This window comes from Taurulus bubalis, assembly GCF_910589615.1.
Source record: "Taurulus bubalis genome assembly, chromosome: 5".
In the NCBI taxonomy this organism is placed as follows: Eukaryota; Metazoa; Chordata; class Actinopteri; order Perciformes; family Cottidae; genus Taurulus; species Taurulus bubalis.
In genome coordinates this window covers 20428932-20489879 of record NC_136593.1, presented here as the reverse complement: position 1 = coordinate 20489879, position 60948 = coordinate 20428932, and the positions used below count along the sequence as shown (strand labels likewise).

Genomic DNA, 60948 nt, shown 5'->3' with positions numbered 1-60948 from the left:
ACAGAGTCCATCTCCAAACAAAAAAAGTAGATTTGGCTGCTTTTGAGGAGTTTAAATAAATAATTGGATGTCGCATAAAGAGTATGTCGCCCAGTCACTTTCTTATTTATTTACTGTCAGACATATTGACCCACAGGTTTGACCAACCCCTGTTTGTCAGTGTTTGCTTGGACAGATAGCGGCTCAGACCGAGCCTCTCCGGTGTGGCCTAACGAGCCATTATCATCATCATAAAGCATCCAAACACACTCTCCCACTTTCTCGCACATACACACACACACACACACACACACACACACACACACACACACACACACACACACACACACACACACACACACACACACAACTGCTGTAATTGCACCTTTATTAGTCTCCCATTCACACTTTACAACCTGGCGCAAAGAGCAGTTTGCATCTGTGAAAATGGCCTCTAAAAGCATGGGGCTGTTATGAACAAGACCCTTCAGTGCCATTAGACAGAGTGGCGGGAGGGGGGGGGGGGGGGGGGGGGGGCGGTGTCGGTGTGTGTGTGTGTGTGTGTGTGTGTGTGAGGGGGGCAGACAGGCCCTATGCTGCCAACATGTCGAGTAAAATCAATTAGTGTACTTCATTAGGGTGTAATAAAAGAAAGACCAGAACCGGAGGAATACTGGTCATGTTCCTTATTTTAGAGGGATATTTAAGCATGAACATGGACAACATTTACATTTTTTCTTTCTACTTGTGCATCAGAAACATAGAAAACATTGAGAAATTTAGCATTTTTTAATTCTGTGGGACACATGTATGCTTACAAAGAGCTGAAGGTGGGTTGGTTGAGATGTGGCAGTATGAAACACTGTGGCAAAAAAATGCTAAACGTACCATCATTTAGCCAGCTGAATGCATTAGAGACATAAAGAGCTGACTGCATTAAAGACTTTCCTGCATCTCAACATGATGGGTGGACATCACAGTCTAGTGTGTTAGCGCGCAACAGTTTGCTACTTTGCACGAAACACAAAATGGAGCTGAGGACGATGACTGTCATCAGGTTTGCAGGTGTTTCGTCATGAACCAAAGTTCATTTTCAAAGTTAAAATTGTAATTTTAACTTGATAATGGCGCAAAAAAAAGAAAAGAAAAAGAAAAGGTGCACAGAAGTTATTACAGTTACAACCTGGGGGAACAGGAGTGTCCGAAACAAATTCCATGACAACTGATCCAATAGTTGCTGAGACATCATCCAGGAACTACGAATATCTGTACAAAGTGTTGTGGCAATCCATCAATGTGATGCAAAGATGTTTCTCTGGATAGTTAGTGAGGTTAGTGGCCCTTCTTACTGTTCTGTGGGCCAGTAAGAAGGGCTGTGGGCCGTCGACAGCTACATTCAGAACACCTGAACGCAGCGTTAGAGTCCTAACAAGTTCAATGTGACCTGATTTCACCTCTTGAGATATCTACATGGGCTTCCATGTAGTTTCAGAACTGATGCCTGTTAAGCCCACGTGACCCGGCGCCACAGTACCTCTCTGGTGTGGCTCATTCAAAATGAGACATCTCAGGTCACCTTGTGGGTAAACCAAACGCTGCTGAAGATCCTGGTTGCCAGAATGCCTTGAAAGATTGTACTGGATGTGTTTTTCATGAACTGCATGGTATTTTCATGTGTCCGCAATACCAAGATGTGTGTCTTTGAAACAGGTAAAAGAGCTTCTGTAGTCAAACTCCCACTCGCTCTTTTGCTTACAGTTCTTTTAACACTGCTGTCATTTCCCCCAGCCACGCTCACAGGCAGGTTTTTTTTTCTTCTCTTCTTTCTTACTGCGCACCAACCGTACACCTTGTGTATCCTGTGATGTCTTCGAGTTTTCCATCTTGGCATTTCTGACGGGACTTGAAGTCTATCTGAGAGAGGACGCCGATAGGCAACGACACAGAAGAAAAAATAGGCCGGCTGAATCAAAGCAGTCGCAGTTCCTCTCTCTGTGTGATGATGCCATTCTGACAGAGGAGTGGAAATTCAAACAGCAGCCACCTGAGGTTTAGTGCCCGCTGAGCGTGCCGCCCCCACACTGAGCCACATTAAGAATCCACTCCTCCAACCCGCTGGAGCCTCGACGTCAGAACGACTGAATCTCTACCTTTTTCCTTTTTTTTTACTGACCATTTCAGAACATTAAGTAGTATTTCTCACCGCCCCCACTTTGCCTAAGCGGTGCTTGTGAAGTCTGTCTTGAGGCCTCCTGCGGTGGAGCCTCCTCTGCTGTCTCCAGTTTTTGGGTTGACTTGGTATTCTTGAAGTGGGGGAAAATAAGTGTTTATCCTCCACACCCCCAGACTTTTCTAGTCGGCCAACAAACTAAACAGCGTCCCACCCACTGCTGATGTCTGCCATTTTGTCAGACTAGTTCAGAATGTTTGACCCATCTGAGTGCCAAAGCGCCCCCCTCCACACCTGACCCTGGATCAGCTCGTGGCCGAACCGATGCAGAGAAAACGTCAGCTTGTTTATTTTTCTATGAAGTATACGACGAGACCAAGCAATTCCCCACGAGGAAAGAAACCAGCGTTTCCGAGCGGAATACTCGTCCTCTGATGAAAGCGCCAGAAATTACACACGTCTGTTGGATTTATTTTTTGAGGAGGCGGGATAAATGTGTCACAGGTTCAAACAAGCGGCAGCAGAAACTAACTGCCATTTTGACGAATAAAGAAAAAAGATGGCCATGCCGCCTCGCATTCACTCACAGGCAGTTCGTGGAGCGGGCAGCACCGGATGGAGCTGAAAGGAGGGTCGCGGTGCCTGTGTGTGCTTTTCCCAGGCGACTCGAGGCAAGTGTGTAAGGAGGCATATTGAAAGTGTCACAGCCAGCATTCAGGAGCAGCAGGAAGACTCGGCCTGCATTCTGAATTGCAGAGGGCAGGCAAAGCATGTTGGGTCTGGCTCGGGAAACTAAACAGCACCCTCTATTGGCGGACACGGAGATTGCCCCAGTCTGAGATCCATCTGTGAACTTTTCAATCCTCTTCAATACGCACGTGTGAAAAAAAACTCTCGACTTGGACTAAAAGGGAAACTCCTGCGTGATAATGACTTTCTGAGGACTTGATGTATTTCTACTTTTAATCCCGTCAGTGTCACCAAGTGTGTCCGACACTGAAGGCCCCGAACCTGATGACTCGGGACAATTAGCTGGATTCGGTACGCACCAACGCTGACCACGGATCCATTTAAAAGTTCTTCTCTTGAGGCAGGTGGTGACGCATGAAACGAGAGTATAACTACATCCGGCAGCCCAGTGTTTTTTTTGGTGTAGTCCAGAGGCCCCCAGGGGTCCACGAGGGGCCTCCACAGGGGTCAGAAGTGAAATGAGGAAGAGTTTAATTTCATAGTTACTTTACTAACTAGTTTGATCAAAGGCTTCACTTTACTCACTGCAGCTATCGCTATTTAATGTATACATGCATATACACTAACTACTACTACTATGATAAACACCAACATCCATATTTTTTATTGAAAAAATAATTCTTAAAAACTATTTGGAATGCAAACTAAAGCAATGCCATCGCACTTTCTAGGAAATGCCCTGCAGGGTGTTTCATTTCACTTTCAATTTAATTGGATTTGTGTTGCTTTCTCGGGGAGGCCAGAGGCGGCTTGCTGCTCTCACAACGACCAGGCGGGTGTATTTACCTTTTATAAAATGTTGCACCCTGCTAATAAGAGTCGTGTTCCCCACGGCTGCAGACGCAGAAGGCGGTGAAGATATCATTTTGGGACCCGGAGGGGAAAGAAAATCAGTGCAGTGATGATGCTGTAAAGCCAGGAGTCACGAAGATGCCGAGCGGCAGGTCGACCGCACATTTTCTGGCAGGCGTCCGACGTCTCTTCAAAGGTCTGTGGAGACTTCCCCCGAGCCGCCGTCCTCCTCCGTCTAAATCATCTGCCGCTCATAAAGTTGTGGTCAGATTAAAAGCGGTTCCGTGTCAAGCCGTTTTTAATATCCCTCCTGACCTGGTATTTGTTTCCCCGGAGACAAGTCTTCAAAGCCCACCGGTTAAAGCGGCGCGGATTAATGCAGTCCCACTTTCTTTATTTCCTTCGGGAGCCTGGGCAAATTTCAGCAGTGAAAGCAGATATTGGGGACTTAATTTATTCAGCCCTCTGTTTTAGGACCAGAGCCCCATAACAGATGGAGGGCCTCTACGGGAGAAGTTTGCCAAACGCATCTTGTGTTGCCTCTCCATCTTCTTGAGCCGTTGCCATCGTGCCTTTGCCCTGTCTGGAGATGCTCACGAAAGAAAACTCTTTGAGAAGCACTTGGCTTTAATATTCGACAATTGGCAGTGGTGCTCTGAAGCTGCATTTTGGCATCACTCCCTATTAACACCACAATGAAGGAGTATACCGGTACATGCTGTCAACAATTAGTACGCAGCGTGGGCACAGCAGAGGTTTGTGGCGGTCGAGTCAACTTCCAAAATAGAAGTGGAGAAAAGCGGTAGTGTCTAAGCAAGACGCTTGCGTCAAAACGATGAACGTGATTGGTCGGCGGAAGAGCTCAGGTGCGTTGGTTACCAACGCCGCTAACGAGTCAGTTCCCATGTCGGCGATGCCGAGAGCTGCGTGGAAAGCAAGCAAGACCACCACGCATAAAAATGTTAACATTTATTGCCGTTTCTGAATAACGCACTGAAAGCAGAAGCATTCAGAGTATACACAGAAATTATACAATTATATATGGTTTCACAAAGGCAGTGAACACATACTGTATTACAATCTACAAAAATCTACTTTACAGAAATTTAAAATTCTAAATATCAAAAAGTACAGCTGCAGAAACAGGTGTAGAACTGGAACCAGAGACTGCTCCGGATATCGGTCGGTGAAACAACACGGTGACATCACGATACAAAGAAAGCAGAAGTCATCTTTGTACTTACAGCTGGTTTTGTAAACTACAACTGGCAGACAAAACCAAAAAAATATGAGAAAAACATACTCCAAAATAACTAATTGAATTGAAATGATCATATAAATTATGGTGGTTTTATGCATCCAAAATATATCATTTTACAGAAGACGCCTCAACAAGGTAGCATGTCATTGTATTGTTAGTGGGATTGGTAGTGTATCAATGCAAAACAAAATATGGTTAAAATAATTATAAGGACATAAGGGGGAGAAAGAAAAAAAAAAAGTCTCCCATCTCATAAGGATAGAGAAATCTCATTTAAAACAACGTAGGTTCTCAACAGCCTGGTGGAACTTTGTCAGGAACAGAAATGGTGGTGGTCGCTCATATCGTTAACCATCGCATGAATAACCAGGGGCTGGCGTGGCTCCGGTCTGACCCAGGCAGTGTGGTACGCTGGGCCTAACGTTGACTGCCGGGTCACAACGTCCACATGGTTGAGTGAGTGGTAGAAGAAAAAGAACCAGACCACCCCAGCATCCGAACAACCGCACTGAGCATAAAAAATAAAATAAAATCCAGCCACGAAACTCAAAACTGCTGAAACCAACCCCTTTTAAAGGGAAACTTTAAAATAGAGGATAATAAGATCAATAAAATATTCCAGTTAAAAAGAAAGAAAACTTCAAATGAAAATTTATTTGTATGCCCACATCAATGCCAGGTAGCCATTTTGGAGGAGTGTCCAAAAGTGGGACGAGGCGTCCGTCCTGTGTACGAGGTATAGTTGTCCTCATTCCCAGTGACAGTCAAGCTGGATTCAAGGACAAGCTGGTTCATGGTCACACATGGCTGCAGGGGGAGGAGGGGGGGGCATTCAGTCTAGTCCTGCTCCATGGGCTCCTCAGTGGTCCCAGTGTTCAAGGTGGCACTTTCCATGGCGCCCTCTGTAGGAGGTTCAGATGTACTGCTGGAGGGAGCGAGCGCTATGTCTTCTCTGGTGGCTTCTGCACTCTCCTCGATGCTACAGCTGCTACCGCTGCTGCTGCTGCTGCTACTGCTGCTGCTGCTGACTGGGTCACTGTTGCTTTCCTCGCTGTCCCTGCTGGTCTCGGGGCTCTCCAGGACGCCTGCAGGTGCCTGCTGCTCCGTCTGATCCATGTCAGTGCCCTCCTCCTGGGAGCCGCATGGCACCTCCCTCTCGGCCTGCTCAGCCTCCGGACCGGAGCCCGCACACACCTCGGCCTGCGTGCTGCTTGTTGGTTCTGTGGTGCAAAAGATGGGATGACAGAGTATGTTTTGAGTTTCAGATTGAAATAATTATTTGCTTGAAATGCCCATTCCTACAAAGCACAATGTGTGGGAGTGACGTAGTTCATCGGGTGTTGGGTCTTCTTCATTGTTGCGCACGTGCTAAACCAAAACACAAACAAGTGTGTACAAAACTAAAACGTATGTGTTCATCACTAAAAGTGACTGTCCGCCACTACTACATGGGAGGAATTACAAAGTTAGTTTGAAATAAGCTGCTCATGTAAAAGGAACAAAAAAAAAGGTTCAACAAAATTGTATTATTCAAAATCATGATAATAAAAAGACAGGGAGGCTCCATGTCCATTAGTCAGCCTGGCACACATTTGGTTCGATATATATTCAGCAGTTAATACGTTACTAAAACTAATGCAGGCTAATAAACAGTCCTGCAAAAGAAAGGTTACGATATTCAGTTTTTGGTCAACTGTTTCATAAATGTGTTGAAACAACCGTATGATAATTTTGGAGGCTGCAGTTTGTGGTGCCGTGCAACTGAAGAAAACATAGGTGTTTTTTTTTATCTAGACTTCCCACATTGATATAAATGGAGTGTACAAAATTATAGAAACAACTGTCAGTATAACGCACCTGTAGCTAACAAACTGGCATCACACCGGAGTGTAATGTGCAGCCAAATAAAGAAAGAGCAATTGTCGAGTCGCTCAACTTTTCCCATTACCTACTTGGGTGAACTCAGCTTTTTTTACAAGAAAGTGTTAGTGCACAAACAGCCCATATCATAATTTCCCCTCAGTAGCACAAAGTGCACCGCAAACAAACCAATTAACACACACGGCACGTAAGAAAACAACACTACCTTGATCCTCGGCAGCAGCCGCACTGCTGGAGGCTTCATTCTTCTTGCCGTACCCAGCCTTCTCCTCCTCGTCCTCCTGGACCATGGCTTCTGCCTCTTTTGAGAGGCAGGCGGCGCGTGAAGGCCTCAGTGTGTCTGCCTCCTGATCTTCCTCGTCATCCTCGTCGTCGTCCTCTTCCTCGTCGTCCTTGCTGAATTTAAGTCTCTTCACTTCCTGGTGGTCGGCTTCCATGTCCTCTTCCTCGTCCTCTTGGTGTTTGTTCTTCACCGAGCTCCCCAGGGAACCCCCCGATGCAGAAACCTCGCTAGCGAACAAAAGAGAAGCAGAGATACAAATGGGATTCCCGTGGGTTTATGTCGAACACGTCGAACAGATTTTCTGGCGACATACCTGGAGTCTTTGTCGTCATTGTCGTCGTCATCTTCTTGCTCTGTGTTGAGGTCTTTGTCGTCTGTGCTGTCCGGCAGGCCATTGGCTGCTAGTGAGTTAGCCAGAGACAGCTTCGGTCGGTTCAGCGGCCGGGGAGTTCCAGGACCGTTGACTTTCCTACATTTTTTTTTTTTTTAAACATCAGGAAAAATGAGGAAAAGGAAAGAAATCTTTTTTGTGTTTTTTTTTTTACAATAATGAAAATTATGATCTTTTTATGTGTATTTTAGAATCAAGGGCCAAATCTGTCCCCAACACAACCTCTCTGTAAAAGCAGATGTGTTCCCAGGAAGCATCACTCCATTCATTCTGTTGACAGCACTGCATCCATTTTTTCTGTAAGACCAAGTTAAGAAAAACAAAAACACCTTTAAAACAGGATTCCCAAAACATGATATTCAGTTGTTATTTCGTTTAGACAAAAACATTTGGACGTGACACTTACTCTGAGGTTGGGTGAACACAGCTTACCACCATTACATTCTGGACAGAAACAAGAATTCCCAAATGAGTGATAACAGGTGAGAGCAGGTTAAAAACGTTTTTTTTTTTTTAACAGCCACGATGATTGGGACATACCTTCTCCACCCCCCGAAGAAACTTATCAGTTCCTGTGTAGTTCCTCTTGGGTTCTGTGAGCAGCTCGCACAAGCGCTGGATTGTAAATGGAATTCTAGAATTAATGGGAGAAAGCGACAATGAATATGCAGTGAATGGAAAGTGTGTCATTTAGGTGATATACTTCTATACTAATTTGCAAATGTTTTTTATTTGGTAAGAACTGAGGGATAGCTGGGTGGTGTTGTGCATCAACATCACTAGAAATGGAAAAATATATACCGCAAAAATCGGGTTATAAGCCGCTACTTTTTTCTAAACGGTGCATTTGTGGATTTTTCCAATTCTAAATTTAGCAGCAGTTGCAGAGATATACGGTGTCAAAATGCACGTGAAATATTCCCAAATCCCCTTCACGAGTGATCTCACTGAAAAACAGGGTCTTCTCAGCAGCAACCAAACTCCCTGCTGTCCTCCCCGTCCCTCACCCAGCCACCCCACTTTGCTCTCCGCCGGCACCCACCGACAATGTGACCACGCTCACCCGAGGAGGCGCGATGGAAAACAAGTCTGACGGCAGGGGTCATAACCCAGCGAGCTAGTGAGCGCTAGCTAGCTGCTGCAGCTAGCACTGACAACACTGTTGTTTACTTGAGCTCAAACAGTGCAGCCACAATTCTTGTGGCAGCTGCAGCTAGTGCTCGCTAGCTTGCGCTCGAGCTAGCTGTAAAGTAAACAACAGTGTTGTCAGCAGCTAGCTCCCCGACAACCACAGAGAAAGCTCGTCCAGCCTCGACCAGTAGTAGCAGCTTCGAAATCGCCGCGTCTTGTATATGATTAAATACTAGGGGTGGGAATCACCAGAGGTCCCACGATTCGATTTTATCACGATTCTGCGATATATTGAGTATTGCGATTTTATTCCCTTTTTTTCACCGCAAATTGTTCCCAAAGGAAAACTGTCAACATATTGTATCTAAGAAGATACCATTTTCAGTCTGTTCATCTCACTTCAATATTTTTTTTATTGCAGCAAAATGTGACCGTCAAGCAGACAAACTTTCATAAATGTTGCACCTGACAAACTGAACTGCTTGTGTTACAGTCTGCATAGTCTCATCATTCGAGCTGGACGCACCAGAGAGGGGCCGGGCTTATCTCTGTGGTTTATCTCCGTGCAAAGAGTTTCCATTTCTCCCGCCACCATGAAAATAACTACTATTTCTGCTTCATACTTGTTGTGGAAATCCCAAAGATGTCCGAGCATTGAACGCCGTCGTGTCTGGGTTCATAATATTACTTCTCCAGGAACTGCGTCGGGATGACGGTGTTACGGATTAACAGGCGGCCGTGTTAACTCGCGACTTTCGGCCGGAAGTCACCAGTTAACACGGCCGTCTGTTAATCCGTAACACCGGCCGCTCCCAGCGCTACGAGAGTACCAGCATCCAGTTTGATTCATGCTTGAGTTAACGTCTTTGACCAGCGCCGTGTCGCGGACTTTGTCCTGTGCGCCGTGCAACAGCTGTGCAGCAGCGCCGCTACGAGTGACAGGAAGTCCAGACGTTTGATTTACACGCGGACGGCGCATTTCTCATTTCTTTCTCCGATGCCTCCCATAATTGATTACATAAAAAAAAAAGATCAATACTTGGCTTCCGTGTATCGATACTATATTGCCACGCAAACTATCGCGATACTATGCTGAATCGATTTTCCCCCCACCCATATTAAATACAGCTGTTTTTTTTATTTAGTAGTTGCGGCTTAACACGCATTTTTACGGTAATTGCATATTACTGTAGCATGATCAAATAATTGCATTTGTGATCATTTACACCCATTAAACATGTCAATCAATTACGTCTTAACTTTTACAAACCATCACTTAATTAGTGTGTAATTATATATATACACATACACACAATTATAATCAATTAGTCTGATGATTATTTCCTCGGTTTATCACTTGGCCGATAAACATGTCGAAAACATTAAAATATGCCGAATGTGTTTTCTTCAAATTAATTGTTTTGCTCAACCAACTCTCCCAAAACCAGAGATTCTCCATTTACTGTCATAAAATATAGAAAAGCTGAAAATCCTCACTTTGAATAGGTTGGAAGCAGGACATAACTATGATTTTTTAATTAATATATTCACCTTGCTGTTGAATATGTATCAAAAATCTCAAGAGTACTTTTTTTTTTAAACCACCAATGTCACTAGTTGTATCGTGGTAAAAAAAAAAAAAAAAAAAAACTTCATTCAACTTTCTTATATATATAAAAAAAAAAAAACTCTTTTTTGGAACCCCTCAGAGCGCACCACGTGTCAGGAACAGCCAATCACAGCCAGCAGATTTCTTTTCTCAGTAAATATCAGTCCATGGTAGAAGTTAATCATTTTAGTGAGCTTTAGAATCCGTCCCACGCACGGTTTTTCTTGCTTCACCCTTTCCTTCCAAAAACATCACAACATCTGGTTGAAAGGTCAGCCAAATCGAGCAGCAACGCCACTGTGAGGGATTTATGGTGCTGGAAATCTATTTTTTTTCCTTCATTTTGACTTTGTTTAGTTTAGTCAGTGAGGTTTACTGCGAAATTAAATAATGTTGTCATCATAGCAGCGGCCATATTTTGGTTGGTTAGTAACAGCAGGGGCGACAGGAGTGCAACCGCCCAAGCACCTTAGATAAAAACAATGAAAGCGGCACGGCTAGTGTTTTCCATGTGTTTTTAGACGAAACATGTGAACAGCGGCGTACACTTTTTTATTTCCGGTTAGCGTCTGATGTAGAAGCTGTCATGCGCTCGCTTACTTCCAAGTAAACCAAGACCTCCTCACACGTGTTGTGCCGGGTCGAAATTATAGTTCATCTTACTGGGTCTGGGTTAAGTTCCGTTCTATATCTGTGCGTCTCTGGTCTGCGTATCAACACATCTCATATCAAAATGGATCCGAACAACCTCACAATCATTGTGGAGGGAAAAAAATCTACAGCTACAGCTTGAATAAACTGAGATTTTTGTCACCCATGAATCATTATTTTGCACCATCACTGACACATTGCACGGTGACAAAAAACTAAACAGCCATACTGTGTAATTTTACAGTCGTACCAGAGGATGGAAGAACTTAATAACCATTATGTTTTAGAATACATATATCTGTGTAGCAAATTGGGTGAGCGGGACTAGAGGACACCTGTGCATTAGTCACATGGAACCATACATGTTATATCTGGCTACTCCATCCATGCAGTCAGCCCACCACTATTACCATGCAACAGATACGTGCCATTTCAGATAATCACCTACCCATTGTAACCCTTCACAATCTTCAGGATTCTCTCCTTCATATCTTCAAATGGAATTGATTCCACGTTGGGATTTGCAGGACCTCTTTGCTCAGGTGTCGAGGCGCTAAAGTCATCCATCACCATCTCCAATTTAAACAGGAAGTAGTTCTTAAATTGAGACCATTGAACCCTAGGGGAAAACGGTAAGCAGAATAAGGATCAATGCATTAGCATACAGGTAAAAAACGGGGGCGGGGGGGAACACAAAAGCATGCAATGGTTGCATGTCACGTAAGCTATGGAAACGTGTTAATCAGAAAGAGTCAACATCAAACAATGAAATCCTGCAAATTCTGTGTAAACATTTTTAGCTGGACCGCACATTTACAAAGGTTATGAAAACAGTTACATCATGAATCATAACAGCAGTATTATGTGTTGTAGTATTGCAGTGACGCCAGTAAAGCGAGCATTATTGATCCACTATGTTCACTTACATGGTCTCTCCAGTCTTGGCAACATGACATAGAAACTGCTCCAGAAGAGGAGTCGACTCCGACTTTGCTTTCTTATCAAAATCTGAGGAGAGGAAAACAAAACGTACATTACGTTGTGTACGAGCCTGTTCAGAGGAGGACAGGCGTTGATTTCACCTCCAGTTGTGATCATATAAAGCTATAAAGCGTCGGTATTCTGGCGAGCTGGACTAAACGAAGCTCGTTAGCGGGTTTTTGTGGCGACAGTTTGGTCGAAGGCGACAACATTGTTCATTTAACGTGAGCCATCTACACAACGTAACGTTAGCGGGCTAGCGGGTGCTCCCTAGCTGGAGCTAGCTCAAGTTTAGCGCACTGGCTAGCATGTGAAGTTAGCCGGCACAAACGGCAGTCTACCGATTAGCCGGTGACACCGGACAGCTATTTCAACCCGGACAATGACGTCCGACAGCAAATTAAAATCTAATTATTGAGGCACAAATACAAAGACGTTCACCCGCACGGGTGAAGAGGAGAGTCATGTTTTAGTGCGCTTTCCTCCCTGGCTCATGCATTGGACAGAGCGGACCCATTTCCGTGAAAGCCGCTCGTACAGTTAGCGTTAGCTTCTCGCGAGTAGCCGCTAGCGAGCGACGTTAGCTTGTTAGCTAGAATCCGTTTGCTTTCGCAACAATACAGCGCGTTCGGAGGCCACGGGCACAACGCGCGGTCTAAAAAAAACACCAAATATATCGAAGTGAGCAGAAGTGACCTCTGAGCGCCTCTTGAAGCGAGTCAATTTCCATCACGCCGTCGCTCTCTGTCCGTCTAGTGGATGTAAGAAGCAGACTCGCGTCTAGCTGCTGCTAACGAAGCTAAGACCTCACAGGCAAAGAGGAGGGAGCATTTTAATATGGCGCCGTGAGGTCACTGCCTGTTCAGCAACAGATAAGGCACCGCAACGACGAGAGCATCGTTATGGAATAATAACACAAACAATAAGATACAAAACAAAAAAAAACAATAATCGATTCCAACAAAACATTTTTTTTAAGAGAAATAACAATATTGCATTATATTTATTGTGAGGTATAATTAATTTATTTATTATGAGGTATAATTAAATATGACTAAAAATAAATAAACATCATAGACATGTATATATATATACACATACATATACATTATATACACACATATACTTATACTATACACAGTGTGTGTGTGTATACACATACATACATACACATATATATATATATATATATATATATATACATACACACACATTATGTACATTATGTATATTTGTATATATACATACATACACACACACATATATATACACACACACGCATATATATATATATATATATATAAACAAAAGTAAGCACTGAGGATCTGTCATTTGTTGAATGGAGTATGTGTGTGTATGTATATATATATATATATATATATATATATACACATACATACACACACACATACATATATTGCAACAAATTAAAACATACAGCATGATGCTGTTGCTGATACTGTAACATTCAACATTGTGTTTTCTTGATACAAACGGAGCATAGTTTGCAGGAAGGATGGCAATAGTGAATTGGTATAACAATAAGAATTTTGACAGAATTAAAAGAAATTTCCGGCTGCAGGGAAAAACAGTCTACCAACTGTGTGTTTCGGCTCAGAAGCTCTTCAGGCAGGGATGAAGGACTGGTCCAGATGTTTCCCTGAAGCACTGTCTGAGCTGAAAGATGATTTCAGGGTCTTTTTTCTTCTTCTTGTGATTGGTTTACTTTTAGCCCGAAATATTGTTCTGAGAAAACGACTCACTTTTGGCTGGTTCTGCTGAGTTGCCCGTCTGGCTGACACACGGGATCGCGGCGCAATTGGAAAGACAAGAAGAGGAGTGAGAAGAAGAGTCAGTCCCGGCCAGGTGAGGAGCCAGTCTGGGGGGTTGGTACTGGGATCCTACAGAGGACTAAATATTAAATAAAAGGATCACTGTTACACTTAATTAAAGTAAATGTCCTGCAATAAACAATACATCAAACAAAAGAGTAGAAGTACAAACGTGTACTCAGTGTACATATCTCTGCCAGGTGTTTTTACAGAATTTTGATTTATTTATATGACAATACTGTGAATGCTACTGTACTGAATAACTGTCTCTGGCCAATGCGTCCTTTTTCAATGAATTATTCTTCACAGTTCTTTCTGCCTATCAACAGTCGTGTTGAAGACGTGCACGTTCAAAACAGTTCCATGCGACTCCTGGAAGATTCGCAAATCCTTTGAATCTTCCCACTTTGCTAATGAGTCCCTCGGGACCACAAGTGCACCACTCAGGTGCACTAAGGGGATTTAAGTTATAGATTTGTTTGGAAGCTTTATCACAGTTCACCTACACTTAGATAGCCTTTAGGGTACAAAAAAAGACATTAAAACAATGGAATAAGAGTTCCCCCCCCTAAATAGACTCCTTAAAATAACATATTACTCCAATTTAACCCAAGCCTTTTTGTTTTTTTCGTGGTTATTTATAAATGTGACTTGTATAAAAGGTGTACAAATATGAACCCTTGTCTAGAAGACCATAAAAAAAACAAAGTACTAAACTAAATTATCTCAGTGAGCAGACCGTACCCTTCAAGCCAAGGTCACAGCGAGGTGAGGCGCCAGGACGAGCCGTGGGCTGCTGGGCCAGCTGGGGGTCTGGGATGAGGACTTGTCCACTTGACCTTCGGCTGGTCCCTCTAAGGGTTTAAAAACAAAGACAACGCTCAGACCACTGCTCCACATCAATGATTTTCTCCCCAGTACCACAATACAGTAACACTTCAATGAAAGTAAATGGTATGCAATACATAATATAAGTAGAATAAAAGTGTTTGCAGTTAAAAAAAAAAAAAACATTAAAGTGCCAAATTTCTTTCACAGTGTTACTGTTGCTGAAACATTCTCGTTATCATTTGACACATCGAGCCCATTGCCACACAGTGAGCTCCAATGAAGTTTAATTGCACACAATACAGTTTATACTGTAACATTTCTGACACCTGGACCCAGACTGATATTCACAATATCATTTTGGATTCATAATGTAAAAGGAGCATATAAAGGATTGGGCTGCCTAGAGATCAAAACATTGAACAGATTTGTCCGCTGCTCATTCTAAACATTAGTATGTGAATGAGCACATGTCCAGTTATGGATATGTAATATCAGAGCTAAATGTATGCCAGATTTTGTTCAACAATATGTCAATTTTGAGCTCTCTTGTGGATTGCCGAATGCTCTTTTTGTCGGTTGTTTCACACCTGTTTCACACCTGTTTCACACCTGCTCTTCTGCTGCTCATCGTGTGTGTGTGGGGTTCGGGGCATGAGGACATGAAACTTTGTGAACAACGCTTTGTGTGAAACAGACGACTCATTATTGCTACTTTGCTTTTACTTTCCCAATGAGCCCAACATTGAGTCAGGAATTGAACTAGAGTTTAAAAGATTGGTTTGAAAACACTTTAGGCACAGTATTGGAGGGTGGGGGAGGGGGAGAGACTCCCAACAGGTTCTCTTTGGCCTCCAGCATTACAAAATCTTACATCACCACTCTAAGCAATTGGTGAATCATACGCAGTGCAGTGGGAAGTTCAGATGAAGTCCAGTATCGAAACAAACAACTCAAGTCATGTTGCGATCGAGCAATGCACCTTACCTTACTGCATAACGCACCTGTGAGAAGAATGCATTTCACACGTTCTGCATACCGTTATACATTTACATTCCCATGAATTTGCATGCATACACATAAAACGAGACTTGGCACATTGCATTGATTTATTTAGAAAAAAAACATGGTGGCTGCATAGCCAAGTCCAGTTTCCGGTATGAATGACACATTTAGATCACCACATTGAAAGGAATGCTGCTAAAAATGTGACCCATGAGTCTCAGTCTCAGTCTCAGTCTCACTCACACACACACACACACACACACACACACACCTGTAGTATGTCACTACGCATTTAAAAGCTAGCATTTTGGTTTCCTCGGACAGTTTAGCATCTGATGTGGACATGTTGCGTGCAAACAACCATCCAGTCTCAATGTCATTCTGAAAGTGCATTTTAACATTCGGCTCTTGAACAGGAAATTCCACATTTCCTCGGTTGTGCTGTAATGTTGAATACTGACGATGGCATTTGGCAACTTGTGCCTCTCCGAGCTCACGGTTAAAGTTATTTGCCGGTAAAATGTTCACATGATTGTAGAAGCGCGGGTTTATTAATGTTCTAAAACTCTCAGTTGATGTAAATATGCCTCAATTATTTTGCTTTCAACCCACACTTGAGATGTAGAACTCATAGTTTCATAATTCTTTTTTTTTTAAACTGGGAGGTGAACATTTTGAGACGGTAATAAGGCAAAACCTATTCTACGGCATCACTGACCAGCACTGTATGCGTCTCTGTATACATTGGCTTATTACCCCACGCCAATGTTTCACGAGACCAAATCCAGGACGTGGTATGTGTCGAATATACACAGCAAACACAGAGCACCCACAGTTCGGGCTGGGAGACGGCGGTGCGACACACGGTCCACGGTCCTCGCCGTTGTCCGGTTGAAAACAGGGAGTCCATGTCTCCCATCACTTTATTTGTGCGGCCTGACGTGTCGCACCACTTTCTCCTCGAACACCTTCCGCATGGTCTTCTCGATCTGCTTGAGGAAGACCTGAGGAATCCGACCACAAAGGGTGTTGACCGTGTCCAGGAACTTGGTCTGGATGGGGTAGAACAGCGACTGGAACATGTTGTCCTCGAAGGGATACTGTAGGAACAGAGTCATTGTCCTGTGTCAGTTCTGATCCCAATGCTATTTCAGTTTGATGGGTTTTTAATGGAACATATCACGGGCTAAATGGTGTTTACAAATTCCATCAGCAGAGCTGGGGTGAGGGTGTTCTGTATTAATCATAAATTATGACCCGGCTCGTCTTTGAGAGGCTTATCTCCGCGGAGCAGGGAGGGGAACTGACTCTGCAGCCGGAGAAAACAAATTCTAAATTAAAAGAAGAAAAAAAAATGACCTAGATTGTTTCATGCAAGCAATAGAGACTTTGTACCACAGAGAAAATACTCAAAGCTGCTCTTTTTTTCCTTTTCTTGCTAAAGGCCTTAAAGGAACAGTGCAACATTTTGAGAAATACGCTTCTTTACGTATCCTTAGAGTCAGGTGAAAAGTGAAAAATATCAGTTGCTTCTCAGTTGAGGTATATTTCCCCCACAGGGTTAGCATAACACTCCCCCGCTTCCACCGTTTGTGCTCTGCTAGGCTAAGCATAGCGCAAAGACTATATTCTGGAGCACGGAGTTAACATTTGTATTGAGCCTCTACATGCCTTTATATACACAGTAACCAAGTGTATTCGCTCCTCTACACGTTAGGTATATTCACATTAAATCTGAACGCGTTTAAGAAGCTAGGTAGGAAAACAGCTGTCTAGGTCCTAACGCTACAGCCACATAATATAACTTGACCCCTAATAAACCATTAACAAATCAAAGCCTGTTATAAACTAAGTAGGGCTTATTACTCAAACAATAAGATATCACGATACTGTTCATGATATCACTCCTCCGGTCCACAACCTGCGGAGATGGAAAAGCTACAGGTGTAACCATCGGCGTTAACGATGGAGAACACCAGGACCCGACGCACCTGAAGGAAGGGCAGCCATCGTTAGCGTGATTAGGTACACCTGGGTTTTTCTGCTGTGAAATGCTCCATTATCTCACTTACATGTTTTTGCTCATGCAAATAAAAATACATTTGTCATAAATGCACATGAGTGTAAACGTTTTCTATCTAAGTTCATTTAGTTTTGAGGGCTCGTGGAAATGAGATGGGCACATACATACATTTGTTTTACGTCTACTGATCAAAATAGTTGGTTACCGTATTTGAGTGACCGGATCCGGTTTTAAAACACAGAACTGTGCATCGACCCCACATTGTCTCAGTACAACGGGAACATGTCCCACAGGGATACTCACGTCCCGTATTGCGTCGTAGACCACTTTGAACGCCGGCTGCTTGTCGTCGTGGTAAACTCCGCGGTTGCCGTGGAGGATGGACACGCCCTCCTCTTCCGCTCCTTTACAGTTACTCCCGTACATACAGTGATCTGGCCTGTAGTTCCACTGGCACGGAAATATGAAGAGACACTCTGGGGGGGAAAGAACAAAACAAAACAACACATTATTGCCATGTCGTACAACAAGCACTGTATCTTATATGAATACGACACTAGGGCACAGTGAGGACAGTAACTTTATATAAATAGCTAGTTTGGAACCACGGTATAGATCCTCAAACTTACAAGGGGATTATGCAAAAAAAACTCTCGTTAGAAGCTTTTCCTGGTTGCAGAACAAGCAGGAAAGAAATAAAGAAATCCGAACTATGCTTATGGACCAACTTGAATCGAAAACTCCCCCGGAGATCGCGGGTAGCTCAAAGCTGCACCATGTAAGACAAACACTGCATCGGCTGTGCCAGCTCAACGTCGCTCTGAGCGCTTCATGCCCGCATCTGGCCGCTGCAGCTGGAGCTCAGTCTGCCGTTGCCTGCAGCCACGCGGCCGCCCGTGTTGCTTGCCAACCCAGATTCATGACGTAGACCGGTTCATCAACAGCGAAATAAGACGGCATTGATGTTGAACATGTTGACGCGGCCGTGTTGAATTCAAGATGTGCACAGTTGGATGTTGTGGTGGTGCCTCTTGTGGGCCTTCAATGGAGCACTTTGAAGCCTCTTTAGATGGGTACATGATGTGTTCTATGATCACTTTTGAAGACGTGAATACACCGGAACAAAAAAATAAAACGTTACCTGGGTTGTAGTGGAAGATAATGTTGAGGAGGTCCTGGTCTCCCCAAGTGATGTGGTTCTTGTACTTCTGGTAAAGTGGATGTAGAATATCCTCCCATGAGAGGCCACTGGGGATCATGCTGTTCTGAAATACCAACAGCAAACATTGACTCGCAAACAGCTCCAGAGAAATCTTTGTTTTTCTCCTTCCCAAAAAAAATAAAACACATCATCAAAAGGAGGAGCACATTTACATTCCCGCTCCATTTGCAAGCTGCTGGCAGCATTAAAAGCCGGAGAGCTGCTAAATTAAGTTCTGAGGGCAGAAGTCTGTGCTTCAAGCGCGGTAATCAGACAGCTTCAATAGCGGCCCACTCGCAGCTCAAAGAAAACAACCTTCAGAATGCAAAAAAGGGGAAATCACAGCTCATTTGTGCTTTTATTATTATTATATAGAATTTTTTTTACACTATCAGAGTGTGAGGAAATAGGGCCAATGCTTGTACGCTTACTTTGAACATCGTGCTGCGGATCCTTGTGAGATTCATCAGCATGACGCCGGAGTTGACCCCCGTGACTCCGTAGAAAGGGTGGCGCGCGAAGCGGCTGTACCAGCCGATCTTTGGGACCTCGTGCTCCGGGGCCATCGCGGCCAGCTGGGTGCTGTTGAAGGACTTCAGGAGCTCCCAGATGTCGTCCATGGGTCGCAGGAACAGCACGTCAGTGTCCACGTAGAGTAGCGAGTCCACGTCCTTCAGGATGACCTGGGAGGACACGGTTGCATTCATCGTTTTATATTTATAAACGGCCCGCAATTTTTCATCTAAAACAAACTAGAGCGGGCATTACTACGTCCGTGATATTGTATCTTCCCGCAGTGACATACTTACACTCTTTGCCACATACAGCTCGCTCTCCCAGACCGCAACTCTCATATTAATAAAACATAAAACTATACATTATGCAGTAAGCATCAAGAGGTTCGGTTTGGATCAGATCAACGTAACGTCTGGGGTGTGGGAATCAACAGCAAACTAAACCCCGAAGCTTCAATATTTTAATAAAACTGCCGACTTGGTAGATATAGGGGCTTTTGGAAGTGCTGCTTCATATAGTTCAACATTTAATAATTTCACACAGTTTAGAAAGGATTGAGCACCTCAGATTCTAGAATTCAGATAATAATAATAATAATAATAATAATAATAATAATAATAATAATAATAATAATAGTGTGACGGGATCTGTGGAAGAATTCACATATCATCAAACATCAAAGTTGTGGAAGAAGAAGTAGAAGAAGAAATGCTGATAAGGTGCTGATGAACTGTGCCATCTCTGTACGGCAGACCAACCCCGGTCTCCTCCACCTGAAGTTACGGTTGGTGAAAAAGGAGTGTACCAGACGTACTTCAAGAGCAGATGGATTTTGATTTGCATTAACTGCCAAAACATCTGTGAAAGGAGGGGACGGTACTAAATCAGGATGGACCGATCCAGCCGTTCCATATTTCAGACCATCCATAGAGGCAGAGAGGCTACAAGCTCTTGAAATGGTATTCCCAACAAAGCAAAGAGGGAATGTTCATTGATTGCCTCGCAGCTAGAGAAATCACCTATGGATCAGTCTGACCTGCAGCGTCTTCATTAGTAAGCTTATTAAGTTATTTCAATGGACACCGGCAGAAAAAGAAAAATCAATGGCCATCACTCGATGAAAGCCTCTAGAGACCGCTCGTTACGTAAATGCTGCAGGAAAAAAGTGTGAAGTCGTCAATAATCACAGTAATGAATGAACTATAAACATGCGCTGAGTTGAAACAAAAAGGGAAGGGGATGAAAATGCTGTGTCAGTAGAAAACCTATTGGATTCACGACATTCGTTCTTGCACGGTGAGGAGAGGGGATAAGTGCTGCAGGCTTACAGGGAGGAAGAGTCTCTGAGCAGCACAGGGCTTGAAGAGCTTCTTCCACTCGTCGGCGTTCCCCACAGAGAAGGTGATGGGGTAGATCCGGTGCTGGAACTTGGCGGAGACGGAGTGGGGCCACTGGTTCAGCTGGAAGTAAGGAGACACATTTTAGACAGGAAAGGAACTGTCTGATGGAAGGTGGTGTGAGGAAAAGTGGGGAGAAACAGCCACTGTAAACACTATTCTGAAGGCCCATCTCTCTCTTCACAGGCTTATCGACATTAAACGCCCTCGCAAAAGACTGCCCTGCTCGTTGGACGAGGCAAAGCCACGTGTCGCCATGTGGTTCTGCACGGAGCGTTTGCATCCGCCAGCTGTTTCATTAAAAAGCTCCAGCCTACACAAGGGACGCCACCCTCCCAATTATCATCAGCTTGGCCCTCAAACGGGTGAGGGAGCGCCGCGAGGCCATTGGCAGAAGTTGTGCCGAGATAATGGACAAACCCATCTCCCCAACACGGCCGGACATAAGCTCGTTGTTGTGCATAACCAGCATATGTGCCCTATTATCTAGCACAACTCCCCGTTGCCCACAAGGAGATTTTTTTATTCTGTTTTTAAACACATGGCAATGATTCCCCACTACACACGACGGCAAGCACACAGGTTTAGGGTTCGGATTCAAAAGCTGTTTAAGGACCATTTCTAGACGCAATGTTAATAGACTGCGAGGTACCATATCAGTGGAGCTAATCGAAATCCCGCCAGGCACCTCTGTAAAGGTGACTTTGAAGTGATGCTGGAGAAAAAAATAAAAAGAGCGGGGCGTCTTGGTGATATACGACACCCTGTCCTTGAGATAAAAGGGTTATATGTCTGTACTAGAGGGAGTCAGAGTTAAAACTGCTCTGATCTTGATATCATCAATAACAAAAGAGAGAGGGGAGTTAACATGGGCTGCATTATATCAGAAGTCAGAGGACTTACTAAAGAAGTGCACATAGAAAACAAACCAAAAAGAGTGGCGCTTATAGCAAAAAAGTATCCGTGGCGCCACATTCGATCTTTTTTGTAAAAACCCGACACTGTAGATATTTTGGCACCGGGGCCACTGAAGGGTTCTCACCCTCTCTTCGAACTGCGGGGCCAACGGGTCCTCTGCAAAAATGTGAAACGTGATCCTCTTGAGGCTGAACAGGAGGGCCGACTTGACCATGACGAGGGTCTCGTCCAGACGATTCCCACAGGCCACCACGGCCAGGTGCATGACCTCCTCCGCCCGTTTGCGCTTGGTCACAGGTCGGGCCGCGTTACTCCGTCGTTTGCTGGTACAGACAATTTTTGAAGATTGATAAACAAAACACTGATTTGTTTAAGCCACCAAAAAATACGAGTTGGAAGCATTACTCACACGAACATAGCCATGAACATTTCTACACAAAAATCCACAAAACAATATAGCATTTCAGCACTTAGTTATTAACCTCTTGCTACTTACGGTTCCCTTTTGCTTTAACATATGTTTTTCCACTCTACAAAAACATAGCCTTTATCATGCTTGTAGTAAAGATAACACTCAGACAGTTTTATTTCTGGTTGCATAGATCCATCAAATAGAAAATGATGTGTTGCGCATTGCTTACACACACACACACGTCTTTGTAGATATAAGAACATAATAACTGACAATTTTAGTTTTAGGTGTTTGAATAAATCTCAGCTGCTTGTCATGTAAATTTAGACTCAGGGATAGAATAAAAGGATAGAAGTAGGGCTGACCTACTTGAGTTTTATAACGATAATTTACGTGACATAAATAACGTGATTGCAATTTAAAATACAATGATTTCATGAACAAAAAGACATTTCTGTTACAGGTTGAGCTAATGTTAGCTTGCGTTAATAAAGGAAAAGGGCCAGCTGCTTCAAAGAAAGAGCAGATGTGTTCCAGTTAAAAAGGTTTAAAACAATTACATTTCGAGCTTCTAAGTTTGACTGCAAGATAACAACGACTCTCCACCATCTGCCAGCTGCTGGTCATTTACACTCACTTAACAGCTACCGTTCTTGCTAGCAAACAACAAAATAACACAACGCGGTCCCTTTATCCAACGGTGGAGAAAGACTCGCCGACTCGCTTGTGACAAAATGTAAATACGACAAGTAGAATGTGTTAAGAAAAAACTACAATTTATGTTAGCTACGGCTAACTAGCTGGTTGCTAGTCAACATAGCTCAAATAAATCTCTCAGCTTGTTAGGACATTGATAATATGCTAGTTACACAGTTTAGCCTTAAAAAGTAAAAACACTGGAAATTCTGAGAAACCGTTCCTAGGACAACGATAAATGCTGAAATATAATGTGACAGTAGCACAAGGAGAAAATAGTTATTCAGCGAAACGGTTGAATAACGTTTGCTAACGCTAGCTACTATCTGGTCACACCAGACAAAGTAAGGCTAAAAACCTGCACACAAAAGCACAGACATTTATTTTGCACTCTATGAGAATTAAGCTCTGTGAAACAAAGCGACGCATTCCAGGAAATAGCAGATCACCACATTCATCCTCTTTTTTTCCACACACACACACACACACACACACACACACACACACACACACACACACACACACACACACACACACACACACACACACACACACACACACACACACACACACACACACACACACACACACACCTTTTCTTTTGTAGCTCTGTTAAGTTCCCACCGGACTTTGTTCTTCCTTGCTCAAAAGGCAAGGAGGTCCTTTATCTGATGTAAAAAATGTGCTCTCTCTGCAGAGCTAGTAGTGCTGTTGTGTTAAAATACACCCAGCCGTGTAGAGTGTCTCCTACTATGATACAGAAACATTTGTACAATGGGGGAGTCTGAAGCAGGGGGGCCGACATCGTCTACTTGTCCTCCACGTACACACGCTCCATGGGGCTGGTTGTGATAACAGAATGTTCAACATAAATGTTGTCATAGCCATAGGGAGAGGAGACTGGCACATGAAGAAAAAAAAAAAAGAAAAAAAGAACAGAGAACTTTTTATTTTCAGAATGAAGCGTTATTTTGGGAAAACAGTGGATGGTAAATCGTTTTACCATCAAAGACTGCGCGTTCCGAACGGCATGCATCTCCTCGGAGCCTGGAGGGAAGCAGCCGTAAAACCGGATGGGAAGAGTGAAGGGTGAAATTTGACAGGTGGGTTTTGCCGGGCGGCCTCCGAGCGTGACACTTCGTTTTCTGCATGGCCGAGGGACAATGATGAACCGCAGATTAGGGTGAAACGAGAAAAGGTGCTGAGAAATCTTGTACGCCGCGCTTCAAAGGCCGTTGCTCTGTCAAGGTTGTTGAACACACATTCCAAATTCTCCCGCGGGAAAAAGCAATCCATATCTCTCAACACGGCGGGGTGTAATTACGTCGCACTTAGTCATGCAAAAATAAATGCCCTTGAAACGGATTTCTGCGGGAAAATTGGACAGACAAAAGAAAAACACAAATTCCTTTTTGTTGCATTATGCATTTGGCCGCACACATGATGTTTTGTGTGATGGCAGCGTTCCCCACATCTGGTAGCAGTCAAAAAAAAAAAAGCACAGAGGAGGTACAAAAGGATTGAATTCATTACTGGCTGCAGAGTGAGCACACGAGGAGCCCTCTGCCTGCCTACAAAGCACCACAGCCAACCCTTTTAAATCATGTCAGGGGGGGGGAAGCAGCATCTTTGAAGATAAAGTTGAAGAAAAGTGTACATGTACAGAGTGAAGAGCCAGAGTACAGACTACATCAAAGAACACCTTGAAGGCATTTAATTAGTCAGCATATTACTGGGTCATTTGGTGGACTTGTATCCAGCATGTTCCCTTTGGTTTAAACCAGTGGGCTTGAAGACTGAACATGTCCCCCATCAGTCCCTTTCTAGGGATCGACCAGATTTCTGCTTTCTCTAAATGCAATGCCACATTTCGATGAAAGCTACGGGTGCTTCTTCAGACCGATTTGCGGCTTGGACTCAAAGTAGAGGAATTCAGAAACTTTTAACTTGCAGTTGAAAGACAAAGACACAGAACTCCCAGACCGGACAACGCCATGGTAGCAACCTGTCAATCGAAAGGTAGCCCCACCCTAAAGCATACCCTGCTTTATGGTCTGACTCTGATTTAATCTAAATGGACCATCATTTACTAAATGAACATCATGCTGTATTGAAGAAGACTTGAAACTAGACATTAAGACCATAAACTCATGTTTACAATGCTTACTGAGGGAACAAATCAAGTGAGAAGTAGAGTAATTTTCCTATAGACTTCTATACAGTCTAGTCGCCCCTGCTGGCCATTAGAGAGAATGCAAGTTCAAGACACTTCAGCACTGGCTTCTCTTTTCAGAACTGGAGGTCGGCACCTGTACTGAATACAAATACACTTTATTATACCTGCATTGTAGGACAACCATGGCATGTGTTTTTAAGAGGCGAGTTACACCGGGGAAAGCGTGGATAGTGACACTGTGCTTTACGGCGGGGGGATGTTAGCGCCGACTCATCAGCTAATCAACCAATCAATGAACCGTTTCTACACTTGCTGGATCCGTAACCGTGAAGAAAAAAGCGGCCATCTATGGTCTTAAATCCTGCTCCTCAGAAACGGCTTTACCCGAGGCACGTCCTCCTATCGTTCTACTTTCTCCCTCCACACCCTGTATGACTCATTCACTTAGTAGATTAAAAGTGAGTTAGCCAGTCTAACAGTCAGATTGAACTGCCCCCGATGAGGGCTCACACAGGCGCCCCCCCCCCCCCCCACACACTCCTCTCCAACCGCCACGTCGCGCTGCACGGGCAAGCGTGGAGATTTCAAAACACTCCCGGCAGAGAGAGAGCGTTCAGTCATGCGAGATGACATTTTTATAGCTATGCATAATGCCGCGGTGAGAGAGCGACTTCTTTACTGCGAGGGGCATCGCTGAACTCTATTTGAAGTGACAAAGCCGGGGGATTTGTTTCGACACAAAGTATCTGCGCCCATCTAGTCCTGCAGATGCAGGGCCCTTAATTCAAAGTAACAAAGCAGATAGAGGGGCCGGGCACATCTGTATTAGTCTGCAAGTGAAACACAACACTGAAGGTGATCAACAGGTCAGAGTGAAGGGATACGCATTTTAAAAGGCTGTTGTAACGATTACATGTCACAGGTGTGGATGGCTACTAGGTCTGCAACCTCCATGTTTTCATGATCAATTATTGATGTGTTTTTTTAATTAGACGAGACTGTTCGGTGTATAAAATGCTTTAAAGTAAGGAATTTCCCAGAGCTTCAAATTAATTGTTTTTATCCGACAAACGATCCAAAAACCCAAAGATCTCCCACTTAAACTTTTTTTTTGAAGCTGCAAAATTGCACGTTTGTGAATCTGCAACCAGCATGTGTTTGGTGTTGATAACTTTCTCTCATTTCACTATTTCATTAATCAGCTGAAGATGTGTGGCTCAAATCGGTATGATCTGCCCCCCCTCTCCCCCTCTTATAGGAAGCCTGTGGTTTATGCAAGGTGTCTGTCCGGTGGGGGCAGATCTCTATTTTAGGCCACAGGAAGTAGTATGATGTGTCGAGAGGAAATGATACGGCTCTGGAAAAAAAACTCAGGGATGTTTGTCTACAAAGCACGCCGCACAGGAAATCTGTCCGCCGCTCAGATCAACAGATGAATAGAGGGTCGGAGGCAAAGAACCACACCGATATGATCCGTTTGATAGAGAGGCCACAGTGTACAACCCTAAAAATCGATCATTCAGCTCTAAGTGTTGGACTTATTGCCCCTATGAACCTCTTTAACAGAGCTTTAGCGTTCACTATTTTCTACCGAGGCACGTTGCTAGAAAGCTACACCCCATTGTTTGGACTCCTCTGGCTTCTCTACTGCCAGCCATCTGATTAGCTCACGCAATTAAATGGGAGAAAGTGTTTTTGTTTTTTTTGGAGGCTTTGGCCAGCTGCTCAGTTCGTTTCCCCTTAATCTCAGCAGTCAGTCTTGAGCGCTTTCCAAACCTGGCAGTGTTTTCTTTTTTTTCTTTTTTGGAGGCCACCGGTGACCCCTTCCACCCCGTCTCCCTTATCAGTGCCGAGCACACATGGAGGAGTGTGGTTTCTGGGAGGACGCAAAAGGTCCTTTTCTCAAACGTAACGCCTTGATGGCTTTTATCTAGCAAACAGCGTCCCGAAACCTCCCGTCTGGCTTCTGGAGTAGAATACATATTACTGTCTGGTATCTCCACAACCACGTTGTGGCTATTATGGCATGGCTGGCGTTCAGCCCAGGTGGTGGGGGTGGGGGCACCGTAAGGGATGTACAAGGCTGGAAGACATAATACAAAATAAAATGCTCCCATTCTTGAACAGAAATAGCAACTGACAAACTCTGCCTTTTGTCTAAATTTGAAAGGGCCGCAAACGATAACTAAAATCAGATCGCCTGCCAGCGTGCAGCTTCTCTTTCGGCGTCCAAAGAGGAAAAGAAAATCCCACCTGACATGCTTTCAACTCCCACGTTAGATAGTTTTTGGCAGACTTTAACGAGATAAACAGCCATTTCCAGTAAATATGTTAATGTTAGCAGGCCACCTAAAACCAGTCTGTGCTCATTTGTATTCCTTATTAATTGCAATGTGGTTCTTTCAAGGTGACCTTTACCCCCTTCAGTGCAGCAGTCAAATTATCAAGATGGGGAGGTCAGCTAATTATTACTCTGTTGTGAGCCGTGGTCAACAGTCAAGCTCTCTATACTCACATTTCAGCCCAGACATGTGAGCACCCCCTGATTGCAACAGCGTGATTCAGTCCAATAACAATAATACAATAAATAAAAAATGTTTAAAACATACTGCCAATAAAATGCAGCCAAGCAGCAGATATGCAAGTGTCCCTTGACAGATCAGTGTATTGTGGAGGCGGCGTCCTTGAGCACAATGTGGGCCGTTTTTGATGCTCCAGAGCCCGAACACCCGCGTGACTCGCTCCCTCCCGTGACTTCCCCAGGAAAGACGAGATTAAAGCGACACCAAAAGTAGTGGGCGACGTCTTCGCGTGTGCACGAACGGAAACGGGCTCGTCCGGGGCTGTGGAAGTCGCCCGAGGAGGGAAAAGACACCCGAAACTACCCCTCACCTCTTTGCATTCACATTCACGCCGGCGTTGACCGCTCTCCCCTCTTTCCGACCCCCGGGAGGCTCCTCCGCACGCGCGCCCACTCCTCCGGCGGGCGGCTTCTTCTTCTTCGTCGTCGTCTTCTTCTTCTTCTTCGCAAACTTCGCCGCCACATCGCGTCCGGGCTCCGGCGGCGACCGAGAAGAGTGTCCGTCCTCCTCCGCCGCCGCTGCTACTGCAGCCTCTTCCTCCTGCTCCCCAACAACTTCTTTCGGCAGCGGATCGTCCGCGGCGTTGCCTCCCAAAAAGTATAAAAGTAGGAAAACTCCGAAACACACGGCGATCACAACTACTTTGCAGTGGATCCGCATGGCGAGAGCGACTTGTTGCGGCTGGGAGAGGCAGACGGGACCCCGCTCATGTCTGCGGGCGAGGGAGCGCAGCCCCAGTTAACATTTTGTTACCGCTCCCCGCTCGCATTTTTCTGCAGATGATGATGATGATGATGGAGAGCGGAGAGGAGCTTGTGCACGTCCATGGAGGATTACACCGCGGAGGCGTGGCTCCTCCCGCCTTACCGTAATCACGGCCGTACTGGCGCACCAGTAGAGTGCAATGGCTGTGTCGGGGTTGAAGTGTGTCTCTAAAAAAAGAGATTGAACTATTGACACAGCAACTTTCGCAGTAGATGTTAATAAAACAATAAATGACAACAGTTTTCATTTGTAGAGCAATAATTTTCAACATCTGCTGGTCGAGTGACCACAGAGTTGTTGTGTTGCGTGATTTCTTTCTGCAGATCCCACATAACACGTGAGCTGATCTTGTATTGTCTTTTCAAATGGGATGTTTAGAGTATCTTCTCGTTTTTAAAAGAAAGTTGTGTCCTCGTGGATTGCAATTAGAAATCTGAGCAGTTACTTCACACATGCAGAGCTTTGATTTAGAACCCGTGGCACTTGGGCTCCCAAGACTGCGCCCACAATTTTTTGATATCCATATTTCTTCACTTGCCGGCTGCTGACAGGCTGGTCCTGGGGCTCGTCTTCATTTAGGATCAAGCTGAGGTCATAACATAGAACTTTGAGGTCAGAGCATAGAACCCTGAGGTCAGAGCATAGAACCCTGAGGTCAGAGCATAGAACCATGAGGTTAGAGCATAGAACCCTGAGGTCAGAGCATAGAACCCTGAGGTCAGAGCATAGAACCATGAGGTCAGAGCCTCTTACTCTCTATCATCATCAAAAGCTTCTCTCTCTTCCAAAATCAATTGCAAGACCATCTGAGCAGAGTATCTTTAAAGTTGTGATAAGGAACCACACAAAGCTATATGTATTGTGCCCCACACCCAATGTTCAGCTGGGATGGAGTATGAGCCAATAAAGACTGGTTCCCCCAAGACAGAGGATGAAATGTGCAGGAATGTGAGAGCAGACAGGTCCTTGAATGTATCAACAATGTTGCAACCTTGTGTGGGAACAGCAGGGGCAAAAAACAAAACACCCCCTTTGTGAAAGTAAGGACATGCAACTATAATGTGTGCCACGTCTAGTAACTAAACACTCCTATTGCCAAACTGACAGCCCCTAATATATGTATTGTCCATAAAGGTATCTCTTGTGAGAGAAAGAGAAAAAAATGTGAATTTTGTCAGAACATTTTTGCTGCCCGTTTACACTCTCTACTACGGTAAAAGATGGGCGCTACATCCACGAGCTGCCAGTGAAGCCTGTTGGGATAACTCAGTGGTTTGCTGGTGAGTGTCGTTTTTAACTGTGTCCTTAACGTGTGCTGTGTTTTAGAGACCGTCCATTAAGGGGTTCAAACAGCCCGTTCCCACCGCACGCGCTGTGCAGGTGACCGGCAGCGGGCGGTGTCAGCTCGGCTGCTGCTAGCCGAAGCACGAGGAGACCCACGTTAGCTCAGGGAGCAGGCTATGCTAGCAGCGAGCTAACGCTACCTTACAGCGAAACGTCAGTTAATAACACGTCCGTGAAGTCTGTGCGACACAAAGCGGCATCGACACAATGTGGTCGCTTCATACGTCGCCACTTAACTTATTTTGATTGTGTGGGTTTAGTGTTTAATTCAGAAATCATTGAAGCCAATGACAACTCACTTGACCATAACTCTATTTAGACCATCAACTTCCCCCTCGCTTAAAGTAACGCTGGCTCCATGGAAGTTTAAGCAAATAACAGTCAACGTTGGCAAGTTTCTTTAAAACACGCGTGTAGCCAGAAGAGATAACTACACGCCGAACAGACCTACAAGCCATTGTATTTGGTGAGATGGATAAAGCGACGCGCACGTCTGTCAACAAGTGAAAAACCTTTTCAAATGTTTGGATTTTCAAATGCAGTTTGGTAACGAGACGTTTCTGAGCAAGAGTGGACGGAGGGAAAGGGAAATGGTCACGAGCTCGTGTTAAGACGCCTGTTTGTGACATGCCACGGTCAGAACAGAGCTCTGTTTACAGTTCTCACGTCACATTTGTTGGCACACGTGGGCTGGTGCTCGACTAACTGCAGCGACGCTCACTAGAAACGACCACAAGGGGGCGCTGGAGTCGGCCCGCCGTTCAAACACAGGCGGGCCCGGCAGACCGCTGTGGAATGCAGGCCTTTTATTCACTGTAACTGGAGCTTGAGGTCTCTCCCCCCTTGTCTGATGCTGCAGGGTCCGTGTTACAATCGGTGTTCAGGATGTTAACTCCGGCGTTCGACCTGAGCCAGGATCCAGAGTTCCTGATCCTCAGCATCCGCGTGCCCTACACCAGAACATCGGAGTTCGACCTTCACGTGGATGGAGCAGATTTCAAGTTCTTTGCCAAGCCCTACTTCCTCAGGTGAGCTGAACGGGTCACGCAGACCGGCTTGGAGGAAAGGGAGGCTGCCGAAGTCTCTCTCTCTCTCTCTCTCTCTCTCTCTCTCTCTCTCTCTCTCTCGGACTTGACTTTGCAGTCGTTTGTCATCTGTCTCCACAGCAATAGAAGATTGACAGGCTCATTGACAGTAACAGTCTGGGTCTGTTTTTTCTTCTTCTTCTTCTTCTTCTTCTTCTTCTTCTTCTTCTTCAGATTGTCTCTTCCTGGAAGAATAGTGGAGGATGGTAGAGAAACGGCCAAGTTTGACATCGATAAAGGTAGGTCACATTATTAAACGATGACGACGCGTATCAGTTTCATGGTGGCTTTACCGAAGCAAAAAAGCCTGCTGAGGTATTTCAGTAAATGCACAGACAGCTGTTGCATTTTTTTTCTTGTGTGGTTTTGTTGACACAGGAAACAAGTAAAAGGATACATTTTCTGAGTTCTAACAAACTGTTGTTGTCTTGTTTTTAGTTTTTCTCTTTCCCGTCCGGTGTTTGTCAGAATGTGCTGACCTTTCTTTCAACAGCTTTTTTTTTTGTCTTCTAAGTTGTAAAAATGTTGCCTCAACATTTGGAACCGTATCTCATTCCAGTCGCTGTGCGGTTTAAAAGACGCTGTGACCTTTTTTTCAGATAGTTTCACCGTGACGATAGAGACGGGAGGTATAGGGGGAGAAAAACAGAGAGAGACACGTGTCTCCCCTGGCTGGGGCTGAACCCAGGATGTATGTGTCTCAAGTCCACCAAGACGCCTCAAATTAGTAACTTGACTGTGATTCTTGTCTTTCTTCAGTCACCTTTTTTTAAATAAAATAAATAAATTGAAGGTTCAGTAAACCTTTTTGATTCCCGGTTATCAACTGCATCACATCAGATCTTCATGAGCCTGTATTGGGAGGGGATGTGAGTGAATGTGGCCTGCAACTCGGACATGTCGGGCGGTGTTTACAGTTGGTGGACACAGAACAGTGTTGACGGTGTTTTAGAACAACAACAACAACAACAACAACAGCAGCAGCAGCAGCGGTTCATACTCGGTATGAACTGGCTCCTGGAAAACATAGATGTGCATGATATTGTTGAGCGGGGAGGGGGGCGGGGTTTCGTTTCGTTTGTGCTTCAGTCAATAAACCGGGGTAAATTAACCGACTGGTCGTTGTTCTAAATTTAAAAAAAATCCCATTTAAAGGGCCAGCGGCGCCATCTGTAACGTCACCACGATTACAACTCGCAGGCGCATGCAGCGTCTGTTGTCAGATTTTCTTTAAAAAAAAATATATATATATATATACACACACACACACACACACACAACGAGGCCTGACGTGCACCGGCGTCTCCGCGACCTCTCTTTCTGACGCACTGCGGTTTGCTTTAACAGAGTTGCTTTTATGGGGGACATCTGCCTTATGGACTCTGACACCTCGTGTCTGTCACGACGCCTGTCAGCGTGGCTCCGGTTAACTAAATAAGCCGTAACATCTGCTAATAAAGCTGCACTAATGAGTGTTCTTGTTTGGACTTCTAACGAGCAGTGATCATTAGGATCCTTCTTTCAGACTTCTGCAACTCGAGCAATTAGTCCGCTCCCATCGTTAAGCACATCTAAGCTCTCACACTGGGGGGTGGGGGCGGAATTTTATGAGATCTTTAGGAGACTCTGTTTTTCTCTGTGGGCTGGCCAAACCGGTCTAATTCATCAACAATGTGTTGCCTGTTTTAAGAATTTTGAAGCACTCGTTTGTGATCAGGAGATCATTTTTATGACCGCACAGAGAAGCGATCAGTCAGTTTCCTTGTTTCTCTTGGATCCAAAGGGCAGTCTGTGATCGTCAACTTGCTGGCGCCTTATATTTTTCCGAGTCGTCTCTGATATATATATATATATATATATATAATCGCATGTCAGTTTAGAAACAATATTTGGTCATTTTTTTCTCAACTTAGTCAAATTGATGTGTCGTTAATATTGGGAATGGGAAGAAAAAGGAAATCCTAAATGTATTGTTTCATAGAAAGTAATGCCTATTCGCATTATCCATTTGTCATCTGATGTTTTTCTTTTCTTTTTATGTATGTACAAAATATCCAAACTGAAATGACTGGGGCTGAAAGTGACTTTTCTGTCCAATCACTAGTCCCAAAAATAGATTTCAGTCACTAATGTTCTCATTTGAGATTAATCAAAATCATAACTGTGGTTGATTAACTGTCAGTTATTTAATTGATTAATTTTCATTATATATATTTCCAGTGTATTCGAGGGAAACATTCTTATTGTAAAGAAGGGGCTCTGAAATGGTTAATCATCCCCCTCGTCTTGCCGCAGGTCTCGTCACTCTTCGGGTCCCGAAGGAGACATCTGGGGAGCACTTTGAGGGGCTCCAGATGCTCACGAGTCTCCTCGCCCCAAAAGGCTCCCGTTCAGCAAGACCACTGATCGAGGACTTGAGCACCGGTGAGTCAAATCTACACGGCTTGTTTTTTTTAATTCCATTTCATAACTGAAGTTGTTGAGAACTAACTTCTTCAGCTTCTTCACACTTCAAAGGAGGTGGTGAAGGCGCGGAGGGCGGTGAGGAAGGAGAAGGAGAAGGAGAAGGAGAAGATGAGGAGGACTTTGACTGGCAGGTCGAGCAGGAGGCGTACAAGGAGAGCTCCGAGGAGGAGCTGGGAGTCCTGCAGAAATATGGCTTTGGCAATCGGAGGTGTGGCGTGTTTGCAAGATTACAGGTGAGGTTGGAGATAACGATGACTTGTTGTTATGAGTGGCAAGATTATGGAAAGAAATAATAAAAGTAAAGTAGCACAGCCCGCCTCTTGCTCGTTTTGATTGGCTGCCTTGGCCAAGTGTTACGCTGACTAGCGGTGCGACTCCTCACTGAAAAGTTTACCTTTCTCTAAAACTTCTAAACACAGCTTATTTTTATATATATATATATATATATATATATATATATATATATATACATACACACAGACACACAGAATTTTTAAGACAACGTTGCGAGGTGCTAAACGTTGGGACTGCCCTGACAGGAGGAACTGAGCGACGTGACGGATGTCAAGAACCCAGAGGGAACGACGGCAGCAGAGAGGAGGCAGGGACGTCTTGACGCAGAGGCGGCTGCGTTTTCTCCTGACCATTACCTGTGAGTACAAAAGCTCTGACGCCCATCGAGCGTCCCGTCCTCTACCCGCCCGCCCTGTGCTGTCCGCTAACATCTCTGATGTCATTTCAGAGCTGATTTCTTTGAGGACGATGAGATCAAGGGGCTGCTGAAGTTTAGGCCATGGTGGGAAAAGCTGAGTCCTTCGACAGATCAGGAGGGGGAAGCCGGTGAGTTCAATTCCTCACTTCATAATTCTTAATTTGTTTGGTGGTGCGCAGATCTTTTAATCTGAATTGTGGCGCAATCGAAGATGTGCCTGCTTTCTAAACACAGTAGCTGTCCAGAAGGTGGCGTAAAGTTGCAGAAATTGAGAGGATTGTTTTGTTGATATTGTTTGACCAAATCAAAAAAATAGATTTTTTTTTTTTACCATCCCCCAGTAGTACTACTCCAAAATGTCCACTAGTAGTATATTGTTTCTTGTATTAGTGTTCACGCAGAGTTCTGAACGGGAGCCCGCTGGCCGCGATTTACGCCTGAGAGGCGCTGACATTGTTCTCTGACAATGTATGAATCCCCAAAGGACACAAGAGTTTTTTCACTGCCTCCTTTTTCTAGAGGGAGGTCGGCTTTGAAAGCAATAGAGCCCCCCCTCCACCCCACCACCAAAGACCCTCGGGGGTCTTGAACAGGAAAGACACTTTCCATTCTGAGTAATTGAACTTGGAGCTCTCCCTAATCACCAAGTCTCTCCGCTGCATTTTGACCAATTTTTTAACAGCCGCAGATTTAGAATGCGGCAACTCAAATTGAAAAGCCAATAATTTGAACTTCTTGAATTTGTTATGTAATTTTTGCAATTAGTTCACCTCCATTTCAAAATCATCTCTTCAATCGAGACGTACGGCTTTGCGTCTCCGCTCAGTCGCCTGCATCTGGGGCGATAGCTCGCGAAGCCTCGGCGCCGCAAGATACTTTCTCTATTGTGCCATCCGGCGCCTGCTAATTCCAGCACCTCCACTGTTTGAGCAGGCACGTGGCTCCCAGCCACAGCTTATGTGTAGCGCACGGGGGTGTGGTGCTCCTGCGAGTGGATTTAGATTAAACAGATAGCATTATCGCGGGAGGGGGTAGGGTGGGGGTCGCTGATGAGCAGCCGTCAGTCAGCGAAGCAGCAAGGGCCATTAGCCGCAACCCGAGTTTAGCCTCTGTGGGACATGACGGCTCCCCGTAGCGCCCCACCCCCACCACTCCCGCCGCCGGCTGAGTGCCTCAGTCGGGAGCCCAGGCTTAGATAAATGGGCCAAATTAAACTTAATGGCTTGATTGACGGGTCGAATGACATTAGCCTCAGCTGAGTGTGAAGAATGGCATCAGTCAGGACATTTAAGCGGCCTGCCATCAAATCCAGAGAGCGGGCTAATGATTTTTAACAGTTTGTCGTATATTTTTAAAAATGGCGACTGCGACTCCTCCGCGCGGTATTTTTTACTTTGTTGTTGTTGTTCTTCTTCTTCTTCCCCTCCCTTTGCTCCTGCTATGTCTGATATATGTGTCACCTGACAGATGGATGTGGACACAAGTGCAAATGAAGTTAAAAAAAAACAAAAAACGGCCCCTCTGTGCTCTCCAGTGTCTGGGGGCGACACTGACAGGCCACAGCTGTCCACTGGAGGCCTGTGTTCCCACACGGGTCTCTCTACCTGCGACCACTTTGTTATGTCTGGGTTTAGAAACCGGACCACGTCCGTTAGGGCCAACACTTTGAGACAACTGTGTGTCGCCAAGTGCCCCTTTTTTATAATGATTTGATACTTTACATGATCACAGCGTATCAACATGACCTGTACCTGCCGTCTGAGGTCGCACGTTGAACCCTCCCCCCTTCGCGCTTGTGAGGAAATTCCGAAAAGCATTTTTCCAAACCCTCGGCGGTGTTTTCCACAAAGCATATTTATTTACTCCATGCCATCCGACCATCTGGACCTGCAGAGAGCAGCGGAGAGCCTGGCCGCCGTTCCAACTGGAGGAATTAGGTCAGAAATTAATTTGCAATCAGCACAAGCCGCCACTCGCTGTGTGCTAATGCCCGATGGACCCGGCGGGCTCCACAGCGGAGACGACTGGCCGGGTGAATCTATCCGGTCTGCTAACCTCCCATCGGCTGCGGGATTATTGGAGAGAGAAAAAAGATCTCTCCGTTGTGAGTCCAACTTGCCTACCGTTGCGTTTAAATGCTGCATTTGGTGGAGTGGAGTATTTTTGTGTGAATGCTGATCCACAAAAAAAAATAAACCGCTCCTTTGATAGATTTTTGCCTCTCAAGTGCCTGTGAGTCGTATTATTTGCTATTTGCTTACATATCTGTTTGCCCGTGCCTCTGCAAGGCAATGTGGTTAAATCCTCACTGTGTGTGTGTGCGCGCCTCCCGTAAGTGCTTTGAAGAACAGTGTGCAGATGCGGGTTGCATGTGCACGCGCGCTCTTTGTATGTGTGTGTGTGTGTGTGTGTTCTGCTCGTCCGTGGTTCTCTCGCTGCAGCTGCGCTGACGAGGGACTCAGGTAGCGCCCTGCAGGGAGCTGGAACCTGACGTAATGCAGCAGGAATCTCCTTCGCAGCAGAGCCAAGTTCCCACTGCAACCGGGAGATCATCCTGAAGCTGTGTGTGTGTGTGTGTGTGTGTGTGTGTGTGTGTGTGTGTGTGTGTGTGTGTGTGTGTGTGTGTGTTCCAGCCAATACACAGCATCTCAGCTTGCACACATCAGTGCAGAGACTCTCTTCTCCACATGCAGAGGGAGGGGGAGAGCGAGAGCAATTGCTTTCAGCTGTTTTATAAGCTGCTGGGAGGCAGAGAGAGAAAAAAACCCAGTTGAGTTACAGCACGCTCCTGCAAGCATTCAGCGCGCCTCTCAATACAGAGCCACGCAGATAGCTTAAATGGGATTGAAGTCTGTTTGTGTCGCCCCATTAGGCCTGCCACAGATCCCCCCCCCACACCTCCATTAGACAGATGTCTCTTTCAAAAGGCAACAGTTAGTGAATTTGCAGCGAGCAGGGGAAGCAGAGGTTTTTGGAGAGATTCTCACACGATGGAACTTTTATATTTCGGGCTGTTCGGCCGTCAAATGTGATGATGGATAAATGGGGCTGGCTTTACTAATGTTCTTAATTTAATGTAGTTAATGACCTCATTTCCCCGCCCGCTCCTAATCAACTCCCGTCACTTTGCGCCTCAACTGCTCCACAATAGAGTTTCCGAGGGGAATAAAACGGCGTTAAAACCTCAAGCAGAAGTCACCGTGAAAAACAACTCGTTCACATGCATCCAACAACCGGCAGCACTCAGCTGTGTGCGCGGGCCTGGCAGGGTTCCTACGGTCATGGAAAACCTGGAAAAGTCATGGAATTTTAAAATGGTTATTTTCAGGCCTGGAAAAGTCCTTGAAAAAAATAAAATCCCAAAAGTTTTGGAAAAGTCATGGAAATGTGTCACATTCCTGTCGTTCCTTTATGCTGAATTTGAAATAATGAATATGCTTTTAAAAGAAAGATGCTCAAAATATAAGCAGGCATACATACAGGCATCTATGTAAATGTTTATTCTCTTAATCAAACTGTCTCTCATTCATTTGTGTCATTTAAGGTATAGTGTATGCTTTGGAATTCTCATTGTTAGTTTAAATACATTTTATCACTTTTTCATGTTTACACCGAGATTTCACAAAATGTTTGGTCATGGGAATTTTGGTTTAAAGTCATGAAAATCCATTGTTCAGAATGTGTCTGAACCCTGCCTGGCAGCGCCCGGTCAGGCACAGCAGCAACATCCGTGTCGTGCAGCTGTTTGGGAGCGTCGCCCCCGCTGGTTAGAACTGTTCTTTGGACGTTCAGTAACATCGACTTGTCGTCGTCCGCTCTGCGCGATTAAATGTCATTTTCGTTTGACACCTTCTGCCGCATCAGAGTGTAAAATCACCTGCAGCTGGACGGGCGATCCGGTTATTGGACCACAACAATTTTATTTCAAGGTCGGACCGCTCGTCGGGGACAAGTATGCGGCAGTGCTAACGAGATTTTTGGGGGGGTGCGGCGTCCATTTCAGTTTTCATCCAAGCAGTGCAATTCAAGGCTTTTTTTTTTTTTTTTTTCCTCCGGTACTCCTTTGCCTCATGGTGACTTGACATCAAACTGTAACTCCCTCGCTCTCCCTGTGCAGCTGTGTCGTTCACCGACGACGAGAAGGAGCAGCTGAGAAAATTCGCCAACCGCTCGTACCTGCTGGACAAGACGTCCCGGCAGCAAGCGTGGCTCAGCCTGGTGGACGTCCTGCTGGCGTACTGCTACGAAGCGCGCTCTACAGAGGGAGAGCACAACGTGAGTGAATATATATATATATATATATATGTGTGTGTGTGTGTGTGTGTGTGTGAGTGAAGAGGCGACTCCTCCGGAGCAGCACTTAGCCCTGGATGACAAAGCCCTCTATCCTCAAATCCTTTAGACCCCCTTCCGTTTCATTCAGAGCCTTAAGAGATTACCAGCAGATCCGAGGGCTCAGGCCAGGCCTCTTTTGTGTCACTCCTCTTAAGGTAGCGGCAGCAAGGTAAGCGGGCATGTCAAAAGACATGAAATACCAGTGATGTTCGATACAGCAGAACGTTGAATTCAAACATTTAATTTCCATATGCAATATTGTGTGATATGGATAGAGTTTAACAAAGAGCCCCCTAGTTTATTTGAAGTCGCTTCCAGCCTGCTCTTTTCTGTGAACATGCTTTTGTCCAAGCAGAAATCATTTAATTTCATTCATTTCTTTTTATCGTCGTGGTGATAAGTGGTCCCCTTTCGTCCCCCGCAGGTTGAGTCCCCGTGGACTATCAGAAAACTCAGCGGGACTCTCTGCTGGCTGGAGGTGAGTGGAGGGGGAGACCAAATAAAGTTGTGTTTCATTCCCATCCCTGGTTTCAACTAGCCAGCACAAACACAAATGCTGATTTGTCAGGAACGAGAGGAGGGCAAATACAGAGACGGTTCATGTTAGAAACGGGGCATGATTTCCATTGAAGTGAATCCTAATCAGCGCAGAAGGTTTTTTGGCGGACAGAGTTGAGTGGTCTGCCCGGTATCTCAGTGGTGGCGTTCCCGCAGAAGCTATGCTTCTAATCTTCCAGTTTGTGTTGACAAGGAACTGGTTGTGAAGCGGGATAAGATAAAATTGTTTAAAAAAAACATTCCTACCTTATTTTATTATTTCATTCGTCAGAGAAACTTTGTAAAAAGAACGATGAGCCTCAAGCAGGAAGGGATCAAACAAATGTCCTCTTCGTCCTCTCCGCAAGCCCATTGATTTCTGGGGTTTCGCCAATGTTTCCTAGGTTTTGCTTTTATCTCGGGTAAGAAGAAAATGTTCCGAGATCTTGTTTTTACAGTCCATTAATCATTGTCCAAAGCAAGGAAACACATTTTTTTTTAAATATTTGAGCAACATAGTCACCCGTGACTAGAATAATCAAATTTAGATTATTATATTAGTTAATTGTAATGATTGGATTATTCAATTTGTGTGGTCCGTTAACACTAAATTAATATTATGACCGTTGCATGATATCGGTTGTGTTCAGCTTCAGAATGGCTTACATAATGCTTTAAATCTTTACCTTTTTTAATTTCCCAGTAACACCAGTTTGATACAAAAGCTGAAATGCATCTTTAAATCTATAACGGCTTTTTATCTAAATGTGACACCTGAAATACTACGGCTCTACAGCCCAATGACACAGTCATTTAAAACACTTTCTCCTCACTTCACTCTCAGTACTTGGTATGCCAGCTTTGGAAAGTCACATGTTAATTAGTTTAAATGTATTTAACAGCACCCTGATTTCCCTACTGCTAAGTTCTTCTTCTCACAGCTTTTTTTTGTGGCGTCTCTTCAGCTCTTGGCCATGCGCCAGACTGTTTGCACACAGCACAACACCGGCCCTTATATGGAGTGTGGGGGGAGGGCGTTACCTATGCTAATGATAAGCAATCGGCCACAGGCCTCATAGTTAGATCATGTGATATTTATCATTCAGCACGCCCGGGGAACAGCAGATGTGGTGGTTATGATCGTTTGCTGTATCTGGATTTTGGATTCTCTTATTTATTTATTTTCCTCTTAACAGAAATATAACGGAATGTTGATTGTGAGGCCCAACGTGAGCGCACCGAACCGTGGTTCTTTGAAATGGCAACGATGTGAATATGACTATGAATGTTGTACCTCTTGTTTAGTTTTTTTACCCACTTGTGATTCTCAGACGTGCGGTTGCCTTTGGATGCGTTGTAAAATGATCAGAGACTCTTGAGGTGAACATGACGTATTCATGAGTCTGTGTGACACACACACACACGGTTTCACTCTGTACATATGTTGACAGCTGCATTAGGGTTTGATGACACATGAGAGACTGATATTTGCTCTGATGTTACCAGTCCGGGTCCAGAAGCTAACACGGATCTTCTCTGTGTGTGCGTGTGTTTTCTGTCTGCTCACAACCCGCCCGCCACTCGCGGTGATGCGTGACTGGCGTTAGAAATAGAAGTTTCAACATCTCCGCCCGCGTGAGCAATGCGACATGCCAGGACGACATGTTTTGTGTCAAACTGGGATCCATTCACACGCGATGATTTGCACAGAGGTTTGCGTTTCACATTGACATTCCCAAACAGCAGGGAACCGTTAAATCGCCCCCTTCCTCCCGGGCCGATGACGGCCGCATGTAGCGCAAGTGGTAGACGGGGACGCTTTGTTTCTGACAGACAAATCACTCCGTTGGCAACTTTACAAAAAATACTGTTTCCAGTGTAAACACAAATATGTCGTGGTCATACTTTCTGCATGCAAGGCATCATCGGGCTTGTCTCACACATCGCTTTCTTTCTCTTTTTAAACCAAGATTTACAAATATACACAGTTATTTAACTTGTTAAAACAATAAATCAGACACTAACAACAAGAATTATAAATTCAAATGTATGTTGTTTTTTTAGGGCTGGGCACGTTATAGCGTTATAAATGCGTTACGTAGCAATCCATTAACGCCGACAACGATTTTATCATGCGTTAACAGCACGTTTGTTTTTTTAGCATTGGGAGGGGCTTAACACTGCCGCACACAGGTGCTGCACTTTAAATAGACATTTTCACTTTGAATCTCTACCAGACGGCATAGTTCAGAGCTGGGCATTTTAGTCTGGCCTGCGTGTGGTCAATCAAAAAATAAAAATAAATAAATAAGATGCACGCCATAAATGCTTTTACTTTGAAGGCAATTTTATGTTTGTGTGCGCGCACGCTTACGCAGCCTCACCGACAGGCAGTGTTGCCAACTTGACGACTTGGAGACTGACGTGAAAGCACGTATTGTTATGCAGTTTCTGTGCTCAGCGAGCAGTGGGTGCTGCCGCAAGCCGCTCCGCCGGCCCAAAGCTCTCGGAGGCGGTCCACTCCCAGCTGCAGTCGCCACGTCCAGAATGAAAATGTATCGCGTATGCGCAAAGCCGCCGCTGATCTGACCTGCAGTCTGATGCACTATGGCAGAGCACTTTAAGTCAGGATCACTTCTGAATCTTTACTCTTCTCTCAAAGAGGAGAACTTTCCACACATGAAGAGGCCTGCTCAGAAGATGTTCGTTCTCTTTGGATCTACCTACACATGAGAACAAACATTCTCAGTGATGAAGTTCAACAAATCCAGATCCTCTATCACTGATGGTCAGCTGTCCGATACAGATTAGTAGCTGGTCTTTATCAGCTACTAGCCCAGCATCAGGGATGCAGGTAACCCCTTTCAAGTTTCTCCTCAGCGTGGTGGTCACATTATAGAGGAAATCATGCATTTACGGCAATGCGGGCACCGCCTTGGGAAGCTCGAGCACCTGATCGCCTCGTTGGGACAAAGAAGCCTGACAAAGGCCCTCATCGGCGCCGTGTGACGCCTCCACATGACATAAATTGCCATTCATGCCTGGCATCATAATGCATCGCGTGTAAAGCCAGATTTGTACTCCTCGATGCCAGAAGTTAATGGGAAGGGTTAGCTACTCATGGCGCATGTTTAGATTTTCACTTCCAGATAATATAACGGATCATGTCGCTTTTATATTCCGGCCACCAATTTGAATGATCTCATACTCATGTATCATGTTTTGTCAGTTTGGCATGGCGGGCATTTCTACATACTACAATACCCATGAGCCTCGGCCACTGTGGCAATGAAGAAGAGGCCCATTAGATATTTACCTGCATGTGGCATTTAGCCAGCAGGTAAGCACTAAGTAAACACTAAGACTTATTTCAATCATTGTTCACGTCCACCTCGAAGTTTAGACAGACTTGTAGCCTTGACCTTTTTATCAAGGAATCAAATATTCATATTCAGATCATATTCATATGCAGTTTCTTATTTTATATTTTTCTTTTGTACCAAGTGTAATCACATTTTTGAGACATAGGTGTGTGTGTGTGTCACCTTTGTCGTAAAGCGTTAGCAGTTACACTGTAACACTTTGGTTTCTGCAGACCAGGCATGTGTTTGTATTGTATTGTATTTGATTCTGTTATTATTGTTGCCCGAGCAGAGATGCGCCTGCCAAAGACGGATCTTTGAATAGACGCGCCTCTGAAATGTTGCACGTTAAAGCTACACCGCCCCGTGTCCCAGAGCGCCCCCATGAGGTGTTGTTTGGGGGCGGCTGTAGCTCAGGGGGATGAGTGGTCGTCCCGCAACCACAAGGTAGCCGGTTCGATCCCCAGTCCCCCCATAGCTCACATGTCGAGCCCACTGCTCCCTATCCAGGGATGGGCCAAATGCAGAGAAGAATTTCCCCAAGAGGATTAATAAAGGATACTTTCTTCTTCTTCGTCCAACCATCGGAATGGCAAACGAGCCATTGAGGTTTGGTTTGGTTGAGTTTGGTTGCCGGGACCTTGACCCCAGTTTGAGTGTTTGTAGTCGTTGTCGTCGTCCTCGCACACGCACACGTCGACAGTGTAGTTAAGACCAGTCTCCAGCTGCCTGGCAGCTCCTTTACTGCTCGTCAGTCAGTCAGCAGAGCTGTCGGCTCCCATTGACGATCCCGCCTCGCTCTATTCGCCCCCCTCCTCCTCCCTTCACCTTGCGTTCCACAATAGATTCCTCTCCGCCTTTGACTGCCTGTCTGGCTGGCTGTGTGTCACCGCTGAAATCCGCTCTGCTGCCTCACTCCACTCTCCCGCTCTGCTCCCCCCAGCTCTCTCTGTCTATCTCTCTTCCCTTGTGCCAAACATTCGCCTCCCCGCTACAGTCCCCCCCCCCCCCCCCCTCCATCTGCTGCATGTTTGCTTGTCCTCAGTCGACTGCGCTGGTGCGACTGTGAGCGGCTCCCCGCAGCAGCAGACCTTATTTACACTCCTGCCGAACACGCCCGGGGGAGAGCGTGATCCCGGATGACACGCAGCCTGCGAGCTCGCAGCACGTCCCTAACAAGCCACGGAGGAAAGACAGAGGAGAGGGGGCGCATCTCTGCCTCTGTCGCGTGTCCATTCGTGCAGAAATCTGAGAGCAACGGCGGTGATTGGCGAGAAGCAGCAATTAACGGGCCGGGGCTGCAGAGGCGTTTAAGAGTTGTGAGCCCCTGTTTCTCCAGGAGTTGTTGGGAGTAATTAGAGCACCGGCGACTGCGAGGCACAACAATGGGAGCTTGTCTTAAAATACAGAAAAGGAGGGGAAGGGCTCGAAATATATGGCCGGATCGAAACTGTTACTGTCGGCTGCATCTCCAGTTCCTTCTATTATTGAATAAAATCATGGTCTGTTTTGTGTGTGCTGGAGAGCCGGCTTGACTTCCTTTGTTCTCTGCCCTGCAGACGTACAGCTCCTTGCAAGACGTCCTGGCGTCGTTTGGACGGAGGGTTTTGTGCTACCCGCTCTACAGACACTTTGCAATGGCATCCGCGGCTGTTCGTGACACAACGAAGATTTTGCAGTCAGGTGAGTCGGCAAAGAGCACCACACCCCAAACCCCCTTTACTCACACGCTTCAGCTTCCATTTCCATGTTTTTTATGTGCATTGTGCACTATTGCATTAGGCAAGTTTATTCACGGGAAAAAGTTGATACGCAAATATGATGATGGAAATATGATGACGCCTCTGCTGAATACGTTCTGACCCAGCGAACGTCTAACTTGCTGACGATGATGAGTCCACAATTTAAAACTTGTCAAATTTTTCTCTCGATGAGGGTTTAAATGGCCACGCTGACTTTTTTCCAGTGGGCAACCTCCGGTTCTGTCAAGTGAATCCAACGCGGAAGTGTCCTAAAACATGTTTTATCGCTACTGACCAGAAGGGGGCGACACCTCCGGTTGCAAAAATACATCAGATTGTATAGAAGTCTGTGTGAAAATGACTCTACTTCTCTCTTGATTTATTCCCTAAGTAAACATTGTAAACATGAGTTTACGGTCTCAATCTCTAGTTTTAAGTCTTCTTCAATACAGCATGATGTTCATTTACTACATAATGGTCCATTTAGAGTCAAATCCCATAAAGCAGGCTATGCTTTAGGGCGGGCTTACTGTGATTGACAGGTTGCTGCCGCTACAGGGTCCCTACATCACGCCTTCGCATTCCAAATATGGTCACTTCCGTTCATTAGTTGCAGAAAAAAATATATATATGACGACAGCGTAATCGCAAAACTACACTGTAGCAGAGTTTATTCCCCCGAGCCAGTTGATGGAAACGCGCCTTAAATGCGTTCTTTATTCTTAAAATTCACTTGACCGTTGAAAGGAAACCCAGCAGCCTGCCGGACGGACAGAGTTTGGAGAAAAGTGGTTCATGAGCCAGTGTGTGTTTTTGAAAGTAATATTTCCCCTAGCTAAACAAGAGAGTGGCCCCACTCCCACCACCTCAGGGAGAGAGGTGTGGATTAGTGGAGAACAGACTGCTGACTTGGCTATCTCAAATCCCAGAGTAATCTTTAAATCAAAAGCCCCCACGGACAGATGAAACGCTGTGGTGTAAACACACTCGGGGTGTGCGAGGGCTAAGATTATCCAGCTTGTGATGATTTTAACGCTGGTAAATGACAGCAAATTAAAGGCCTTTTAAACTCCAGATTAGCATTTTCGCGCCTCATTAACTCGGAAGACGAGTTGATCAAGAGAGCCGGGGAAACGGCAGCTGGAGCCTCTCTCTCTCTCTCTCTCTCTCTCTCTCTCTCTCTCTCTCTCTCTCTCTCTCTCTCTCTCTCTCTCTCTCTCTCTTACCTCGGAAACACTTCTGCCATAACGTCGGCTTTTGTTTGTTTGTGTCAATTTATCAAGGTGGGGGGGGAACACATTATTTCACTATTGTTTTTCTGCTCTTGACTCATAACCTTCATTATTTGCCAGCATTAGTCTGAGCAATAGGGCTCTTCCTTAATGAACTGTAACACTACAGTAATTCGGCCTGGCGTGTGTCTGAGGGTGGGTTTCCTCCCAGCATTGCTTTACACGCTAATTAATTTGTCAGGATAAAGCAAATGGGAATGCACGCTACAGTTTCGAAGGCACTTCCTTTAAGTGGCCGCGAAAGCAAACATTCATAGGTATTAGCAAAACAAACCCATTAACGGCAGCGCACAGGTTGAGGCCTTTCGAGGAAATGTTATCCGAGGGGGGTAAATATTTGAACAGCCCTCAGGAAGCCGGTGGAGGAGCTCCTTGAGAATACTCTCCACGCTGCCAAAGTGGTTTTGACTAAAGAGCTACTGGGCAGGTACAGAGGAGCAGGGGTGGGGGTCGTCCTTTCGGTGATGGTGCTGATGGGACCAGCCGTGGATGTGGTCCTCTGTGACACATCCATCCACCACAGTTTCCGCAGGTCATGAAATTTCTTCCGGAATTCTGAGAGGCCAGGGAAAGATTTGGGGATTTAATCCAATTCTAGGTAAAAAAAAAAAAAAAACATTTTAAAATGCACTCTGCTCTAGCTCTGGGAAATCGAGGTAGAGCGATGAAATTCTACAACCGGGGGGTGTGTGTGTGTCTCACAGTAAAAGAAGACTGAATAAAAGGGAAAGTACGACAGAAGGTAGCCAATATTGAATGCTACAGTATGTGCATTGATTTCAAACTAGATGTACTGAACTAGACTATTGAACGATATATTTGAAGGAGATTGGGACGTCGGTGCCGCGGTCACGGCTGGCTTGATGTGCCTCTCCTGCCTGTGAAGCGCTTCATCAGAGACAAATGTAGAACTCCTCCTCACGGCTGTTCTTGCTCTTATAAACTGTGAAATACGATGAATAAATATAACACGAAATGTTCTTCATCGGAGTGAAAAAAAATACTTTAGCTCTCACATTTCTGGAAAGCACTGTCCTCTATATTATATCTGTTATCAATGGAACCACTAGCCCCGGCATTAAGGCAGTGATCAGTCATCAAACCAATAAGACTAGACTCGTCATCACCGTTTCTCTCTCTGCAGATGACAGACTAATGTGTTTGTGGTGCATCCGTCCTTTCCCGGCATTCTTGAGATTATTCCTTTTTTTTACTCACAAAATCCACTGGAAGTCTGTCTGATGGAACCCCAATATTATTGAAGTTCAAATAATGAGCTCTGTTTAAAGACATTTTAATACATCATCTTTTTTTGGCCCACGCAATTCCCTCAGTCACGATTTTAATAATTGAAGTAGTGTCCTACCTCGTAGAGATGTTATCTTAAAACAATCGTTCTGTTCATATGGTAATGCAATCATCCCAAATTAAATAATTTTGGCTTCTCATATTAAACTAAATGCCATGCTTTACTACTGTGTAAGGAGAGCTGTGTATTGGCAAGCATCTTCCACTATGTGTATCAAGATTCATGAATTACAGTGCAATATAATGAGATATATTGAAGCAAGGTGATGCCATTCTGTTTCATTTATTCCAATTTTAGGAAAACTGTCATAGTACACACATACGCATACAGGAGATAGATTAGTGCTGCTGTCTAGCGGTCGGGGACATTAAACAACACAAAATGAGTAACTTCCCACCGCAAATCTTTCCGAATCATTTCTTGGCCAAGTAAGTTACACATAAGGAATTTGACTCGGTGAAAGGTGCATAACTATATATATATATATATAGAAAACAACAAACATAACATTTTGTTTTCTATTAATAAAAAATTAATACAATTTTTGAGAATCAACACAGTATCGAATCATAAAACATAAAGCTCAATATTGCGATACTTGAGTGTATCAGTATTTTCTTCTACACCCTTACTGCTGCGTACAAGCAGATCCAGAGATGATGAATCTAATCCGTGGCTTGCAACAGAAAGGAGAGTTGAAAATCCAATCTCTCTGAAACGGATGATGTTCTCACTATTATAGCACACCTAGTACATATTTGGTGGAAGGCAAAAGATAAACTATCGATGGGGGTGACGCATAAGACACGTTTCATAGGATGTGTTTCTTTACGTCCAACGAAACGGATTCCAAGCTGGATGAACGATAATGTTGATGCACTCATTCATTTGGAAATAAAGCATGGGGGGGGGGGTGGCGGGCATGCTTTATTTCCAAATGAATAAAGCATGGAAGCATGCTTCTGCAGTTTTTGGAATCTCTGCATTTCTGTCCAGAAGACACAGCAGGCTTTGTTTTTGGTCCACTTCACACCCACCTCAGCATCTATACAAGCCTCCACACTTGGCAGCCGTGAAGGAATTACTGTTCCCCTCCCCCACACACTCATTGGGTAACCTGCTTACACCTAATCAAGACCCCTTGCCTACGGGTATCTCACCGTAATTAGCCAGTGTTGCACTGGGAGCGACCTTTCCTCCGATTTCCCTACGAACAACTCATGAATCTTCCCTCAAAGAGAAAACAAAAATCTTGGAAGCGAGTGTATGTTTGCCGCACATGAGCCAAGTCCCGATTTTCAGTTCCCTGCATGCGATCCCATTCTTAAATGGGAACCAAATGTTTGCTTAAGGCTTTCCTCACTGGGAGTTTGCGGTTTATTTTGATAAGTCTGGAATGTGTCTGGACAACGCCAACCGGCTCCGCGGAGGTGCAGGGGAGCCTTTTCTGTCCTTCGCCCTCGATGGATCGCCGGCCACATCATGAGGCTATTTATACGCCTGATTGGAGGGAGAAGTGCTGTGGCTTGTTTGGCTTGTCGTACGCTGCAGGCCGCGGCGGGGGAGGGGAAGAGGAATCATCTGCAAGAATAACAAACAGAGATTCCATGTGATGCCTTTTGTGGTGTCGGAAGCTAAAATGATCCATATGGCAGTGCAGGTGTCGGCCACGAACCATGTCGCCGCCTCGTAAAACAACAAGCGTGTCAACCTCTTCGCTTTCCTCTTGCTCCACATGGATGGTGTTCTGAAGTGAGTGTCAGTCTCGTGACATACGAAGTCCCCAAAAGCAAACGGAAAAACCAGGAGAGAAAAAACGTGATTGACGTGTTTTTAATTTGATGGGATTTGAATTCAAAGGAGAAGTGTTGTGTGTAGACGAACCTATAAGCCGTTTCTGTACTGTGTGTGTTTGTTTGTTTGTTTGTCTGAGTTGTTCAGGCATCGGTTCACCCACGTCCCCAAAGAGCCCATATTTCCTCAATCGCACGCATGCTGTGCAGATATTTGCGCTTCTACGTGCCACGGTTTTGAGAGTCTTATCTTGATTTCTGCTGCCAACAATCCCAGAGTTGCATAAAACCCACGAATACATCTTCTTTAAGCGCGGGACATTTGCATTTCAGGACAGGGGGGGACAAAGTAATCCCTCGAAGGTTTTTTGTTTTTAGCATAAGCCCAGCAGCGTCTCACTCGTCTGTAGCTGTGTCCAACATCAACACCAAGTGGCCGACTTGAATTTACTCAAACGCTTAAACTGCGAGTCCGAGTGTGTGGCAAATCCATATACCACAGAACCGCCGGCATAAGATTGCACCTGTGTTATACGCTGGGATTTGCTCGACCACCCCACCACCCCAGCCCTCTGGGCTTGAAGGCTTTGACATGTTGATACCCTTCATTTAAAACCAGACGGGATTTTTTTTGGAAAATGTGAGAGCCCCCCGGGCGCTTCAAGCTGTGTAGTTAAGTGCCCGGTGTTGGATTTAATACCGTGTAATACCGTGTACACACAAAAAACACTGCATTGAATTATTGATTACTGTAAAAAAAATAATTTAAATCAGGCCCTTGGGTTTGTCAGATTTCAATAATTCCGATTAAGACCGTAGTGATGCTGCATTGGCACATTTGAATGGCAAGTCAAGTGGAAAATCATCAAACGCATCCAGCGCTATTTTTGACCGATCAAGGCGAACCCATTTTAGACAAAGTACTGAACAGAGACACTATTTAAATCGACAGACTGAACGGCAAAACAAATAACAGAGCTTGTTGTCTTTTGTCTCAGACGAACCACTTCTTGGTTCAGGAACGCTTCTCAAAGCGCACGGATCAAATTACTCCACAGCTCGGCCCTCCCTTCTGATCCCTCTGTACCTCAGCTTTTATGTGTGGGAAGGCGGCTGCAAGCTCTTTTTTTCAGATGCGCCCCGTGTCTACCTGCAGACATTGTCATCCTTAACACCGAGCGCCAATAACACTGTTTTTCCATTTGCCCAGGGAAAGCCTGTGTCCTCAGATGCCTGCTGGATATTCACAGAGTGTTCCGAGAGAACGACCCGGCCTACATACTGAACGATCTGTACATCACAGACTACTGCATCTGGATCCAGAGGGTCAAGTGAGTGCGCACACACACACACACACACACACACACACACACACACACCTCAAAGACCTTCATCTTCCACTCTGCCCCTGTGATGCATCAGTGCTTTAGAGGAGAGGATTAGGCGAGTCATTTGTCACAGCAGGGCCAATTGAATGACCAAAGCCAGCGAGACATCTGACACATCTCTCTTATCTCCGTGATCATCGGCGGGTTTTTAAATAGCCGTCCGTGTTCGGCAGATCCACTCCGCGTGGAACTTTTTTAAATGTGCACAACGCACGAGTGGGGAGGGGGGTCGGGGGATCTTCCCTTGTCGTCCGTGGGTGTGACTCCACGCTGCAGCGTCGCAAGCCAAGCGCTCCGAAATCCGCACTTTTCCTCCAAATGATATCGGTTTCGGCGGCTCCTTACTCCCTCCTCCCCTCCTCCTCCTCCCCCAAAATCCATATTTCACAATTGCTTACACATTTCAAATGTGAGTCCGCGAGCACATGGCTCAGTAATGAGCCCTGTTTTACTCTTGGCCAGGGTTCAGCCAAGTGGTGCGCTCGCCTGGAAAAAGCCCAGTTGAAAAATGTGTGCCTGATGTTGTAGGCTCGGTGCCCAGATGCAGACAGGATAAAAGGTCTGCAGGGATTTAATGCCCCCCTCTTCTTCCTTCCTCCTCCTCCTCCTCCTCCTCCACCTCATATACTCATTTCTAAATTTTTCACAACTGATTTCTTGAATTCTGTTCTTAAAAATGCTACAGATGCTGGAATCTTTAATGTATATAACTTTCTCTCAATCAAGAAAAAACAAAAAAAAGAGGCCGAGTTGTCTTCCCACCATTGTTGTCACTGCAGTTCGCTTCTTTTACCGGGAGTCGAATCATGAATTTTCTCCTCCAAAACGGACACTGTGATTACAACTGTCAAACCCACAGAATAAAGCATGTTCTAGTGGAAGAAAAACGTGTCTCTCAAACACTGGTTTGTGGACACCGGACATTTTCTCAGCTCGTTTCTCTAATAACTTACGATCCAGATGTCCCATGACTAAAACCCTTCATCCACTTAAAATATATAGTTAAAAACATTGTAAACGGGATATAAAAAGTGGCGTTTGGCAGACGATGCATGAGCAAAGGCATTGGGACAACATTGACAGAGAAATGGATTATGTAACCCCTGGTGACGGGCATTGTTTGGATTTTATCGAAACTAGTACACTTATCGATACTAATTATCGGTTCTTTTTGGTTATTTTGTGAGCGGGAAAACGGGAATAAATAAAAGAATCGACACCGCTGTTCCCTTTTATGAATTACTATGTACTGGCTCATGGATGCAGCCTCAGTCAGTCTGACAATCTACAAAAAGTTCCCAAATCCTTAAAACAGGCAGAGCGAAACAATTAGCGGAGCGGTTCGCTTTTATTGATTATCCTGTTCTAATGATCAACCTCTGTGGTAAGTACACAACTCAACCACGTATGTACCAGATGTCTAACTTATAGACATTTTAATGTGGTAGGGAAGATATCTGGCTGAAAAGACACATTTCCACTATTAAAGCCCCCCCTGCTCCTCCTCTCTGTTCGTCCGCCTGTTCATTGGAACTAAATGTCAGTTTGACCTAACATGCCGACTCCTGCTTCACCCGGCAGCGATCATTAAATAGATTAGCCCTGTGCTCCGGTGGCAGCGACCTGTGATTGAATTGTTACATTTCCCCCCTTTTTCAGTTTGAGTTTTTTCTCCTGTCAATAACGGAAAGAAGGAAGTTTTTATATTCTCACATAAAAGCCGCCCTGTTGTCTAAAACACAAAAAATTCGGATTAGAGGGGAAAAACCACTTCCGCCTCCAACCACTTGAAAAAGCAACCAATTCCAAAACTCTTCTTGCTCGGTGGGGATTCCAAGCAGCCTTCGCGAGTGTGATATCAAAGGAATGCCTGCAGTCGAAATGCAAAGCGACACAGGTTTAGTTTTCTTCTGAGGTTTGGAGCGTTTGCGGTTTTCCACGGACCGACCCGCCTCTGTCGCACGCGCTTGTTTGTTGTGGCGGCCTCCTTTTGTGCCGCCTGACAGGTTCGATGACGGATCGTGTAGGCGCTGCTTTCTTCGGCGCGAGATATCCCCCTCCCTCCCCTCCTCCCACAGGGTTTGTCATCCTCCGCTAAGTGAGTTGCCTCTGGGAGCCGAGCGGTAAGATGAGATGTAATCTATTACCCCCCCCGCCCCCATCTTGCAATCCTTGTGTCTTGTCACTCCGTGCCGTCGCCATCAGCTGGGCATGATGGACGTCATGATGGATGTTGACTGTGAGAAAGGGGGTTGTTTATTTAATATCCTGACTGTCCCACATGCATTTTCGACTACTAAAGTTTCTCTGTCTGGAGGCATCGGTCTCAAATTTACAACGTCGTAAAGGCTTCAGTGTGATTTAGGCCCCGCCCCCCCACCTTTACCGAGACAGTCGGAGCAGAACCCTGCACATTGAAATCAAGGGCGCGACCTCAAAGCAAATTGCTCTTTGCATTGTCTTTTTCTTTTTTGGGGGCTGGGGTTGGCACTGTTCCAGAATTTAACACTGATTTTCCTCGTGGAAACTGTTTTAACTTCCAACCCCTCACTCACTCGCTCGCCCGGTCCCATTTATTGCCAGCAGATCTTCCAACTGGAGCAGCAGTCGCCAGTCTATTAGTTTCAGGCTGTGCTTTCCGAGGTTCCCCGTGCCAAAGCCCCCCGCAGAGCTGCTGGACTGCGAAGAAAAAGCAAGTGGCCTCACTTTCTCTCTTCTTTGTCGTCCCTTTTATCGAGAGAGAAAAAAGAAAGCTTGGAAAGAGGCCAGCGTAGATTCAAGGCAGCCAGCACAGACGAAGCCTACACGCCTGGTGTCGTGTTACCGTACCTCAGTTAGATCAGAAGGGCTTTCACTTCCTTTTCCAGCGCTGCTTCACTTGCAGCCATCCACCCCTTTTTAATAATTGGGTCAATTAGAATCGAGCAGAAGAAAAAAAAAACATGGCAGCATGCAAGCGTTGTGCTCCGCGGTTTGGAGAATGGAAGTGAGATTCATGTTTCCATATGAAGTCATTAGCAGAAAAGGAAAAAAGCTGTAATTTCTTTTTTTTTTTTGAAACTGCGGGAATCGAACAATCGCACACTGCTCCAGAGACTGGAACATTTTACAAGAAATGGTTGAGGCTTTGCTAGTCAACTATCTAACTATACTACCTCAACAAAAAAACACACAAAACTATGGGTGTCGTTTTCACCAAAGAAAGGGAGGACGAAGGAGAAAAGAATGCGTGCAGCGCCGCATGAAAACAACAAAGGAAGTCGTACACATTCATTATCCCGAGACCATCCTTTTGGTTCCTGGAGGATGAAGCAGCCCTCAGGTCTTCACACTCCTCCTCCTCTTCACCTTCGCCCTCAGCGCCGCGTGGCCACTGAGGGAGTCGGCAGCTCCGGGCAGCAGCTCCCCCGCAGAGACCCGCATCTGGAGCTCCAACAACTGGGAAACGTTTCGGGTCAATTACGGGGTCAGCATGTAAGCGTCAGACGCTTTGAGAGTGCACGTGGCGTGAACACCCACCCACACCCCCCAACCCTGTCCTGCACGGCTGGTCATTTCACCTCAGCACACCTCTTTTGATCTTAAAGCTAAAGGCACCCTTTACCCAGACTTTCCCATCGGCTATAGCGTTATTGGGCTTACCCCGGAGAATTCCAATTCGGCGTTTTGGGCTACTTCTGTGGCGTTATGCTCCCGATGTAGAAGAAAATGTGGAATTGTCTCGTAGCCTGGCAGCCCCTCCCCCAACCACACAGCTGATGTGACAACCAGTCGTTTGCTTGAAAAGCACCAGACAGCGTCACGCAACTGTCAAACGGCCGTCCTGGCGGCTTTGAAGCGGATAATGGAGCCGCTCTATCAGATGTTGGCCTCCGCGCTGAAGGGGCTCCGAGAGGCCCCCGCTGGGGAGAACAAAGATGCAAATGTCTCCCAGCTAACGGGGATAAGTAGTGCAGATTTCCTCCCAGCGTGAGGCCACTCCAGCTTTTTGTCTTGAGTACACAGGCTCATCTTAAACACGGACTTGCATAATTTCCTTCGTCCATGTTTGAAGTGCCCTCTGGAGTTATTACACTTGATTACGGCGAAGGGGTTTTCTTTCCGTCTGAGCAGACGCTGATTTTTAAACAACTGCTGTGAGCGTCAGCTTTCCCGTCCCTTTTGAGAGGCATAAACGAGATATTAACAGTTGAATGTGAAGCAGACGCAGTGAACATTTATTGACACAATTTCAGGGCTTTAATGTTTGAGGGAGGACATAAATCAGAAGGTGAAAGGAAACGATAATGAGCTGAATGAGTGTACCCGAAAGTTTTATCTTGCCACACTGCAATGTAAAAACAACATTTAAATAAACCTGAGGGCTTTGACTTTTTTTAGCCCAGAACGGACCAAAGCCCTGCAACGGTAAAGATGCTGTAGATTACATTTTCAACTCTAATTATGAACTTAAATGATGATGTGGGAAATGCAACAGGAATGCGCTTTTACAAAATTCTCCCACATTCCTTTATGTGCTCCGTCACATCCAAAGCCTAAAGCCCCCCCAGCGAAATACAAAATGCACTGTATTTTTGGATCTGCATCCTCAGCTATTCTCCTGTTTATTGGTTTCTCATGATTCATGACTCACTTTACATAAGTAAAAAAGTTAAGTGAGACTTTGGGCAACTAGCTCGCCACACCGGTTAAAGAAAACTGCATTTGTGGATCATTGTCGCGAATAGAGCGGCCCTTTTTAAGTGGTCCGATCACATGTATAATAAGGTTTAAATCAAATCCTTTGCATTTGATTTAAACACCCTCTTGTAAGTACATCACTTAAATATTCCGTTTTGCTTTGAAATACGTCACAGCCCAGAAGCTTAAGAGGCTTGAACTTCCATTCTGCTGGGGCTTTGAAGAAAATACAAACCACATCTTTTGTAGATTTGTAATTTTTTCTCTCTCACATTTTACTCGCCAAGGTAGAAGGTGAGTTCTGGGAGCATGCTGAACATGAATCCTCAAAATTATTCCAGTTCATCCTCAGAGGAGCATAAATGTCTGTACAAAGTTTCACAGGCATCCGTTTAATAGATGTCGAAACATTTCACTCAAACCCACCCGTTTGAGGCGGAAGAAAAGTCGACAGGCTTCATCCTCTGGGGAGCACGAATGAACGTACAGCGTTCGATGGCATCCATCATACAGTTGACGAAAGGTTTCGCTTAAAACGACAGATGTCAACCCGTTGGTGGCGCCCAGGCAAAAATCCCAGGCTTCATCCTCTGGGGACCATGAATGAATCCTTACCAAAAGTCCCCAAAATGATTATGGGCCATCCACAAAACATCGCCATTTCCAGAGCCAAGCCACTTGCTACTGCAAAAAAAGTGCCTCCGTTTTCTGATACAAGTAAGCAATGTGTTTTCTGTACAACCTTTAAAGGTCCGTCATGAAATCGTTAAAGATTGTATTACAGCTGATATGAATGATGTCCAAAGCTGCAAAAAAGAAAGCATCAATACCTGACAATCAACAGATGTTTATGACAAATCAGTGTTTGTCCAGTAAGGCAGCTCCAGGTCTGAGCGCGTTAAATAAATACATCTGCGTTTCTCATTTCTGGAATCGAAGTGGCATCCAGTGCCTCAGACTCTTCCAGCATTCAGTCACAGTGGCAGATCACATCTCCCGGCAGCGGCTTTTATCTCCCTCCCCCCCCCACCCTCAGCTAGGGAAGGATGCCGAGTCAAACTGAGGAAATCTGGTGCTCATATTACACAGATTTATACATCTGAAGACAAGCTTTATCTTGCGATGTTTTTCAAGAGCACAGACGTGCTGATTGAGTTGCTGTTACAATGAACACGAGCCCGATGAAAGAAATGTCAGATTGTAATTTAGCTCTGGCTCCTACACACACACACACACACACACACACACACACACACACACACACACACACACACACACACACACACACATCCCTTTCTCATCTAAAGACTTTGGCAGATGGATGCGTCTTTGTCTCAGCAGAAGTTTTCCAACCTTGAAAAAGCCAGCCCTCCTCAGTTTAATGAAGGCAAGCCACAACAGCGGTGCAGTAATGACTGGATTGTGTACAACATTATCCCTCCCCCTCCTGGTCGGAGCCTTTGTATCCACCGCAGGCTGAGCTTCTCCAACCGCAGAGCAAAGGAGGGGAGAGAAAACAAGCGCGCCTCCCCAATGCTAACTCAATAATGACTTCCCACGGGGGGGAAAGAGAATACAGGGCCGTCTTTGAAGTGGCTGTGCTGCAGGAGGCTCTTCTGCCCGAGCTGGAGCGATACAGGAAGCTCTCAAGTGGCTTTTATGGAGCGCGGCACCGAAACGGGCTCCGCGCACACTCGTCATCATTAGTCGGGGCAGAATTTTAATGTCTTCATATCCTGTAGTCGGGTGTGGGGGAAAGGGCCATTTGTCACTGTTTAAAAAAAAATAAAAGAAGTTGTGCCTGTGTTTAGTGGCTTTCACATATGGAGACCGCAGAATCCAGAAGAATCCAGTGTCGGACGTGATTGTGTGTGGAAAGTAAGGTGTCCCCCTCGTCTTTTGATTTGCAATGCACAGATTGATTTGGGGAAGTTGGTGCATTTATGCGCTACTCCATGAACTAACAGACGTTATGGCCGTGTCGGTCCGGTCCACCACTCTGGATGGGGCTGACTCGTCAACTATTTGATGCATTGCCATGGAAATTGGTACAGATATCCACCACTTTGGAGATTCCTTAACTTTCGATCCAGTGCCATGAGGCCAACATTTCAGCTCGTCCAGCCCTTTGGTTTACGACCAAATACCTCGAAAACTATCAATAATTAGTTAATGTTTGTATCCTAACACGCTAAAGATGAAGCTTCACTTGACTTGACATACGATCCGAGTCTTTATACTGTAATCCTGTCACTCAGGAGAACTCTTTTAAGGTTAATCACGGTTAACGATTGCTTCCCTTCTCTTGCCTGTGGCCCGTTGGTTCCCACCGAAGATGTAAAGTCATTGAAAACGGGTCAAACATCGACGGGTCAAACATCTACAGTAATGATGGGACATGTCACCCAGTGCAACAGTGGGGCTCATTGATTTATTTTTAATAGGAGCTCTGTGGCACAGAGCAGTGGGCCATTTTAGGCTATTTAGGCTTTAGATGCACAAATAATACCCGTCGGTAGGATCAATCGAATGCATTAAAGGATTAATATGGTAATGCGGAATATTACCATATTTAATGCAAGAAGCAATCTAATTTTTTGCTTCATAATGTACGTACATGCCTTTTCTTTTCAGTGTCTCAGGGTTGTATTTGAATGGTTGGGTAGCTTGACAATGTCGTGCATTTTTCAGTCGCGCTCTCAGCTCCACGACTGAAACCACAGGAGGGATTTTTTTTTTTTCTTTCTACATTCTGAGCTGGCAGGTTTCCCAAGCATCTTAGCTGGGTAAATCGACTTTGGCTACTCCAAATTCTGCCACGTTGTGACCGAGAAAACTGCCAAAACATTTTTGGGATTAAGGGCGCCACGTGAGAAAGGGCATCTCCCTCCTTTCCCACCCCCCAAAAAGATTATTCCTTTCTCGGTGTACGGTGAAGAGAATGTGCTATAAGATCTGTTTGCATAGTCCCTCCTGAGGTCCTACACGCCGCTTCTATAAACACTTTACTCACCAGGAAAGTGAGCTCATTAGGACGGCGCGCTAACGAGGAGCCATCCCGGCGCTCAGCAGTGGGTTAATTGGGCCAGAGAGGGCAGCGAAGCCCAGTGTGAAAATGTGAATGGCAGCGTAAGAGTAGCCCCCTCCGCACACACAGACACACACACACTTTATTCCACCCTGAATGGACGTAGTCTGAATCGCAGTGACCCGCAGAGCTCAACCATGGCAATAGGGGCGGTGCACACGCCTTAACCGCGCTGGGCAACGAATAGCGACCACTTAAGTTTTTCTGGCAGCGTGGCGGGCATTCCCGGCGTGAATAATGCGCAAGCGGGGGCCTCCCAACAATCTGATGGCTCCGCACAAACGCCTTGTAGGAGGACATTCAACAGCAATAAAACACCTTCCCTCCCTTCAAGGAGCCTGTTGTGTCTGCCGTGGGGACATAACTATATAAAGCTGGGGGAGGGGGAGGGGCGGACACGTTGTTTAATGCACTGCTTTATGAATCTGTGGAGACGTTCAGCGGTGGCCTGCAGCTCGGAGGGCCCAGGGGTCGATATTAAGTTACCGAGGACATTTTACCCTATAAAAAAAATAAGCCCTAGCCGTGGGGTAGTACTCTCTGAAAGTGCAGGAACTTTCGGGTTGGAGGTTTTGCGAGGATGACCTTGGCTGATTGGTCACACACACGCACATGCACACACTCGCACGCACTTCAACTCGTGTACCGGTTGATTCATAAAGCCAGGAAGATGTAGGGTTGACGAGAGGACATCAAAGGTGCTTGCTGTCGGCATCCCAGCTCATGTAAAAAATAAAAATGTTTTAAAAGACAGAGAAATAGACATCGCAAGAGGGTGAGCAGTAGACAAGATGGAGAGAGAGAGCGAGAGAGGGAGATTGCCCCGGGGCGGTGCTCAGATTGAAAGAAGTTATTTTTAATGAAAGATTTTTATGGCATAATACGTCCTGAAGCACAACCAAATAACCATCAAGCACTCAACAGATGATTTACTTTGGAGACAGACGCTCTTCGCTTCATGTTCCTCCTCTGCCCTTCAATTCATCACAACGTGATCAGTAAAGTCTGTCGGACAAAAAAACAGAGATTATTTTTCTTTTATCAACTGGTCCTTTTTTTATTTTTATTTTTTAGATTCAACTAAGCACTGCAGAGTGGGTCTAAAAAAAAGGAGAGGGGGAAAAAAACTCCTGATTGTTACCCTCCCCCTCTCCCTCCCACACTGTTTGCAGCCTCCAACTGTTGGCTTAGCCTCTCAGAATGTGGAGGTGAAAGTGAGAGGGCGGTTGTATGCGCAGGAGGGGGAGGAGGGGTTCTGCCTCTCTCTCGCTGTAATCCCTCTCTTATCACCTCTCGCAGGGAGAGCAGCAGCAGTGGCAGGAGGAGGAGGAAGAGGAGGAGGAGGAGGAGGCACGCGCCCAGCGTATCACTGCAGCTCATCTCCCTACATTATTAAACATCCATATTTCCATATTTCATTGAGCCCCCGCACCTCGGCAAATCGTGGTCTACTTAGCATTCAGATGAGAATGGGATATGGTTAATGGGTATTAGATCTGTAGATGGTTATCCTGTGGCTATGTCTTTAGTGCGCAGAGCTGGTCGATCAGTCAGTCTCACTCTCTTTCTCTCGGGTACCACTGATGAAGTTGTAGTTTGCTGTCTCTTTTATTTTCCCTCTTTGCGCTGTGCTGCACCGGGTTTATTTGGCAAAGTCCAACTTTTCTTTTAAATTAACATTTTTAACTAACAGATTTTTTTTTATCTCCTCAGGTCCAAGAAGATGTCAGCTTTGGCCGTGACGCTACAAAAAGCCTCCATGCGGAAAAAGGACTTGCAGCTGGATCTAGAGGAGCTAGAGGAGGCAGCGACAATGGTGGCTGAGGAAGAGGAGGAGGGAGCAGCTCCAATATCCCACAGAGACGGCAGCGAAGCTTCCAGCGGCAGCAGCAGCGGTGACTCGTCCGATGAGAGCGAGGAATCTGCGGCTGAAGGGCAAAGCCGCACCGAATCCAACGAGGGAGGAGGAGGAGGAGGAGGAGGAGGAGGAGGGGCATCTAAGGACAACCCTCTACAGCCCCGGCTCGTCTCGGCTGCCTCTCCCATCCCCCGGGAGCCCACGAGCGCACTCCTCTCAGCGGAGAGCGAGGCGGACGCCCTGCCCTCAGCCTCGCGGGGCTCCAGCCTGCTGATCCAGGAGCTGGGGGAACGGGTGGCGGAGGAGCTGACGATCTCCCAGGACTCCGGCTGCGGCGAAGCGGAGAGAACGCGTTCCCGGGCGGACGGCGCCGCGACCAAAGCGGACGCAACATCCGCCGGGAGCGAGAGCAGCGGCGGGACTTTGTTGGAGCCGAGCCCTCGCAGAAACCCTCTGCTCATCGTCCCGGACGTGGGAGGATCGCGATGAGTCTGCTGAGACGGATGTTGTGGAACCAGAGAGTGGAACCAGAGAGTGGAACCAGAGAGTGGAACCAGAGAGTGGAACCAGAGAGTGGAACCAGAGAGTGGAACCCTTAATGAATTTTGAACTGTTGATTCGCTGTGTAAGAACACGTGACTATTAGTTTTTTAATGACTTCACTTCTGAACGATCTCGAACGCTTCAACCCTCCTCTCAATGACCTTATTGTCTACAAAGACTTGTATTCGCTTACTATGTGAACGTGCTGAGCCTCAATAAAGTACTTACTTCATACGGATATGGTTGTTTAATGAGCAAGTGCTTTTGTGATTTAATAAGCACATAAGAGGATAGAAGAGAGCCTTCCTCTTCTGCCTCATGTGTTATCTCACTTTCTCGCTACTGCAAGCCACGCACTCCGCAAATGTGTTTTTTTTATCATTAAACGTAATTCAACAGAGTTTGTGAACTAGACAAAACCTAGTGACTGACAAGCGAGGTGGTTTCGAGAGCTACTTTTAGGGAGCTTTTCTTTTCCCAATAAATGGAAGGAAAGGCTCTAACCGCCATCCCAACGCATCGATTGAAGTGGAAAAAGGACCCGCGGGGGTCGATTTATCTGGTACCAACGGTGGCAGCGGCTCGGTATCGCTATCGCCGCGTTGAGCAGGCGAAAGAAAAACAAACGAGGAAGCACATGACGGACAGATAAATGAGGCCGCGGCACATCAGCCGGTTTGCTTTTGTGAGATAAGAGCATCCCGGGGGAGGGGGGTGTCGCCAGCTCGTGCCCTCACACGTTGGCTGCAGCGATATCCACCCACCCTGCAGCGAAAGAGATTTTGATTTGTGTCCCCAGAGTGCGCTTTGGGTTCATTACTGTAATTGAGGGCGAGTTACAGAAACGGATTCACATTGGTTTTTGTGACCCTGACTGGTCATAATAACTGGCTGAGGGAGTGAATGGCCGAGCACAGCCGCGCAGTGTGTGTGCATGCGTGTGTTGGCACTGGCATTTCTTTTTTCTTTTTAAAGGAGACTTTCGTCCCGCGCGAATGAAGGCAGCTCAGGAGCAGATGATGGCTCCTCGGGTAGAGGCGGTGATGTGTTACCGAGACGGATGTGTTGTTTAAACACCTCCCAAGAAGAGGCGACCTCCTCGCAGCTACCACCCCCCCCGGCCCTTGGGACCGAGCGCCATCGTTGCTGTGACTGATATGAGTTCCATCGTGAGAGCTGGCTCA

General features: G+C 45.6%; 3 protein-coding genes across 3 annotated transcripts; 1 reads left to right on the top strand and 2 right to left on the bottom strand.

The window, feature by feature from the left end:
* Positions 1–4653: 4653 nt before the first annotated feature.
* On the bottom strand, positions 4654–12617 carry ppp4r2b (protein phosphatase 4, regulatory subunit 2b). Its single transcript, XM_079218600.1, has 9 exons — positions 12576–12617; positions 11825–11906; positions 11347–11517; positions 8048–8141; positions 7914–7951; positions 7730–7804; positions 7430–7585; positions 7039–7343; positions 4654–6172 (listed from the first exon to the last, which is right to left on the bottom strand). Exons 1-9 carry the CDS (start codon positions 12607–12609, stop codon positions 5790–5792), a joined length of 1338 nt encoding a protein of 445 aa, XP_079074726.1. The 5' UTR covers positions 12610–12617; the 3' UTR covers positions 4654–5789.
* A 3017-nt stretch (positions 12618–15634) lies between these two features.
* gxylt2 (glucoside xylosyltransferase 2) lies at positions 15635–28125 on the bottom strand (the record flags this gene model as incomplete). Its single annotated transcript, XM_079218686.1, has 7 exons — positions 15635–16644; positions 17871–18043; positions 18709–18832; positions 19200–19451; positions 20613–20744; positions 21724–21922; positions 27776–28125. 7 exons carry the CDS (start codon positions 28123–28125, stop codon positions 16468–16470), a joined length of 1407 nt encoding a protein of 468 aa, XP_079074812.1. The 3' UTR covers positions 15635–16467.
* A 2334-nt stretch (positions 28126–30459) lies between these two features.
* On the top strand, positions 30460–59986 carry shq1 (SHQ1, H/ACA ribonucleoprotein assembly factor; the record flags this gene model as incomplete). The annotated part of the gene is made up of 11 exons (XM_079217657.1): positions 30460–30602; positions 30834–30898; positions 32955–33083; positions 33177–33358; positions 33665–33777; positions 33868–33965; positions 37955–38112; positions 38597–38650; positions 43631–43754; positions 49418–49538; positions 59077–59986. 11 exons carry the CDS (start codon positions 30460–30462, stop codon positions 59708–59710), a joined length of 1821 nt encoding a protein of 606 aa, XP_079073783.1. The 3' UTR covers positions 59711–59986.
* Between the last annotated feature and the right edge of the window lie 962 nt (positions 59987–60948).

What these genes read in the sequence shown, in the direction of transcription:
- ppp4r2b (XM_079218600.1), bottom strand. Translation starts at nt 12,609, where the DNA reads ATGGAAATTGACTCGCTTCAAGAGGCGCTCAGAG. An exon ending in ATTGTGAAGGGTTACAATGG is followed by an intron (nt 8,142 to 11,346) that starts GTAGGTGATTAT and finishes CATTAATTCTAG; the next exon opens with AATTCCATTTACAATCCAGC. An exon ending in TGTGTTCACCCAACCTCAGA is followed by an intron (nt 7,805 to 7,913) that starts GTAAGTGTCACG and finishes TTGGTCTTACAG; the next exon opens with AAAAAATGGATGCAGTGCTG.